The sequence below is a fragment of the Suncus etruscus genome, chromosome 7 (genome assembly GCF_024139225.1).
Source record: "Suncus etruscus isolate mSunEtr1 chromosome 7, mSunEtr1.pri.cur, whole genome shotgun sequence".
NCBI lineage: Eukaryota > Metazoa > Chordata > Mammalia > Eulipotyphla > Soricidae > Suncus > Suncus etruscus.
This window is the reverse complement of record NC_064854.1, coordinates 43,763,979-43,835,251: the sequence shown is the minus strand read 5'-3', so window position 1 is coordinate 43,835,251 and position 71,273 is coordinate 43,763,979. Positions and strand designations below refer to the sequence as shown.

Here is a 71,273-nt window from a genome sequence, read left to right as displayed (position 1 = left end):
AAAGAGAGAAAGAAAGAAAGAGGAAAGAAAGAAAGAAAGAAAGAAAGAAAGAAAGAAAGAAAGAGAAGAAAGAAAGAAAGAAAGAAAGGAAGGAAGGAAGGGAAGGAAGGAAGGAAGGAAGGAAGGAAGGAAGGAAGGAAGGAAGGAAGGAAGGAAGGAAGGAAGGAAGGAAGGAAGGAAGAAGAAAGGAAGGAAGGAAGGAAGGAAGGAAGGAAGGAAGGAAGGAAAGAAGGAAGGAAGAAGGAAAAGAAGAAAGAAAGAAAGAAAGAAAGAAAGAAAGAAAGAAAGAAAGAAAAGAAAGAAAGAAAGAAAGAAAGAAAGAAAGAAAAGAAAGAAGAAAGAAAGAAAGAAGAAAAAGAAAGAAAGAAAGAAAGAAAGAAAAGAAGAAGAAAAGAAAAGAAAGAAAGAAGAAAGAAAGAAGAAGAAAGAAAGAGAAAGAAAGAAGAAAGAAAGAAGAAAGAAAGAAAGAAAAGAAAGAAAGAAAGAAAAGAAAGAAAGAAAGAAAAGAAAGAAAGAAAGAAAAGAAAGAAAGAAAGAAAGAAAGAAAGAAAGAAAGAAGAAAGAAAAGAGAAAGAAAGAAGAAAAGAAAGAAAAGAAGAAGAGAAGAAGAAGAAGAAAGGAGATAGGAAGAAAACAATGAGAAAAAGGGAAGAAAGGAAGGAGGAAAGAAGAAAGGAAGGAAGGGGAGGAAGGAAGCAGGAAGAAGGGAAGGGGAAAGAAGAAAGAAGGAAAAAAGGAAGGAAGAAATGGTTATGGCCATGTTCTCTAAAATTGCCCACATTCCAACTTTTGGTATGTAATTTTTTTTTTACTTTATGTGGTTCTCTCTTCTCTCTCTACTTCTCTCTGTCTCTCAGTCTCTCTGTGTGTCTCTCACTGTCTCTCACTGTTTGTCTCTCTGTCTCTGTCTGTCTTTCCACTCCCTTTAAAAACAAAAAGAGTTCCCTGGACCAAAGATATCCTTGATTATCCTACAGTTAAACTCCATTAACCAAAGGAACAACATTCCATGGATCAGCACTTTCAAACCTCAGTGAACAAACTTGTCACTCCTCTGAGGACAGACCCAGGCAGTCCTTGTTATGGGTGCACTGTTTGACTTTTTGGTTTATGGTTTTTGGGTCACACCTAGATTGCTCAGTGCTGACTCCTGGCTCTGTACTCAGGGATCATCCTGGAGAAGTGCAAAGGACCATATGTCGTACTGGGGATTGGATCCAGGTCAACCATGTGCAAGGCAAGCACCCTACCCACTATACTATCACTCTGGCACTCTGTTCAAAATTTTTATTGTAAAATGTGTGAAGATCTATTTTATATCTAACCCTTTTTAACGATGAGCATACATTCATCATCCACAATAGGAAACAGAAAATAATTTTGAAGCTCTTTGAATTTTCTTACCCAGTTATATTTCCCACCACCCCCACCTCTATTTGAAATAATCCCTGTGTGGAAACATATATTAATTATTTCCTTGCTTTTCTTTAAAAAATAATTGGGGGGCTTTGGGCCACACCCGGTGATGCTCAGGGGTTACTCCTGGCTATGCACTCAGAAGTTGCTCCTGACTTGGGGGACCATATGGGATGCCAAGGGATCAAACCATAGTCTGTCCTAGGTCAGCCGCTTGCAAGCCAAACGAACTACAGCTGCTCCACTGCTCCGGCCCCATTTGCTTTTCTTTAATAATATGTATGCATCCTTTGCTTTTCTTTCATAATATGTGTGTATCCTTAAGCTTTGTATTGCTTAGCTTCCAGATTTTTAAATTTTACAAAAATGGATCTAATCTTAATTATTTTCTGACTTTGTTCACTTAGCATAAACACTTGTATTTGATATTCATATGTATTGATAAGTAGGTTGTAGTTTATTCACTTGATTGCTATATCATTCTATAAAATGATAATTCTAGGTTATAGGAAGATCGTTTTAAAGGACTGGAGTACCTGCTTCACATACGGAACCCCATATTCAATCCCAAAATAATACAGTCCACCTAGTACCACTCTGCATGGTCCCTGGGACACTGTCCAAAAAGCAGTCCTTGAACAATTCCAGTATAGGACACCCTTCCTCCCAAAAATTATTCTTCTGTTTATGAATATCTGGATATTTTTATTTGTGGATATTTTTATTTATGAGCAATCCTGGACATTGCTGTAATGTTCCTATCTTCCAATTGCCCATGGATCAGTGTTTTTCCCAGCACATATGCACTCCCCAATAGAGGGGAAGAGGAACTTCAATGCCATCTTGCAATGTCTGCTTATGATTTTATTCTGCCTTGGGGTCAGCTCTGTAGGTGGTCATTGTTATTGTTTACTTATTTCACAAATATTTATTGTGTTCTCTTTATAACAGTCACTGTACTGGGTATAGGGCTTCAAAATGAGCCAAATAGAGCTAGGGACATAGTTCAAAGGACTGAACTCACATCTGGCATATACCAGACCCTAAGTTCAATCCCTTTGCACTACTTACGATGGTCTTTCTAAAGTCAAATTAAAAGCGTTTATATAGTTCTAACTGTGTGACTAGTTTGTATGACTAGTTTTTGTTTTGGTTGCACATCTGGTGATGCTCTGGGCTTACTCCTGGCTCTACAATCAGGAAATTAACCTGGCGGTGCTTGGGAGAGCCATATGGTATGCAGAGATCAAATTCAGGTCACTGTGTGCAAAGTAAATGCCTTACCTCCATACTATTGCTCTGACCTTATTTATTTATTTATTTATTTATTCATTTATTCATTTATTTAGGTTTTAGGGCCACACCCAACTGCATTCAGGGTTACTCCTGGCTCTGCACTCAAAAATTACTCCTGACAGGCTCGGGCCACCTTATAAAAGGCAGGGAATTGAATTCAGTTTAGCCACATGCAAGGCAAAAGCCCTACCCATTGTGCCATCACTCTACCTTTTTAATTAAAAAAAAAAAAAGAATTAATCCTAACTGCTGAAATGTGTCTAGATGTGACTATGGGTAAGAAATCTACATTCTGATTAGAATTATATAACAACTTCCAAAGCAACTTGGTTTCATACACAGAAATGCCCAGTTTCATAAACACAGAGGTTCCCAGCTGACTTTTAACAGAACTGTTGCTGGCTGAAGCTATTTCCCTTTTGAATTGGTGAGAGCTTGCTCCTTTCCTCCTTTATATGTTTTGAAGAACAAGAAGTAAAGTAAGATTGCTTCAGTTACCAAGAGAATAAGGAGGCGATCTTCAAACTACATGTGAGGAAATGAAAATCTACATTTCTCACGACTTTGCTGTCAGTTGAGAAATGAATTTCTGTGGGCACCTAAACTTCAAGTCCACCCTCCCTCCTCTGCTTCCTGCAGTTTTGAAGGTTCCTATTCCCTCCCTCACCATAAAGCTCCATTTAAAAACAAAATTCTTTTTTAGTTTTTGGGGCCACATCTGGCGATGCTCAGGGTTTGCTCCTGGCACTGCACTCAGGAATCACTCCTGGCGGTGCTTGGGAAACCAGATGCAAAATTGGAGATATCCGGGTGCAAGGCAGCCACGTACAAGGCAGGCACCCTAGCTATTATACTATTGTCCCAGCCCCCTAAATCTCATTTTCAACAATAAAAGAAAAAAATAAAACTGCATCTAGGACAAGTGTGTAGGTTTGGAAGGGAACATAATTTTCCTGAAGCAATGGTGATTTTTTTATGTTGGACTTGTGATTTGAAATAATTGGTTTTAGAAAAATGGTCCAACTCTTCTACTAAACTCCAAAAGAAAATGATGGCCAGTGACTCTTCCCAGGTAGTTCAGTCTGGGCTGAAAACTCTGGTATCTTCATGGCATAGATTCCTCTTTTTACCCATAGCATATCTAACACCTTCCTACCAAAGGATCTTAGAATTTAACCTTAAACTGTCAACCAACCAAATTTATTCCAGATCTATAGATCCTGGATTGCATGGCCACTTCACCTCAAAATTTTGTAGTAGTGTCAGCACAGTATAATCACAGCAAATCTGAAAGGCAAACTTACCTGAAGACCACCAAGCTCAGTGAGCCTAAACAGTAATAGAAGGCTCAATTGGCATCAACCACAGCCCAGTAAATCCTTCGGCAATGACTTTAGTAACACCTTTGAGGGATACAACAATTAGTAAGTAACCCCTTATTTATCTAAGTTTTGATAATTCCATTGCCTTTGTGTTGTAACAGATAATATGAAGTAAATTGTTTGCATCTACGTGGAGACAGCTAGGATGGTGGGTGGGAAACTAAGGACACTGGTGGAGGGAATTGGTGTTGGAAGAATTAGTGCCAGAAACAACTTGTATTATGAACAACTTGGTAAATCATGGTGTTATAATAAAAATACTTAATAAATTAAATAATTGGGTTTGACATTGGAAAAATAGTACTCTGAGTAAGGCACTTATCTTCCACTCAATAGACCTGTTCAATCCCTAGCATCCTATATGGACTTCTTTTTTTTTTTTTTTTTTTTTTTTTTTTGGTTTTTGGGCCACACCCTGTGATGCTCAGGGGTTACTCCTGGCTATGCGCTCAGAAGTTGCTCCTGGCTTCTTGGGGGACCATATGGGACGCTGGGGGATCGAACCGCGGTCCGTCCTAGGCTAGCGCAGGCAAGGCAGGCACCTTACCTCCAGCGCCACCGCCCGGCCCCTATATGGACTTCTAAACCTGCCAGAAGTGATTCCTGAGTGCAGAGCCAGGAGTAATGCTTGATAATTGCTGGATGTGGCCCACAAAATAAAATTATGGGTCAGAGCAATAGTACAGCAGGGACAGCATTTGCCTTGCATGTGGCTGACCAGGGACGAAACTGGGTTCAATTGCCAACATGTCATATGGTCCCTTGGCCTGCTAGGAGCAATTTCTTTCTTTCTTTTTTTTTTTTTTTTTTTTTTTAGTTTTTGGGCCACACCCGGCGGTGCTCAGGGGTTACTCCTGGCTGTCTGCTCAGAAATAGCTCCTGGCAGGCACGGGGGACCATATGGGACACCGGGATTCGAATCAACCACCTTTGGTCCTGGATTGGCTGCTTGCAAGGCAAACACTACTGTGCTATCTCTCCGGGCCCCGCTAGGAGCAATTTCTGAACACAAAGCCCGGGGTAACCCCTGAGGACACTGAGTGTGGCCCAAAAACAAAACAAACAAAAAATTAGTAGGTTTGGACTAATATATATATTCATTGTATATGTGTGGAATCTGATTCCCTGAATGTTGGGTTAGGGCAGTGCTTCTCAGATAATGGGGCACGCCCCCCCCCAAGGGCTCGAGGCTCCATAAAGGGCGGCGCATTTGACCTCAGCAAACACTGTCATAACAAGCTAAGCCCCGTGTTTATGTCTCTGCATGTCTCTGGAGCTGAGAGTTGCTGTGTCCTGCTTCAAACCCCACTTCGAAAAGCTATGCATTGCAAAATGTGCTCATTGTCATTAATTAGACATCACCTCTGATTAAAAAATCAGCTCAAACTATTTTATATATTTTTGTTTTGCGGGTTAAAGTTTTTTGTTTTTGTTTTTGTTTTTTTTTTTAACAAAGATACTATTTACAGTCGCGCAGGGGGGCATGAAAAATGTTTTCTTCTTCCTAGGGGGCATGATAGAAAATAATTGAGAAGCATGGGGTTAGAGTTTGGTTATTCCACAGTCCCCAAAAGAGAAAGGGAAACCCCATATCCCCTATCTTGAAAAGATAAGGAAAGCTGATCCAGTTATATTAGTCTGCAGTAAATAATCCACACAAATATGATACACAAGCAGTTTACCTACAAGCCAGCTGCTCCACCTAAGGAGCTTACAAGCCTGCAGCAAAAAGCTGCCTTCTCAGCTACCTGCCTCCTGTTTATTCTGCTCCAAACCGGGGGAGGGGAAAAATAAGGCAGAGAGAACAGATACAAAAGGGAGCTGATACAAAGACCTCTATATACCTCATATATATGTTGTACTTATTTTTGGTTTTGGGGTCATACTGGAGGCGCTCAGGAGTTACTCCTGGCTCTCGCGGGACCATATGGGAAACCAGGAATTGAACTATCATCTGTCCTTGGTTGTCTGCGTGCAAGGCAAATGCCCTACCGCTGTGCTATTTCTCCGGCCGTATGTTGTACTTTTTTTTTTTTTTTTTTTGGTTTTTGGGCCACACCCGGCGGTGCTCAGGGGTTACTCCTGGCTGTCTGCTCAGAAATAGCTCCTGGCAGGCACGGGGGACCATATGGAACACCGGGATTCGAACCAACCACCTTTGGTCCTGGATCGGCTGCTTGCAAGGCAAACGCCGCTGAGCTATCTCTCCAGGCCCCCGTATGTTGTACTTTTATTTGCACCAAGAAAAAGAAAATATTTTTATGGCTCACTTTATTGCCATATTCACTTTGCTGCAATAGTGGAAAATTGGGTCATGATATCTCTGAGGTGGGATTGGGCGTATTTGTGTGCAGAGTAGAACACAAATTAGAGAAACTGACTTTTAATTAATTTTTTATTTACTTTTTTGGGGAATGGGTCATACCGGTGGCATTCAGGGGTTACTTTAGGCTCTGAGCTCAGCAACCGCTCTCCTGGCAGGCAAGGGGTACCAATGGGATGCTGAGAGTCGAACAACCATCTGTCCTAAATCGGATGAGTGCAAGGCAAACGCCCTATCGCTGTGCTATCTCTCCGGTCTCAGATTTATTTTCTTCCTTTCTTCCTCCCTCCCTCCCTCCCTCCCTTCCTTTCTTCTTTTTTTTTTTGTTTTTTGTTTTTTTGTTTTTTTTTTTTGTTTTTGGTTTTTGGATCAAACCTGGCAGCACTCAGGGGTTACTCCTGGCTCTACACTCAGAAATCACTCCTGGAAGGCTCGGGGACCACAGAATTAGAACCACCATCCTTCTGCATGCAAGGCAAATGCTCTACCTCCATGCTATCTCTCTGTCGCCCTGGTTAACTTTCTATTTTGAGTACTCACTTGCTCTGCTGAGGGATTGTCACTTGGCGGAACACAGGAGATAATGTGGGGTGCTGGGGATCTAGCCCCTGTTGACTGTATGCAAGGCAAGCACATTATCGCTGTACTATCACTCTAGCTCCAAAGGGAGCTAGCTTCTTAAAAAGAAACTGTTGCCTGTACCCTGTCCTCTGGATCTTATGGCCATGTGACAAAACCTGAAAGGACTGAGTCACTAACACACACATTGGTCGCTGAGTCTTGTATCTCCCCAAGAAGAATTTCATAGTGAGCACAAAATAATTAAAGCAAGCATTAATTTTAAAAGAAAGAGGAGGCAAGTGTGTGAAGCTGGCATTCAGCTGGGTAAAGTATTTAAGGAAAACAGGAAGAGACAAAGACTCCTGCAAGCTCAGGAAGTGGGGGCTCCATAGGGACAGCCAAAGCTGCCTCTGTTTCTCCCTCTGGTTTAGGGCTTCCCTCTGCCCTGTTCCCTTCTGCTCTCCTCACAAGTACCTGGTCTGAGGTCCTGACCATATTTGGCCACTTGCATGGGTTGTCATGGAAACTAGAAACTGTCCTGATGTCAGCTGGTTTGATTTTGAAAAGTTAAAGTGTTATAATGATTATAAAATGAGCTAGCATTGTTTCAGGGTCACCCAAGACTAATCTATGTCACCCTTCTCCTTGCTCTCTTAATCTCAAAATCTCATATGTACCTTTGTTCTCTCCCTCCCTAACACCTACCTTTCCTCCCTCAGCCCTCACCACCAGAGAACATCCTGTCCCTTCTGCTCCTTCCACTCAAACCCTAATCTTTCAGACTCCTTCTACACAAGATGAGGAGGCAGTCACAGAAGGGAGGGGAGAACCAGCTGGAGCCTGGAGCCAGGGACACAGCCACAACCAAGCACAAAACCCCAGGCCAGCATGTAATTCAGAGGTAAAGTCCAGCAGAAAGACCTGTGTTCCATCCAGCATGGTCAGGCACAAGCAAACATGACCCAGAGACGCTGGTCAAGGTGTAGGAACTTCTGGAGAATCTTGGCAGGCTTCCCCAGACTAGAAACGATGTGATAATTTTTTAGCTATCTGGATGCTGTGTATGATTTATATAATGGGGCTAGGAGAGGTGGCTGCACAAGGCTAAAGATACTGTGAGTCTTGCAAAATAAAAACCAGGAAAGGCAGGCAAAGGTGTCGCACTGGATGCAGCCATGGAAACTTCTCTTCCCTGCCTCTGCATCCACAGACCCCCTCCAGTCGCCCACCACAGCAGTTCCCCCATTCTGATTTCTTTCCCCTTTATACATTTTATTCTGGTTTTGGGAACATAACCAGAAATGCTCAGGAGTCACTCCTAGCTCTTCACTCAGGAATTACTCCTGGCAGTGCTCAGGAGACTATATGGGATGCCAGGATCAAACCTGGGTTGGCCACATGAAAGACAAGCACCCTGAGCCCTCCCAAGAGTGATCCCTGAAAACAGAGATCAGTCTTTTGTCAGATAGATGGTATAAATATTTCTTTCATCCAATAGGTGTCCTTTCATTTTCATTTGGTTCCCTTCACACTATGAAACTTTTTAGTTTGTACTACAGAAACTTTTTTGTTTGATACATCTGTTGGGTTTTTATTTTTGTATTTTGTTGTTGTTGTTGTATGTTTTGGGGCCACACTTGATGCTGCTCAGGAGTTACTCCTGGATGGCGTTCAGGAGACCATATAGGATTCTGGATCAGAACCCAAGTTGGGACACTGGAGAAATAATACAGCTGGTAAGGCATTTGAGTCATAAGCAGCTGACCTGGGTTTAAAGCCCTGTACTCCATATAGTCCCTGAAAACCACCAGAATGATTCCTGAGTGCAGATCCAGAAGCACATCTTACCAGGTATGCCCACCTCACAAAAAGAAGAAGAAGAAGAAGAAGAAGAAGAAGAAGAAGAAGAAGAGGAGGAGGAGGAGGAGGAGGAGGAGGAGGAGGAAGAAGAAGAAAAAGAAGAAGAAGAAGAAGGAAGAAGAAGAAGAAGAAGAAGAAGAAGAAGAAGAAGGAAGAAGAAGAAGAAGAAGAAGAAGAAGGAGAAGAAGAAGAAGAAGAAGAAGAAGAAGAAGAAGAAGAAGAAGAAGAAGAAGAAGAAGGAGAAGGAGAAGAAGAAGAAGAAGAAGAAGAAGAAGAAGAAGAAGAAGAAGAAGAAGAAGAAGAAGAAGAAGAAGAAGAAGAAGAAGAAGAAGAAGAAGAAGAAGAAGAAGAAGAAGAAGAAGAAAAGAAAGTAAGTCACCAGGTCAGCCGTTTGCCTTATCTGCTATACTTCAGCTGCATCTGTTGATTTAATTTTTACTTTTGAAAAAAACAATTAGTTTGAAGATCACACACTGTGGTAATCAAGGGTCTTTCTTGGGACCATGAGATGATAGGAACTGAATCTAGTTCTTAGCAGACAAAGCTTATAAACTGACATTTTCTTTGTACTATCACCCCAACTTGAAGGAATCTTCAGAGCCAGTGATGCTCAGAGATTAAAGGGATTACTCCTGGCTATGCACTCAGAAATTGCTCCTGGCTCAGGGACATATATGGGATGCCAATCCAACCTGGATTGGCTGCATGCAAGGCAAATGCCCTACCGCTTGTGCCACTGCTCTGGCCCCATAGGAGCGACTTGTTTTTGTTTTTGTTTTTTGGGTCACACTGGCAGTGCTCAGGGGTTACTCCTGAGCTCAGAAATTGCTCCTGGCAGGCTCGAGGGACCATTTAGGATAACTACCTCCATGCTATCTCTCAGGCTGACTTCTAAGCACAGAACCAGGTGTAACTCCTAAGCATCGCCAGGTGTGACTCAGAAATAAAAAAATAAAAGGAAAATAAGTAGTCCTGGAAAAGTGAAAGAAAATAAAAACTCTGTTCTACTCCTAACTCAGACAGATGAGGTTAGAGTTGAGTCTGAAAAAGTTGAGCTGGTCAAACACAAGACACCTGACACCATCACAGGACAGACAGAAGGGGCTGGCAGTACTTTGGTGTTAAGTTTGGGGTTGGCAGTGGTAGTAGAGGGAGCCAGGAGCAATGCAGACCTGCTCTCTACTATCTGAACCACACCTGCTGTCACCTCCATGCACCTGCAACAGGCCACTAACTGCACAGTTATCCTCTGGGAACATGCACACACTGACCCACAGGAAATGTGGGAGCAGCTCTATGTTATCAGAAGATGGAATGACTTTGGTTCCCCAGTGAGGATGTAAATGACTCAATTGAGGCCTGTTTCAGACAGCAGGTAGTGAGTGAGCCTAAAGAAGGTAAAACAGGGGCCGGAGAGGTGGCGCTAGAGGTAAGGCATCTGCCTTGCAAGCGCTAGCCTAGGATGGACCTCAGTTTGATCCCCTGGCATCCCAGATGGTCCCCACAAGCCAGGGGCTATTTCTGAGCACATAGCCAGAAGTAACCCCTGAGCATCAAATGGGTGTGCCCCCCCTCAAAAAAAGAAGGTAAAACAGCTGTTGGAGCACCCAAATCACCAAAGTGCTCCTCATGATGGGCCACAGATGGGGCACAAGGTGGGGGGCAAGTCTGAGACTACATGGTGAAAGAGCCCAGAAAGAGGAGGAGCAGGTGGTCCTGGCAATGGCTAAGGGGATAGGGAGATGTTAATTCAAAGTACAGAGGTTCCTGTGGCTTCGAGCAGACTCTAAAAGAGATAGAAACACCTAAGACTGGGCCCGGAGAGATAGCACAGCGATCTAGGACCAAAGGTGGTTGGTTTGAATCCCGGTGTCCCATATGGTCCCCCGTGCCTGCCAGGAGCTATTTCTGAGTAGACAGCCAGGAGTAACCCCTGAGCACTGCCGGGTGTGGTCCAAAAACCAAAAAAAAACAAACAAACAATGAAACCAAGAAACTCCTTTGCCTAGTGGGTACACTGGGGAAGAACGTGGTGTTGGAATGCTGTTCATGGGAAAACAAAAACGTCGTTAAGATGTTCTGTAAATCACAGAACTTCAATTAATGAAAAGGACTAAAAATTTTGGGGGGGGGTTTGTATCACACCAAAAACTGTTTATTTTTTGTTTTTGTTTTTTTTTTGGATTTTTTTGGTTTTTTTTTTTTTTTTTTTTTTTTTTTTTTGGCACTCAGGGATTACTCCTGGCTCTGTATTCAGAAGTCATTCCTGGCAGGCTCGGGGACCATATGGGATGTTGGGGATTGAACCTGGATTGGCTGTGTGCAATGCAAAAGCCCTACAAATTGTGCTATCGCTCTGGCCCCTAAAAAAGAAAAAATTATTTTGTTTTTTGGGGGCCACACCTGGTGATTCTCAGGGGTTACTCCTGGCAATACACTCAGAAATTGCTCTTGGCTTGGGGGACCATATGGGATGCCGGGGATCGAACCAAGGTCCATCCTGGGTCATCCATGTGCAAGGTAAACACCCTACCACTGTGCTATTGCTTCGGCCCCTAAAAAAGAAATTTCTATGCCCAAGGACACTCCACTGGTGTTGTGTATGTAAATATTTTATGGTATTATTATGTTACTGACCCTACCCTGATCGGTGATTGTACCTTACCCTAGGGTGGTACCTGATTCTGCTTCCACCATTGGGTGGTATCTAATCCCACCATTGGATGGTACCTGATTCTGGGGGATAAAAACAAGGGTCTGTGGAAGGCGAGAGGCTTTTTGCTGGAACTAAGGCTGAGACTTTGGACTTCAGTCTTGTCCACTGAATAAAGCTAATATTTCCACAAGCCTGACTGTCTGAAAGCTGTTTACCCGCCGTTTCACATCAGAACCGTCAGCTGGACGGGGTGGCAGACACATGATCCAAGCTGGAGAGGAAAGACCTCATCCTCCATCCCTCCATCAGTCAACCTCTTCAGAGGCTGACTTGCAACACACTGGTATATCACCAAAATCTAGAGCACAGTATGTACCCTGCCCCACCATACACACACACACACACACACACACACACACACACACACACACACACACACACACACACACAATCACCAGACACTGAAGCAGGTAAAGGAGGTCGGGTACTTGCCTTGTATGCAGCTGAACCAGGTTCAATCCCCAACATCCCATATTGTTCCCAGAACACCATCAGGAGTGATTCCTGAGTGCAGAGCCAGGTGTAGCCCCCAAAAAACCACCAAAAAAATCACCAGTTGAGAGGGCAGAACCAATGCAGATGAGTAAACAGGGCCCGAAATGCACCACTAAGCGATGACTGGAGGACTGCCAGTGAAGGGACCAGTGAAGTCACCTCTGCCTCCTGCATGCCATGGATTTTCATTAAATTTATGGAGGGGAATGGATCCCAATTTCTTCTTTCTCAGTGTGGCTTTGGCTACGTGGGGTATTTTATGATTTCTTTTCTTTTTTTTTGGTTTTGGGGTTACACCTGGCAGTGCTCAGGGGTTACTCCTGGCTCTATACTCAGAAATTGCCCCTCTCAGCCACAGGGGACCATATGGGATGCCGGGATTCAAACCATCGTTCTTCTGCATGAAAGGCAAATGCCTTACCTCCATGCTATCTCTCCGGCCCCTATTTTATGATTTCTTACAAGCTCAGAACTAGGACTTCTGTTATCTCCAGCTAAGTGGCCAGTTATGAGGGAGTGAAACAGTTGTCGATCCACAAGTGAATGAGCATGACTTTTGATCTACTCTAAGTAAAATATTTTCTCATCATGTATTCCACTGCTTAGATTTACATTCAACATAACACCGTGCAGTGCTCATGGTTTACTCCTGGCTTTGCACTCAAAAATACTCCTGGAGGATCCATATTGGGATGCTGGGATTGAATCTAAGTTGGACTCATACCAGGCAAATGCTCTACTGCTGTGCTCTAGCTCTGACCCTCTCAGGACATGCTTGATCATTGATCAGGGCAACTGTTCAGTGAGAGGACCTGTCCTAAGCATACCTCTCACTATTTAAGGTTATAATAGTTATCTGCCTTACTATCACTAGATATTATTTAGTATAGAACTGTTATTACTTTTTAAAAAATCTTATGCATTTTACTTTATTCATTTAAATAATTATGGAATGTGCCATACTCAGTTCTTTTTGTTGTTGTTGTTGTTGTTTGTTTTTGGGCCATACCCGGTGACACTCAGGGGTTACTCCTGGCTATGTGCTCAGAAATGTCTCCTGGCTTGGGGGACCATATAGGATGCTGGGGAATCTAACCCAGGTCCGTCCTGGATCAGCCCTGAGCAAGACAAATGCCATACTGCTATGCTATTGCTCAGGTCCCCATACTCAGTTCTTCTTGAGGACAAGAAAGATGAACAGATGAAGGAAAATCACCAAAGAGGCACTAAGCATAAAGAAGAAAGCTAGTAGCCTAAATAAAAATGATAGATTTTAGCTGACCAGTCAAATGGGTTGTGAGACATACACTGCACGGTGTGGCCCCAAAACAAAACAAAACAAAAAATAGCTTCCCTACCCTGTCTTGAGTACTGATTGGCAATTTCCCCTGCAAAAAAAAAAAAAAAAAGTAAAATTCATAATGAAAAGTAAAATTCATAATGAAAGCTAGGTTAGGAATTCATATCTTTAAAATGCATGACAAAACTCGGAAGAAAAAAAAACACTTTTTTTTAACTGTGTAAAAGCTGTTTCTGAAGGGTATTGGGGCTTGCTCTTCAAGAACCATTGAATACTCACCTCACTTGCTTGCCCCTTTCTTTTTTTTGTTTGTTTTGTTTTTTGTTTTTCGGGCCACACCCATTTGATGCTCAGGGGTTACTCCTGGCTAAGCGCTCAGAAATTGCCCCTGGCTTGGGGGGACCATATAGGACGCAGGGGGATGGAACTGGTCGTGATCTTTCCTTGGCTAGCGCTTGCAAGGCAGACACCTTACCTCTCGCGCCACCTCGCCGGCCCCTGCTTGCCCATTTTGTTGCTTGCTTATTCCACTAAAGAGAAGCCGAGATCTCTCTCAAATTTGTACTTTCCTCTTTCTCACCCCTTATATCTTTCTAAATAAGTGTCAATAAAAATGTTCTTCACAGAAAAAATATTATTGCAATAAAATTAATAAAATTAAAGGATAAGGAGGGGGTCCAAGAAAACAGTCCAGGAGTTAGGGCCCTTGCCTTGCATCCACCTAACCCACTGCACCAGAGGTGCGCAGGCCCACTTGGTCCACTCGACTGAGAAGCCCAGCTCGACGAACAAAAGTTCCCAGGACAGTCCCCTACAGCCTGTGTTTTGAGCTAAAAACAAAATGAAATAAAATTCATGTTATTTTCATGACAGTATGCTTCAAGGGCAGAGAATTCCTGTATCTCTTAGGTCAAGGGAATTCCCCTTCTAATCTCCCCAATATTTACTCTGTGTATGCAAAAAAGAAAAAAAGAAAGAAGCACAATTTGTTTATTGTCTTTATCACTGTGGTGCTTTTTTTGAAGTCGCTGTTCTCAGTTTTTTGTTTGATTTTTGTTGTTTTGTTTGTTTCCATTTTTTTAATTTTTTGTCTTTTTGTTATGTTTTTCTTCTTTTTTCCCTTTTTTCTTTTAAATTGATATCTATAACCTCTAACAGCCTCCTCCTGTTTTTCTTTTCTTCAAACAGAACCACATAACTTTTTTTTTGTTTTGTTTTTGTTTTTGTTTTTGGGCCACACCCGGCGGTGCTCAGGGGTTACTCCTGGCTGTCTGCTCAGAAATAGCTCCTGGCAGGCACGGGGGACCATATGGGACACCGGGATTCGAACCAACCACCTTTGGTCCTGGGTCGGCTGCTTGCAAGGCAAACACCGCTGCGCTCTCTCTCCGGGCCCATAACTTTTTTTTTTTTAATATCTTTGTTTAAACATCTTGGTTACAATCATGATTGTACTTGGGTTCAGTCATATAAAGAACACACACCTTCCCCAGTGCAACATTCCCATCACCAATGCCCTAAATGTCCCACCTCCCCCTCTCCTCCCCTCTGTATTTGAGGCAGGCTTTCTACTTCCCTCATTCATTCACATTATTATGATAGTTGTCAGTGTAGTTATTTCTCTAACTGCACTCACCACTCTTTGTGCTGAGCTTCATATCGTGAGCGGGGCTTTCCAGCCCTCATCTCTATTATCTCTGAGAATTATTACAAAAATGTCTTTTATTTTTCTTAAAGCCCATAAATGAGCGGTACTTTTCTTTTTATCTCTCTCTCTGACTTATTTTACTCAGCATAATAGATTCCATGTCCATCCATGTATAGGAAAATTTCATGACTTCATCTCTCCTGACGGCTGCATAATAATTCATTGTGTATTTGTACCACAATTTCTTTAACCATTCATCTGTTGAAGCGCATCTTGGTTGTTTCCAGAGTCTGGCTATTGTAAATAGTGCTGCAATGAATATAGGTGTGAGGAAGAGATTTTTGAATTGTATTTTTGTGTTCCTAAGGTATATCCCTAGGAGTGGTATAGCCAGATCATCTGAGAGCTAGATTTTCAGATTTTTGAGGAATCTCCATATTGTTTTCCATTAAAGGCTGGACTAGACAGCATTCCCACCAGCAGTGAATAAGAGTTCCTTTCTCTCCACATCCCTGCCAGCACTGATTAGAACCACATAACTTGAATCATCTTGTTCTGTCTCATAAATTGAGGGGAAAAATGAATGGATGGTACAAGACCAAACAGTCGTATGAACATTGAGTAGAAATAAAAAAAAGATCAGACTTAAACACCAAATCCAAAGTCAACGACAACAGAATCAATACCCATTCTACAACTAGCTAGACACAGAGCGGGGACCACTTATACTAGTAGTTGGGGGGGGGGCAAAGGAGGGGATGCATGCTGGGAACAGGGATGGAGGGAGGACAACACTGGTGATTGGAATGCCCCTGATTATATATATCACTATGTACCCTTAAAGTGTCACTGTGAAAGATTTGTAATTCACTTTGGTCACAATAAAAATAATTAAAATATTCTTTTAAAAAACTCAAAAATAAAAATTCCTAAAAAAAAAAACAAAAAACAAAAAAAAACCCTCATCAAGGAAGAAGCTAGGCTTGTTAGGATTGGGTCTTGTCTGCAGCCAGTTAGAGCCACAGCAGAGGCCAGCTCTTTCTCCGGCAGATCAGCAGCTCCCAATCTTCCAAAACCAGTTACCTACAAGGGGAGGGGACGCTCGTTAAGAAGGGGCGGGGCGTCGCACTAAGCCGCGCGAGAAATCAGCCAGCCCGGCCGGAAAGCCAGCCTCGGGGAAGCACAGCCTCCGCTCAATTTGCGCAGCCGCAGGCGCCGGGAATGCCACGCCCCCAACTAGCCACGCCTCACCCGGCGCCTCGCCCCGCCCAGTCCCGCTCAATTTGCGCAGCCGTAGGCGCCTTGAAGCCACGCCCCAACTAGCTACGCCCATCTCCTACATAACCACGCCCAGTCACGCCTCTTACCGCCCGCAGGCGCACGCGCAGTGAGCTCGCCCCGTGACCGCTCTTTGGGCACGTTCCCGCAGCCAGGCATCAGCAATCTATCTGGGAGCTTCGCCCGCGCTCCGGAGCGCTCGCTCGCGCGGCTGGTTGGAGTTGGGGGGGGGAGAGAGCCGCGTGTTTCCAGGTCACGGGGTCGGGCTGCCCACGAGGAAAACGATGGCGGAGTCGGCCGACAAGCTGTACCGGGCCGAGTACGCCAAGAGCGGGCGCGCGTCTTGCAAGAAATGCAGCGAGAGCATCCCCAAGGACTCGCTGCGCATGGCCATCATGGTGCAGGTGCGGGCGCACAAAGCGGCTCTCGGGCGCCCGGGCGGGGAGGAAGAGCAGGCCCTGGAGGCCGCACGGCCCTGTGGAAGGAAGGGTTGGCCGACCTTGCAGGAGAAGTCCGGGAAATGCAGTCTGGAACTGGGGGTGACTTTTTGCTTTTTGGTTTTGTTTGTTTATTTTGGGTTGGGTGCTGAGGGGTTCCTCCTGGCTCTGCACGCAAACATCACTCCTGGCAGGCTTAGGGGACCATATGGGATGCCGGGATTCGAACCACCGTTGGCCCTGGGTCGGCTGCTTGCAAGCAAACGCCCCACCGCTGTGCTCTCTCTCTGGCCCCATGACTTTTTGCTTTGCGAGAGAAGATGCGGCTTTCCCAGCCTTCATGCTGGGAGCAGAGAGTTAGTTATAACACCGCCCCGAGCCCGAATCGGACGGAAATGAGTGTGTGGTCCTGGGAGCGAATCGAGATTTTTGGCCCACCCCGTTGGGGATAGATTTCAGCTACTAAGTTACTGTTACTGCAGAGAGCTATCCCCATGCACCCTCGTTATTGAATCATGCAAAACTGCTGCATGGTAGCCTTTCTGTCCAGTGCGCATTCGCTTGGGGCCTTAGTGTTGGTATAAAATAAACGTGCCCCAAACTTTCAAACTTTGTGGCCTACTTGGATGTATTTACAGCTCTCTTCCTTAAAGCTGGTTCTGTCTGTCTCGTCCTGACTTCTGGATAAATTTGGGGTGGGAATCCCTTTCCAGTGAACCGAGGCTTTGGAGATGGAGTGAATGCCCCTGCCCAATTCAATTCCACTTTGCTCTTATGGGCCTGAAAGATCCGGGTTCACACCTGGCCGTCTCACCTCCAGCAGACAGTTATTTTTCCATCGTTATCCACGCTGCTAAATGCTCATGGAAGGGTAACCTGTTTTTCCCAGGCTGTGGCTAGGTTCAGTCCCGACACCTCCACCACTAACCCAAAAGACTGAATTCTTTCTTATAGCTCTTAGATGTAAATACCTTCTTTTACAGTTGTATGAGAAGATTGTCCTGGGATTCTCAAAGCTGTTGTGCCTGGGACAGTGAGGCCTTTTGACCAGAGGGTGGGTGTGGGCCATTGTGTTGATGTTAGTAGAGGGAGGTCTCTCTTTTTTTTTTTTTTTTTTTTTTTGGTTTTTGGGCCACACCCGGCGGTGCTAGCTCCTGGTAGGCACGGGGGACCATATAGGACACCGGGATTCGAACCAACCACCTTTGGTCCTGGATCAGCTGCTTGCAAGGCAAACGCCGCTGTGCTATCTCTCCGGGCCCAGAGGGAGGTCTCTTAATGTAAGCCTGTGTTCTTTGGAGGGATAGCAGTTGTGGGCCTGCAGAGGGGGTGTTTGCAGGGCTTGTGTCTCACTAAAGTAGTAGGCCTGAGGCCCTGGCACCTTGTCCTTGCACAATCTCCTGCCAAGTAGGGACTGGAGATAAAGTTTTGTGAGTCCCTTCCTGTAAATCTTTTGCAGTCTGTGCATTGCCAGACCAACCAGAGGCTTTGCTTGCCTGGGTTTGTCAGTGTTTGTCAGGTTTGTAAGTGTGAACCTGGCACTGTTGGTGTGATTCCAAACGCCAAAACAAAGACTTGTTGTTGCCACTTTGGGTTTCTCTTCTTTTTTTTTTGTTTTGTTTCCGGGCCACACCCAGCGGCGCCCAGGGATTATTCCTGGCTCTGTGCTCAGAAATCGCTCCTGGCAGGCTTAGAGGACCATATGGGATGCTGGGGATCGAACACGGGTTTGTCCCAGGTTGGCAGTGTGCAAGGCAAACACCCTATTGCTGTGCTATCACTTCGGTCCCAGTTTCTCTGTTCTTTTTGGATGTCCCCAAGGACAGTGTTGAGCCTGTCCTTTGAGTTGCATCTCTCAAGAGCCTAAGCCTGCATCAGATTATAAAACTTGAGTCAGGGAGAAAAGCTTCCCGCCCTCCTTTGGCATGAAGGCCAGAGGATGCAGAGACAAGGATTCTAGCTCCATTGGGCCTGCATGAGGCCCCAGGTGCCCAGGGTATGCTGCTGCCTGGTGGAAGGGGTGGGTGGGAGCACCAGTGGCCTCTGAGGTGCCTCTGGCATGCTGTAAGGGTAGCCAGGACTGATTTCTGGTTATGGACTGGGGGGGTATGTTTGTTTGGGTTTGGCTTTCTGGGATCATTTCTGGTGAGCTCAGGGTACTGAGTACTGAGTACAGGAGTACTGGGGGTCATACCCACATTGGCCACATGCAAAGCAAGTACCCTACCAACTGTACTATCATTCCAGCCCCTGTTGGATTCTTAAGGTACATCTTTTCCTCATCAGAGTTTCTCTATCCAGGCTGGGCTAGGACAGCAGGAAAGGTGCCAAAAAACACAGACTGGGGCTGGGGTGAGACTACTGTGGGAAGGACAGTTGCCTTATGCATAGCCAACATGGGTTCAGTCCCCAGCATCTCTTATGGTCCCCTGAGTATCAGGTATAGCCCCCAAAATGCAAAACACCCATATGCACCAAACTTATTCTGTTCCCTACTCCCATGTGTCACTCCTCAAACACCCTGAGTGCCCCCCAGCAGAATTTGTCAGGTCCCATCATCATGAGCTTTGTACTCCAGACATGCCGGCCCAGTGCTGGGACCCAGAGAGCTGCTGTGGTTCATTCTTCACTGTAGGAGCTGCTGTATGTTGAGGACTGGGGCAGAATGGACTGAGAACGTGCTGTTCAGCTCAGTAGGGTCTGGCTGCTTCCTAGTCCAGGGAACAGTGGGTGCTAACCCCTATACCCAGGCTAGTATAAGTGCCACTGTGTCCCCACCTCTAGAGTATCCTTAGGGGACAGGGCTTGTAGAAATGACCCCTTCAAACTCCCATCTGTGAGTTCTGCCTGGTATGTATTTTCTGCACTGTTATAATATTTTTATTCTGTCTGCATAATGTTTCACCCTGGAACAGATGTTTGGGGCCCTTCAGGCAACCGCCAGTATTTTTAAGTTGCTCTTCCTGCTGTGCAGTGGAGTGGCAAGTTCGGGGTGTACTGTTCAACTTGGGGCTGTGTCACTTGCCACTGTGTGACATGGCACTGGGATGGGTGCTGGTTCCCATCAGAGATAGTCAGTGAGGGGCCCCAGGCCCTGAATTGGCACCATTGTGAACCTCACTTTTCTGGCTAGGCAGAGCAGGGCAAAGACTGATGCCTACATCTACCCAGGTGTCAGACCTCAGGGTTATATTGGCTTTGCACTCAGAAATTACACCTGGCAGGCTTAGGGAACCATATGGGATGCTGGGGTCGGTCACATAAAAGTCAAATACGTTACGATTGCTCCAGCCCCTTAACCCTGTTTTCTGACCCATTTTCTGGCACATTACCTGGGATTTGCCTCTCTGCGTTCCAACCACAAAGGCCCTTTGGTTCACCAGGCCCTGGGAAGCTGGGTTCTGGGCCCACCTCATATCCTACAGTACCAAACATATACACAGTTAACAGACATAGGCAGAGCTGGCAGAAAGGGCCCACAATGGTGCCGTTCCTCTCGTGAGAGCTCTTGAGAGCAGGCCCAGCCACAGCAAGATGCTGTGTACCACGGATGCTCTTAAGTTCCCACACACATTTTTTTTTAACCTGGGGTGTGGAGGGCAGAGGTGAGGCTGGTCTCTGTACGATGGGAAGTGTTTGTTTTGTGTGAGTAGCTGACTGATGAGTTTAGGAGCTAACTGCTCATTTGCCTCCCTCCAGTCACCCATGTTTGATGGGAAAGTCCCGCACTGGTACCACTTCTCCTGCTTCTGGAAGGTTGGCCACTCCATTCTGCAGCCCGATGTCGAGGTGGATGGCTTCTCTGAGCTACGCTGGGATGACCAGCAGAAAGTGAAGAAGACAGCGGAGGCTGGTGGTGTGACAGGTGTGTATAGAGGGACGAGTTTTGAGAGAAATGGGGCTTCCCCCACCCCGTTCCACACAACATCATGCAAGTGTTGTGGACTGAGCAGTGCAGTAACCGTTGCAGGCAGAACTTGAAACAGAATCTTTCATCCAGAACTTGAAACTGCCCTTAAGCTTGTGATTGTTTTGTTTTTCAGTTTTGAAAAAAAGTAAGGGAATAGTCTTGCTCATCATCAGTGTTCTCCCAACAGAAGCTCTTTTTAATTTTTTTTGTTTGTTTTTGTTTTTGGGCCACACTCGGTGATGTCAGCTCAGGGATAACTCCTGGCTATGGGCTCAGAAATCGCTCCTGGCTTGGGGGACCATATAGGATGCCGGAGAATCGAACTGTGGTCCATCCTAGGCTAGCACATACAAGGCAGACACCTTACAGCTTGCACCACCACTCCGGCCTCTCTTTTTAATTTTTATTTTGGTTTTTGTGCCACACCCAGCAGTGTTCAGGGCTGACTCCTGCCTCTGCACTTAGAGGTTACTCCTGATTGTGCTTGAGGGGCCATATTTAGTTCTGGGGATCAAATCCGAATTGACTGCATGCAAGAAAAGTACTATAATTTACCTTGGCCCTAGGTATCTTTTTTCCAAGTACCCACTTACTTTTCCCTCTCATCTCTATGCCGGTGGTTCCTTTAACACCTGGGGTCTGCAGTTTACCTTCGAGTTAAAGGTATGGGGTGCACTGATGGACTCTTAATAAAGTGTTCTACCCTTAGCCTAACAAAAGGAACCATCGACCCTGAGCCCCCATTGACCCTGTTTCTTTTAGACTCCTGCAGGTCTTAACAATTCCCTTCATGGCTCTGGAGATCATTGGTTTGTCCTGTCCAAGGATCTCCTGATTAAATATGAGCTCACTTTTTTGTAGCGCTGAATGGATGGGCCACAGCGTGTGTGATTCTCCTTATTGCTGACCATTGTCCCTTCTTTTTTTGTGGCTTTTACAAATGAAGCTGCTATACATAAACATTCATTCCTTCAGGTTTTGGTGAGAAAGTATTTTAATTTCCTTGGAGTAAATAGTATTTACAGAGTGCCTGGTAAGGAGCATTTAGCTCTGTCAGGCTGCCATGTATCTTCCCCTCCCCACCATTATGGCTGTATAATTTGTTTACCTACTAGGGGTTCGCCGTTTCTTTTGCTCTCGTGACCTCCTTGACTGACATTTGTGGGGCTCTAGATTTCAACCATTGCTATTTAAGAGCATTTTTCCATTGGCTTATTTGCCAATTACATGTGAAGGCTCTGTTCAGCTCTTCCACCTATAATCTCATGGAGTTTGTGAGTGATTTTTTTTTTTTGGTTTGTTTGTTTATTTTTGGGGCTTGAGGACATACTCGGAATGTACTCAGGCCTTAATCTTGGCCATGTACTAAGGGGTCACTCTTGGTGGGCTTGAGGGACCATAGGTGCTGGGGGTTGAACCCAATTGACACCCTAACCACTGTACACTCTCTCTCCAGCCCTCTCACTGAGGTGTATGGTTTTTATTTGAGAGGAGAGTGGGAAGAATCCATACCCAGCAGTGTTCAAGGGTTCTGACTCTGCGCTTAATATTAATTATTCCTAGCAGGCTTAGGGGACCATATGGAAAGCCAGGAACGGGCCCATTTTGGTCACTTTCAAGCTTTCAAGGCAAACACTCTCCCCGCTGTGCTATTGCTTGAGCCCCTCTCTTACTGAGTTTTAAGAATTCTTTCAGGTTAGCACATGGCTTCGAGGTTTGATCCCCGGCATCTCATAGTCCTGTGAACCTGCCATAAGTGATTCCTTTATTTATTTATTTATTTAATTTATTTATTTATTTTGGTTTTTGGGCCACACCCTGGCTCTGCACTCAGAAATTGCTTCTGGCGTGTTGGGTAGACCATATGGGATGCTGGGAATCTCACCTAGGTCCATCCCACATCCCAGGTCCCTGCTTGCAAAGCAAGCGCCCTTACCTTATCACTGTGCTGTCTCTCCAGCCCCATCCCAGCAGTGATTTTTTTTTTGTGTGTGTGTGGGGGGTCACACCCGGCAGCGCTCAGGGGTTATTCCTGGCTTTATGGGACCATATGGGATGCCGGGATTCAAACCACCGACCTTCTGCATGCAAGGCAAACGCCTTACCTCCATGCTATCTCTTCGGCCCCCAGGAGTGATTTCTGAGGCAGAGCCAAGAGTAACCAACCCCTGGAGTGTTGCTGAGTGTGACCCAGAAACAAAAAAAGTATTCTTTTAGATCAGAGCAGTGGTAAAATACTTTGCTTGTACACAGTAACAGATTCAAACCCTGGTACCCTGTATAGTCCCCCAAGCCCTACCAGGAGTGATTATGAGAGCAGAACCAAGAATTAGCTCCAAGTTCCACTGGATGTGGTCCCCAAACAAAAACAATCAATTCATTGGTGCAGTAGACTAAAGATTGCATATTTGTGGCCCTGGGGATTTCAAGGGATCTTAATCTACGATGTGTGTTGGCACTAGAGCTTGTGCTTGATCTCCCTTGATCTTGACCTTTTTCATTCTCTTAATACTGTCTTTTATAGGGCTGGAAAGATAGCACAGCAGTAGGGCGTTTGCCTTGAATGCGGCTGACCTGGGACTGACCCAGGTTCAATTCCCATCATTTCATATGGTCTCCTGATCCTGCCTACAGTGATTTTGAGCACAGAGCCAGTAATAACCCCTGAGCGCTGCCAGATGTAACCCAAAAAACAATTTAGAAAAAGAAGGAAAAAAAAATACTGTCTTTCATAGAGCAACTGTTTGCTTTTTGTTTGGTGGCCGTGGTTGGCAGTTTTAGGAATTGTTCCTGGCTTTGCTCTGGAATCACTCCTAGATCACTCACTAAGAGACTGTGTGGTTCTAGATTCAGATCTGGGTCATGTACAAGATAAGTGTCTTAACCCCTATTTTATGTTGGCACCTGTAATTGAAAATTCTATACTAGATAAAATGTTTTGTGTCGGGCCAGAGAGATAGCATGGAGGTAAGGCATTTGCCTTGCATGCAAACGTCAGTGGTTTGAATCCTGGCATATCCCATATGGTCTCCTGACCCTGCCAGAAGTGATTTCTGAGCATAGAGCCAGGAGTAACCCCTGAGCGCTGCCGGTGTGACCCAAAAACCAAAAACAAAAAATTTGTGTCTAATCGTTCTGGCATTATTTGTGAAAAGTTTTTTTCTGCATGTACCACCTTTGCTACACTGTTAGAGATCAGGTGATTATAGTTATCTGTCTTATCCTTTTTTTGTTTATTTTTGGGCCACACCTGGCAGGTATTACTCCTGGCTCTGCACTCAAATTGCTCCTGGTAGGCTCAGAGGATCATATGGGATGCTAGGGATCGAACCAGGGTCAGTCCCAGGTAGGCCATGTGCAAGGTGAACATCTAACGCTTTGCTGTGGCTTTGGCCCCTGAAGTTGTTTTTTCAGTTGTAGTGGTGGTGTTTGGTTTATGGGGTCACACCTTGCTGTGCTCAAGGGTCTCTATTCGTAGTACATGGGGCACCATATGCATGCCAGGAATCAAACTTGGGTCAGTCGTGTGCAAGGCAAGCATCTCAGTCTCTGTAGTACTCTCTGGCCCTTGACTTGGTTTATTAACATACACAAGCTTCTTTTTGGATACTTTTTATTTTATTTTATTTGAGGATAGGGTTTTGGGCCACACCACTGCTGGGTTCACTCCTGGCTCAGTGCTTGGGTTGCCAGGCAGTGCCAGAAATTGAAGCATTTTTCCAGCCCATTTCGATTTTTAATAGTGTGTTTTCATCACTTAGTGAAGATCTTCCAAGCCTGCTTTCTCAGTTCTGCCTCCTTCCCTGACCCAGTTTAACCTTTCCTCTGACTCTGCTGTCAGTGGAGCAGCCATCCTCCTTCCCAGGAGCTATTTATGTCTGTGTTTTCTGTGCTGGAAACAGACATCAGTGAAACAGCTCAAAATTATTAACTTAACCAACAAAAACCCACTAATTTTGTCAAGAAAGTGTCTGGAGTGTGTTGTCTTAATGGAGGACAGGTATAGTAAAACTTTTTTCATGTGATCACTTTTTATGTTTAGGATAATGAAGTTGATCTTTTTTAGGGTTCTATAGTGTTATATCTATTATGTACCTCATTTTTTAATATGAAAAGCTATAGTAATTTTGCTGAGATTGTTTCTTTTATGATTGCTCCATGAACTCCTAAGTTGAGATGCTCCCATATTATTTGATTTGGGGGCCATCACCCAATGATACTCAGGGTCTACTCCGGATTCTCTGGGACCTGGTGCATACAAAGCATATGCTTGGCCTGGTGACCCTTCCCTTTTTCTCCCTCCCCGAGGGCTTGATAAACCACCTCACTGTCTTGGATTTGGCTACTCTCATTTACCTTATTTATTATATTAATGGAATTCAAGAATCTTTGTCCCTTTATGTCGGCTTTTACTTAGCATATTTTCAGGATGTCCACAGTGTGACACATATTAGAACTCCCATGTCAAGGGCTACATTACATCCTTTGACATCCCACTTTTTGTTGATTCATTCTCCATCTACTGATAGATGTTTGAGTTGTTCTATTATGGGCGATTGTGAAGAATATTATTATGAATGTTGTGCAACTCTGTTCCAGTCATAGCTTTCCCTTCTCTTCAATTGGGTGGTAATGTATGCTTAATTTTCTGTGGAGTTACCCCACTGTCTTCCAGTGCCCCTGCACCATGTTGTATGTACTGGTAGCAAATTGAGCTGGAAATCAGCTCCAGCCAGTTTTGCCTTCAAGACTAGACTTAGCCATATTGTTGCAGGCGACTTAGGTGGTGAAAGAAGAAAGTAACCTAGAGAAAAGAACTTCCGTATTTTGTGGAACCCACTTCATTCATCTGGGGTAATGCCTGGCAGGGTTAGAACCAGGCAGATCTGCTCTTAGCACCCCATGGCATAGGCACCACAGCCCACCAGCCCCTTCAGGCAGGTGTCAAGCTGAGCCTGCAATGGATGCAGTCTGAAATCTCAGGGAGCCTTGGGCTTGAGCATGGACTTCTTTTTGTAGCAAAGGGAAAATCTCTCCTTACTTTTAGGAGACAATAGTGAAGTAAAATAGTTTTATTTAAAGAAATTTACTTAGAAGTATGAGGGAAAGGGGCTGGAGCAGATAGGGCAAGTGGTAGGGTGTTGGCCTTGCACATGCTAATCTAGGACAGACTGCAGTTCGATCCCCCAGCATCCCATCTGGTCCCCCAACCCAGGAGCGATTTCTGAGCACATAGCCTGAAATAAACCCTGAGCGTCACTGGGTGTGCCTTCCCCCCCCCCCCCCCCCCAAAGCCTCATTATCAGAGACTCCTTCCTGTCTTTGCCTTTGTCTGCAACAAAAACATGAGGACTAGGATATGACTACGTAAGTGAGGCCCTGGGTTCCATTCCCCAACACTGTCAACAACCCATCGATACATTTATCTCCATTTACTTGGGTTAATTTCAGCAGAAGTATCACTTTCAGGATAGGGGGTTTTAAATTTTGAATATTTTAGCTTTTTCAGTGCTTTTCAGATAGTGATGTGTAAGGCTCCACACACCCAGAGGCATAATCTAACAGTAGTATACTTTAATTTTCTTTTGCAATATATTTATTGCTAATATATATAAAAATGTTAGAATCAGGGGCGGGGATAAAAAAAAAATAAATAAAAGAAAAAAAAATTTAAAAAAATGTTAGAATCAAATAGTAGGTTTATATATTTTTAATATATATATTTTTTAAATATATTTTTTATTTAAGTAACATGATCATAGTTGGGTTACAGTCATAACCAAAACACCCCCCTTCACCAGTGTAACATTACCCCTTCCCCCCTTCCCATCCCCTGCCTGTATTCGAGACAGGCATTCTACTACAGTTATTTGTTTTTAAGTTCAGTAAGTTATATTTTTTTTCCTTAAAGAATAAGAGTAAAAAAAATATAGTAAATGTGTGATAGTGACAATCGCCGTATATTTTTAAGGTATCCTGCATGTACAATTTTATGATCTATAAGTAGAGAGGGCTTCGCTTACCTTATATCTTTATGTCTTTTTGTTGCCTGACTGCACTTTCTAGAACTTCTAATACTGTGTTGAACAGAAATGATGAGAAAAGACAACCTGGTTTTGTTCCTTGTCTTGGGAAGGACTCAACCTTGCAAGTAACTTTTTGTTGTTTTGTATTTTTGGGTTTTGGGCCACACCAGTGATGCTCAGGGATTAATTAATTACTCTTGGCTATTACTTTCAAGAATTAATCCTGCTAGGCTCAAGGGACCTATATCAGATGCTAGGGGTCGAATTAGCTCTTCCACATCCAAGGCCCTACTTGCTGTACTATTCTCCAATACCTCAAATTGATTTTTATATAAGAAAAGAACTTAGGGGACCAGAGCCATAGCACAGTGGGTAGGGCATTTGCCTTGGACGTGGCCAACCTGGATTTGATCTCCGGCATCCCATAATGGTCCCCTGAGCATGCCAGGAGTAACCCCTGAGTACCACCAGGACTGGACCCCCTCAAAAAATAAAAAAACTTCGTGTTGTCCCACTTGCTTGACCATTAGTTCCAATACCCTTTATTGAATAACTCTTCCTTCCCCATTAATTTGTAATGTGATAAAGCAGTGACATCTTTACCACCTATTTCATTTTTCTTGCGCACTTGTCTGTTTCTATTTTGAGATGCTTTTTTTTTTTTTTTTTTTTTTTTTTTAGTTTTTGGGTCACACCTGGCAGTGCTCCTGGCTCTATGCTCAGAAATCGCCCCTGGCAGGCACAGATTCGAACCATCGTCCTTCTGCATGAAAGGCAAACACCTTACCTCCATGCTATCTTTCTGGCCCCTTGAGATGCTTCTTTTAGTTCAGCATTTAGCTTTAATAAAGAAATAACATGGAACCGGAGCAGTGGCACAAGCAATAGGGCATTTGCCTTGCACACGCTAACCTAGGACGAATCCCCCCAGCATCCCATAGTCCCCCAAGCCAGGACCAATTTCTGAGTGCATAGCATGAGTAACTCCTGAGCATAACCAGGTGTGCCCCCCCCCCCCAAAAAAAAAAAAACTGAAAAAAAAAAAAAAGAAATCACATGGAAATTAGAACGTGGCTAGAATTTAGTACAAGACTTCTAGAGAGGGCACTTTTAGGAGTCAGGGAAACAGTACAGGGGGTAAGGTGCTTGCTTTATTTGTGGTCAGCTGGCCCTAGTTGGATTTTAATTTATTTTGATGCCAGAATATCGGCTTTACCAGCCCCCTGGCAGTGATAAGAAGTGGACATTGATGAGCAGGAGCGACCTCAGTTACCCCAAACTCCAGCTTCTTCGTGGCTAAATTCAGAGCAGTACCACTGCACTCAGATTGCTGAGCTTCTCTATGCTTGGTTCTTCAGGCAAAGGCACAAATGGAGCTGGTGGCAAAGCTGAGAAGACACTGGGGGACTTCGCGGCCGAGTACGCCAAGTCCAACAGAAGCACATGCAAAGGCTGCATGGAGAAGATCGAAAAGGTAGGGGTGAGGGACCCTTGTGGAACCCAAGAGTGTGTTACGATATATGCTCAACACCAGTGGCTAAGAGTATGGTGAGATCTTGCTGAAGGCAGGAGGTAACATGATTTTCAGACAGTTTGGGCCTGGTGACCCACAGACCAGGCCTTGCATCTTAGACTACATCTTCTCTTAAAACACCTGGCAACAGCCACAGAGCATTTCACACTGGGTTTCTCTGCCCCCAGCCTCAGACAAGCATTCCAGCTAGTTAATGTCAGGCCCTGCCAATGGATCGCCTTTCCCTAGAGTGTGAGGCAGGAAATTGGGCTTGACCCCACACACAGGTGGACTGGTTGGCCTGTGCTCCCCCACCAAGTCACTCAGCCTCATGCAAATATTTCTGTTGACTCATGGAAGGCACAGATGAAAGGATTTTACCTCTTTGTAGCATTATACTGGAAATTGAGGTGAGCCGACAGATATTTCAGAGGGGAAGAAAATGAAATTTCAAGGTCATGTCAGCCACCAAGTTGTTGAAGCCCAAGTTCCACTTGGCTGAGTACTGTTGAATGTGTCAGGGCCTGAAACGGGCTTAGGTCTAGATAGGATGACAGGACCCAATTCTAATCTGAAGGTTTTTAGAGTGTTTTCCTGTGGGACAGACACACACATATGCACATGCAGATATTTTGCTTAGCTGGGGACATGCTGGGTCCTACAGGTTGGCATCCTGGTGTGTTCTGGGCTCCTTTACACGGTCACTTGCTGTTTTGGGGTGCTGTGCCTGTTCCCCCGTCAGCAGAGGCCTCAGATATGGTTGTGTTTCTCACCTACCCTGTTAGGGCAATTATGATGACCCTGATTTATACAAGTTCTTGTGGTTTAAGGGTTACACCCAGCAGTGCTCAGCTGATTCCTAGTTCTGCTCATGAATCACTACTGGTGGCTCTGAGACCTTATCAAGTACTAGGGAATTGAATGGTCGGCCATGTGCAAGGCAAATTGTCCTGTCATTCTGACCCCAATGCACAGTTCTTGGTGGTATGCAAACCAAGGCTCATACATTCCTCCCATGGCTCTTGATGTGGGGTGGAGTTGGGGGTCCCCTCACTGGTGGACACATAAGCTGGCTTGTGTCCCCTCTCCCTCTCTGTGGCTGTTCTCTCTCTCCCCCTTCCCTCCCTTCATCCCTGTTTCCCTCTCTTCTCTTTCCATCTCTCCCCCTTCCTCCTTCCCTCTCTCCCTCTCCCTCTTCCTCTCCTTGTTTCTCTTACCCTTGCTCTCTTGCTCTTGGTGTTTACTGCAGGGTCAGGTGCGCCTGTCCAAGAAAATGGTGGACCCAGAGAAGCCACAGCTGGGCATGATTGACCGCTGGTACCACCCAGACTGCTTTGTGAAGGACAGGGAGAAGCTGGGTTTCCGGCCTGAGTACAGCGCCAGCCAGTTCCTGGGCTTCAGCCGCCTTAATCCAGAGGACAAGGACACTCTCAAGAAGCAGCTTCCAGCAATAAAGAGTGAAGGGTGAGTACGGGCTGGGGAACCCTATGGGTATTGATGCAAGCAGGCCCCACTTTGAATACCCAGGCTCTGCGAACACTTCCCGGAGTCCCACTAAGGAGGCCAAGTGTGTTTTCTTGCACAATCCAACCATGGCAAATGTAGGGGTTTGATCCCTGTCTGGCCTGCCTTCATGTCAGCACCCATGTTGCAGGATGTTTACTCACCCAGTTGAGGAAGACAGGCTAGGCGTTCAGTTCTTGTTGGGGCATCATTATTTGCAGGGAAGCAGGATTGGAGCCATACCCAGACAAGCTCAGGGGTAATTTTGGATCTGTGGCCACCTAGTGACCTCCTAGACATGTGTGTCTGGTGCTGGTGATTGAATCAAGAGTTGTCTGCGTGTCAGACAAGCTCCTTAATCTCATCTCTGCCTCCAGTGGCCCCTTTATAAGGTCTTTAAAGGGCAGTGCAGCTCTTTACAGGAAAAAAATCCCAGGTGCTTGTGCTTTATTTTTTTCCAGTCCCTGCCCCTTAGCTGGGAGCCTACTTGTAATAAGCTCCAGCTAGAACCTTCCAGGCCATCACACTTGGACCTCTAGTGCCAGAGCATTTCCTGTCTCCACAGGGCATTAGCCCTGTTCCCTGAGCTGAGATGTTCCCAGACCCTGCAGCCTCCGGACCCCTCTGGGGCAGCAGACTGTTAGCTACAGGAGGAAATTGCTTTAAACTGTACCACAGACTGTGAGGTCCTGTGAGATCTGGGTGGAGCTCCAGGGCTGCCCTTGAGGGTGGCCATAGTGCTGGTTGTCAGGAGTTCAGATAGCACTGAGAGACGGGCTCACAGCTGTCACTGGGTTTCAGTTTTCTCTTATATCCTGTGTGTCTCAGAAAGAGAAAGGGCGATGAGGTGGATGGAATGGATGAGGTGACCAAGAAGAAATCTAAGAAAGAAAAAGAAAAGGACAGTAAACTCGAAAAGGCCCTCAAGGTAAGCACTGAGCTAGCTGTATCTCCTTTTGTTCTTCCACTATCTCAAGTCCCTTCATTGGGGAAGAGAATTTCAGGAAACCAGTTGGGGTTGGGATACTCCTTCCTTTTCAGGATGATCTAGAATTCTCAGGTGACTGTTGAAGAGTTTGGTTTTTCCTCTGGGTCACGTGCTTTCCTTTTTTCCTTATTTGAAGGATTCCACACTGGGTTTATGTACTGGGATCAGGCAGGAGCTGGGCCCCTGAGTTCCATCTCACCTTGCTGAGCCACCCTCTGTGCTCTGGATTTAGAGGGCTATTGTAGGTTGGGCCGAGCCCAGCTGTGCTGTCTTTTTGTTTTGTTTTCATTTTGAGACCTCAGTAACATTTCTGAGTCTAGGACCTCGATGGCGAACTCTAGGGTCTATTTTGGCACTGGGGATTAAGCCTGGTGTCCAACATGCAAAGCCCACTGAGCTCTCTCCCTGGCCCCTTTCCACCTCTTTTTGAAGCTAAGTAAAAGGAGGCCTGTAGAAGGGAAACGAAATCAGTGGTGCCTGATCAGAGGTTCCATCGGCTCCCTGTGTCTGTTCCATATGCATTGAAGCCACATAAAAGTCATGGATCAGAAAATGCTGAAAAAAAAAAAAAAAGAAAGAAAAGAAAATGCTGAGTGTGGGAGACTAGGGAACAGCCAGTCTCCTCGGGAACTTGATTTCCAAGAACCATCTTCTTTGCTCTGTATGAGTGTCCAGTTTTGTCTGTGGTGTCAGATTGGTAGCAGTTTCTGATCTGGTTCCAGTTGCTTGATGAGATGCACAGATTTGGACCTGAGAGTTGGTTTTGTGATGTAGGCATTTGCCTTGCATGTGGCCAACTCCAGCCTGATATCTAGCACTGCAAATGGTCAATGAACTGAGCCCTGTTAGGAGTGATCCCTAAGCTCAAAGCCAGGCGTAAACTCTGTGTGTGCGCATGTGTGTGTGCACAAGCACTACTGAACTCTGTTCTTTTTTTTTTTTTTTTTTTTTTTTTTTTTGGTTTTTGGGCCACACCCAGTAACGCTCAGGAGTTACTCCTGGCTATGCGCTCAGAAGTTGCTCCTGGCTTGGGGGACCATATGGGACACCGGGGGATGGAACCGCGGTCCGTCCAAGGCTAGCGCAGGCAAGGCAGGCACCTTACCTTTAGCGCCACCGCCCGGCCCCTGAACTCTGTTCTTAATCATAGGTATATACACAATTAGTGTCTGTAGGGGCCGGAGACTTTGTGCAGCAGGTAAGGCATTTGCCTCACTTGTGGCCAGGGTTCAGCTCCAGCCACCTGGTCCCCTGAGCATATCGCCCCAAAATAACAAATGAAAAACTAGTGCCTGTTTGTTATACATCAGGTTGCAGTGGGGAGCCCCTGGTGCTATTTCTTGTTGGCTCATTGGTGGGTTCAGTGCTCTCTGCCCAAGCTGTCAGGTGAGATTCTGCCCAACTGTCTCTTCACCTTGGTGCTGCTGTTTCTGACCCCAGTTCAGTCTGAAGTAGCTTGTTTTTATCTTTATTTGAGTAGTTCTAGTATCTGGGGGTGCTACAGGAAGGGGGTGTCAGTGTGGTGTGCTGTGCTGTGCTGTGTGGTGTCATCCTCCCCTTTTGGTTGTGAGAGTGAGGAAGGGAGTCTCTGCATTTTCTGACTTGGTTTGTAGGTGTGAGGTCTGGAGGTTGATGGAGGCCTGAGTATCTTAAACCAATAGCCTGGAAAACAGGGAGGCGGGTCATCTCTCAACCAGATCTTGGAGAATAAACAAGACACTCTAGCACATGTGGGTTTGAGTAGGCAATATATGAGGTAGAGCAGTGAGTTTGATATGCAGTGCTGGAAATTGAACCTCAGAGCCATGCAGTTGGTTACGAGGTAGGAGCTCTCCTGCTAAACTCCTGCTTGGCCACATCATAGACTTAAGTTGCATCTTCAGGAGAGCTGGGATCTCTTCTCATGCACTGCAGCTACAAGGAGGCAGGAGGTGTGTTTTGCATGCTTTGAGATGGGTGGTGGCCAGCCAGCAACACGTCTTTTGGCCTTCCACACTTGATGCCCTACATCTTGACCCACAAGCTAGAGAGTCAGAACGGATAAAATAGGCCTCCATTCCAACCTCTTCACATCGTATAGTGCCACTTCATGAACTGGAAGTTGAAGAGCACAGCTTTAGATGCTAAAGTTGGTTCCAGGGAATTAGTTTCAGGTGCCTGGTCTGCCACCCATCCCCCCTGAGCTCCCTGAAGTCCCACAGGACTGAGATGGACTTTGGGATGGCAGCTCAGCTCACTGGCAAAGGATGATGGTTGGAGCATCAAGCTAGTAAGACCCCAGTGTGATGGTCTCTGGGTGGGCATCTCGGTAAGAAGCTTGTGTCTCTTATATCCAGGCCCAGAACGACCTGATCTGGAACGTCAAGGATGAGTTGAAGAAAGTGTGTTCCACCAATGACCTGAAAGAGCTGCTCATCTTCAATAAGCAGCGAGTGCCATCTGGAGAGTCGGCGGTGAGTGAGCGAGGCCATGGGGGGCAGTGCCCACAGCCACCTCTACCAGGTCAGGAAACAGACTCTTGCAGGCCCCATGTGTTAACCCTGGGTAGAGGATTTTGGTAACCACTGACTTGATCTGAGACTAGGACGGGATAGTGGGCCCCTGGGGAAAGAGGCCACACCTGCCTCTAAACATACATGGTGGACACTGATGCTCTCAATTCTCCCTGTGCCTGTTCTCCTGCAGCACTGGGAATGGGGGGTTGCACTGGACCCCAGCAGAAAACTTCCCACATAGCAGGAATTCTCTAGCTTTCTGCTCTTATCTGGGGAGTGAGTTCTGGGGAGCTGCAGGGCAAGACCCTGGCCCAGTACAGAGCCTGCTGTCCCACATGGGTCTGTGTCCTGCACAGAGCAGCTCCTCCCCTGACATGTCTCTGGGCCATCTGCAGATCCTGGACCTCGTGGCTGATGGCATGGTGTTTGGGGCCCTTCTGCCCTGTGAAGAGTGCTCGGGCCAGCTGGTCTTCAAGAGCGATGCCTATTACTGCACCGGCGACATCACTGCCTGGACCAAGTGTCTGGTCAAGACACAGACACCAAACCGGAAGGACTGGGTGACCCCAAAGGTAATTGGGGTGGGGGACTTGGGGGTCTATTGGTGGAAAAACATGGTTTTCCCTCTGGAATTGTCTTATCCATGCTCCCATGCGCAGGTTGCTCAGACAACATGCCATGGCCCTCAACCGTCTTCCCTGTGGGCCCCAGTGAATAGTCCTCACAGTCAGGCATCCTGCTGAGCCAGGCACTGGTCCAGGCTAGAGGACAAATGGGTCACTGTTGCTTTTGTGACAGAATTAATGTCTGGATGTCAGTGCTCAGCAGGGAGTTGGGTCCAGAGTTCAAGTGTGTTGACCTGGTGAAGATACTTTGTGATTGGCTGACAGGCTGTGGTTTCAGTGTACAGTGCTAGCAGAGCAGTGTTAGTTAGCTGAGGAACCTTGGGTAGCCATGCAGGAGGGGAGCCGACCATGCCTAATTTGTGGTGCATCAGGGGTGCTAGGCTCTCTCTGTGCCAGGGATTTCATGTAACTTTGTTGCTCCCTGGGTTAGGAGCTGAATGTCAAAGTTCTGCCTGTGCCTCTCCAGATCAAGTGTTTGCTGTTCTTTGGAGATGAGAAACCAGGTGCTGTTTTCTCCACATGGTGATCATGCTGCCTGCAGGAGCTGGGCCTCCTGAGCTTAACTCCAAAGGCCTCCTTTGTGCCTTTTTTTTACCACAACTGTTCTGCCCCAGACCCTGGCCCTGACACTCCATCATCAGGGAACTTAGACTTACAGGCCCCTGTTCTTTTGGTTTGGGGCCACACAGAGGTGCTCAGGACATCATCTGCTATGCTGTTGATAGAACCTGGTTCAGCTGCATACAAGGCAAGTGTACAATCTTGAGCCCCTTGACCTGGAGATCCCTCAAATTCCCTGTAGGTCAGTCAAATGCCTTTGCTGAGGCAGCTACGGAGTCTCTGGGTCTTGGCTCTATTAACAGACAGTGCTGCCTCCATGCATACCTTCCCAAACTTGCCATATGTCTCACCCCTCACCTTGCCTCTGTTATATTCTGGATTAAGACCAAGCTTTTCTCAAGAGCAGACTGTTTTCACCTCTCTGTGTAGTGGGACACTGTATTGTCTGCTCAACTTTTTTTGGAAACATTCTGTTACTAGTTTCCTCCCTATCTTGACCTAGAACATTTCTGTAAGGCGGAGTAGGGGAGGCTGGAAATTCTGTTACTGTTAGTTTATATGGAAAAAGATTTGAGTATTCCCCAACCCCCTAAAACTCCCATGAAACAATTGCAGGGAGCAGGTATGCAGTCTCCCTTCTGATCTTGGGAGAGACAAGCCCTGTATGAGTGAGCGTGGATGCTGTGGGGAGTTAAAAGCATGGGAACACCTTTGCCTGAGCTCTTATCTCTGGTGCTGGCTCAGGCCTGGGATAGAGGAGAGTGATGTAAAGGTGGCTTGGACTTAGGTTTTCTCTGTCCACTTGTCCCCCTCATAGGAGGGCACAGAGGTTTGTGATCTGGACTTTGTCAATGTGGGGACATCATGGAAGCGTTTTGGTCCTGGGCGGCCATTTGACTCTATGAGTCTAGGATTAAGATCCCAGCATGTGGGGCCAGTGTGGTGGCACTAGAGGTAAGGTGTCTGCCTGCCAGCGCTAGCCTAGGATGGACCGCGGTTTGATCCCCCCAGCATCCCATATGGTCCCCCAAGCCAGAAGTAACCCCTGAGCGTCACTGGGTGTGGCCCAAAAACCATAAAAAAAAAAAAAAGAGGTCCCAGCATGAGCCTGGGAGATGGAGGAGGAAGGAAGAAGTGCTGCCTCCATTCTCAGGCTATTTCCAACTTTGGGGCTTCAGCCTGGATAAGCCAACTCACCTGCATCCCATTGGGAGTTTGTTTCCAGCAAGCACTGGTTTAACTAATAAATGCATTCTTCAGGAATTTCGAGAAATTGCTCACCTCAAGAAATTAAAAGTCAAGAAGCAGGACCGAATATTCCCCCCAGAACCCAGTGCTCCGGCAGTGGCAGCAGCGGCTCCCCCTGTCTCCACAACCCCGGCACCTGTGAACTCTGTTCCACAAGGTAGGGCTGGAGTGGATGGAGCCCCAATCCTCAAAAGGGGCAGCTGTTTCTCTAGTTCTGCCCTGCTCACCCCATATCCCCAGCTGGGAGAGCATCAGACAGATCCTCAGGCAGCCTGCCCAGACCACTCTTCGAGATCTCTCCCCAAAACTCATTTCTCTGTCCTGTCCCATACAACTTCCCAAGCCTCCTGTGACAGTTGTATCTCCACCATGGGGTGGTCTTCTGCAACCCGCCCAGGGGAAGAATTTATTCAGCAGCAGTAGCTAAAAAAACCAGCCCAGCAAATGCACATGGAGGGGCACCTCCTCTAGGAAATGGAGCACTGGGAGAAAGTGTCCCATCCACATCACTGTGTGGCTTACTGGGTGGGCCACTCACTCAAGTCCTCTATGGGGTCTGGATCCAAGAGCACATAAATGGGGGTGGAGACAGGGAATAGCATTCTTTTTTTTTTTTTTTTTGGTTTTGGTTTTGAGGTCACACCGAGCAGCGCTCGGGGTTACTCCTGGCTCCACGCTCAGAAATCACTCCAGGCAGGCTCGGGGGACCATATGGGATGCTGGGATTGGAACCAATGACCCTCTGCATGAAAGGCAAATGCCTTACCTCCATGCTATCTCTCCAACCCCCAGGGAATAGCATTCTGACCCTGCAACACACACAGACTTTCTTTCCCATCTCAGCTCCTTTTAGTTATGCTAACAGGACCTTTGACTACTTACTTGAGCCAGTCAAGTAGGTATTGGGGTACAGTTATTGCCCATCCAGGATTTTTATTTGCATCAAAATCTGCCCCTGGCTCAAACTCCCATCTGAGTTTTGAAAATGGATATAATAAGAGTTGGGCCCAGAAAGATAGCACAGCGGTGTTTGCCTTGCAAGCAGCCTATCCAGGACTAAAGGTGGTTGGTTCGAATCATGGTGTCCCAAATGGTCCCCCATGCCTGCCAGGAGCTATTTCTGAGCAGACAGCCAGGAGTAACCCCTGAGCACCGCCGGGTGTGGCCCAAAAACAAAACAAAACAAAAAAAAACAAGAGTTATAGCTTGGGACTGGAGAGAATGTCAAAGGGATTAAAGTGCTTGCTTTGCTTTGCACACAGCCAACCCTAGCACTGTGGGGCAGGAACAGTAGCACAACAGATAGGTCATTTACCTTGCACACAGCTGACCTAGTTCAATCCCCTGCACCCTATAAAGTCCCTATGTCCACCAGGACTGCATAGGATCCCCTAAGTACTGCCAAATGTGAGCCACAGAAAGACACGAAAAAGGTGTAATTTGTTTTCAAAATGAGGTGGAGGGAGTAGGAAGAATTGGGGAGGATCCACATGCCAAGCCCCTATGTGGCCTCTTAGTCTCCTGTGCTCCACTCCTCGTGGGGAGAGGCAGGGGCAAGCTCTCGACTTTTGGGGTCTGTTTACATGCCTGTCCTCCACTTTTTCAGTAGCTGATTGGTGAGATGCTGCCCCGGGCAGAGTGCAGAGATTCAGGGCTCTGCAAAAGCTGAAAAACTCTCCTGACTTTTCTGTTCTTTGGGGCAATGGAGCTGCTTTGCCTCAACTCCCCAACCCCACTTCCTACTTCCTGGGATGTTCATACTATACTTCCCTGTTGTTCTACCCCAGATAAACCTTTGTCCAACATGAAGATTCTGACACTGGGGAAACTGTCTCAGAACAAGGAGGGCCTGAAGGCCACCATCGAGAACCTGGGGGGGAAGATAACAGGAACAGCCAACAAGGCCTCTCTCTGCATCAGCACAAAAAGTGAGTTCTGGAAATGAGTAAATAAACTGGTACATCTACACAATGGAATAAATATTATACAACTTTTAGGGAAAATGAAATTTGCTTATATGTGGATGGATATGGAGAGAATTATGCTCAGTGAAATAAGTCAGGGAGAGGGATAGACATAGAATGATCACACTGATTTATGGGGGGGTTGAGAACAGGATAGTATGATAGGGACAAGAACGATTGCATAGTGGGTACCCTAGTTCGACTACTGGCATCCCATATCGACCCCCAAGCCTGCCAGGAGTAACCCCTAAGCACAGCTGGGTGTGGCCACCCTAAAAAAATGATAGTATGATAATAATTCCCAAAGACAATGGAGACAGGGGCTATGAGGAGTGGTCTGGTAAGAAGCTTGCCACAATTAGTGGGGGAGTGCAGTTGGGGTGTAGAAGGAAGCACTATAACAATGATAATTAGAAAATATCACTGTAGAAAAGAAACGGATGCTGACAAAGCAGGTAGGGCGTTTGCCTTGCATGCGACCAACCCAGGTTCAATCCTCAGCATACCATATGGTCCTCTAGTCCCCTATAAGTTGTCCTTCCTTTTTATTTTTGGTTTTTGGGCCACACCTGATGACACTCAGGGATTAGTCCTGGCTATGCATTCAGAAATCACTCCTGGCTTGGGACACCTGGGGATTGAACCATGGTCCGTCCTAGGTTAGCGCATGCAAGGCAAATACCCTACCGCTTATGCCACTGCTCCAGCCCTCCCCTGTGAGTTCTGGCTTGACTGAGCTGAGGGGCTGTCTGTCTCATGCATGTCCCAGGGTTCCGTGTGGTCTAGTGCCTGTGATGCTGACACAGTGGAGTCTGCAGCATTGGGTCTCAGGCTTGGCGGAAGGAAGCCAGGGGTGGTGCTTGTGGGCATGTCACCCATTTTCTATTCCTGACCATACTGCAGGCTGCTGGTACTTTGAGCATGCCCTCCTCTCTTAAGCACCAGTAGGTTCTCTGCTAGAAGTGCACAGATTAAGTGTCTGTGCAAAAGCAGAGGAAAGGTGAACTGGTTTTCTTTTCAATCGTTTGCCATCAGCCATTGACATTTTCTGAGGCCTGAGAGCTCAGAAACATTGTTTCCCAGGTGCACTATTCCCCTCTGGCATTCCTATTTCGGTCTAGAAGGGTCTGGAGAGAGGTAACCCTGAACCTCACAATCGGTGAAGGAGAGTGTTATTGGAGGAGGGCACTGTTGAAAGGGAAAAGCCTCAAGCTAAGTATGGAATAAGTTAGTGAGTCAGGAGATTAGGGGGGTCAGGGGGCCTTCACTCAGAAGTCTCCTGAAAGTCCAGTGTCTAGGATGGTTTTGGGTTGGGGAGACTGTTGATTTGTTTTTATAATCACTGTGAAATTAGAGAGTTGATCATGATTGGGTGTCAGGAGTAATACCGTTTCTCAGCACCAATCTCTTCACCAACGTCCGCTCTCTCCATGAGGTGGGTTGGGTGTAGGTAGGTTTTATTGGCCAGTGACCTCTTTTATTGTTTTCTCTCCCATGCGAGCAGAGGAAGTAGAAAAGATGAGCAAGAAGATGGAGGAGGTGAGGGAAGCTAACATTCGGGTCGTGTCTGAGGATTTCCTCCAGGATGTCTCTGCCTCAACCAAGAGCCTTCAGGAACTGCTGTCAGCTCACGTCTTGTCCCCCTGGGGGGCTGAGGTGAAGGCAGAACCCATCGAAGTTCCTGTCTCGAAGGCAAAGTCAGGGGCTCCACAAAGCAAGAAGAGCAAGGCCCCCATCAAGGAGGAAGGTGAGGGTGAGGTTTCACTGCCCTTCTTAGAGCGTGGGCCAGTGAAGGGGTGGGAAATGTTGGTAGGACACTTGCCTTGCATGTGGCCAGTCTGAGTTTGAGCCCTAAGCACCACCGGGGAGTAGATTATTTTGGGAATAGAGCTCAGTTTTTCTTCAAATTGTTTTCAGTGAGAGGGACTGAGTGGCAGGGACTTTGAGGTGATGAGGCGGTGGCACTCTCACCCTGGTGGAAATAAGGCCCGTGTGGACAGCTTACTGATCTACCCTCTCTCCTCTCCCTTCATTAGTAATTTTACACTTAGTATTTGTCTTTTTCTCCCAGGAATGAACAAGTCTGAGAAAAGGATGAAGTTAACACTGAAGGGTGGGGCTGCTGTGGATCCTGATTCTGGTAAATGGGAAAGTGGGCGTGTGGGGAGCCACCATGTTCTTTGACCCCTTCCCCTAGTCCTATGCTCAGGAAGGTATGTGGGCCCCCACAGAACCCCCTCCCTGAGCCCCACTGGCCTGTTCGTGGCAGGTCTGGAGCATTCAGCACATGTGCTGGAGAAGAGCGGCAAGGTGTTCAGTGCCACGCTGGGCCTGGTGGACATCGTCAAGGGCACCAACTCCTATTACAAGCTACAACTCCTAGAGGGTGACAAGGAGAGCAGGTGTGTGCAGAGGGGCAGGGACAGCAGGTCGTACGGGGTGGAGGGGACAGGTGTGTGCAGGGTTGTACTATCACTCCAGCCCCCTCTAAGACTCCTCTTGAGGCCACCTGAGCTAGCGAGGTGGCACAGGAAGAAAAGCACTTGGTCAGCCACATCGAGCTGTCACTGTGGTGCTGCATAGTCAGTCTCCTGAGACCTGAAGTGTGTGACTCAGACTACCAACTCCAAAAACAAGAGACTTGCTTGTTTGGCTTTGTTGGGGCTTACTCCTGGCTTTGAACTCAGCAGTCATTCCTGTCAGGCTCTGGGGATCACAAGGGATGCCAGGGTCGAACCCAGGACGGCTGTATGCAACACACATTTCCTTCTCGCTATACCATCACTCTGGCCCCAATAAAGACTTTTTCTCTTTACATCTTTTCAAACTTTGGAAGCAGGGAGCAGAGAGATCTGTTGGGTTAAGACACATGCCTTGCCTATGGCCATTCCTTGTTGGATCCCCAGCTCTGCAAGGCCCACATTGATCCAGCAGCTTGCTTGGAGGGATATTCGTGCTTCCTCAGGGTTGTGGGACAGTTCCTCTGCCCTTCTTGCCCTCCAAAAAGACAAAACTTGAACAGTTAACGAATAGCCAAAACTGGCCTTTTTCTGCAGTTTTTTTTTTTTTTTTTTTTTTTTTGTGGTTTTTGGGTCACGCCTGGCAGTGCTCAGGGGTTATTCCTGGCTCCAGGCTCAGAAATTGCTCCTGGCAGGCACGGGGGACCATATGGGACGCTGGGATTCGAACCGATGACCTCCTGCACGAAAGGCAAACACCTTACCTCCATGCTATCTCCCTGGCCCCCTTTTTTCTGCAGTTTTAAACTCTAGTTTCTAAAGAGGTTTGTTTTGCCTTTCTTTAAAGCTGGTACAGAGAGGCCGGAGTTGATTCAGAGATGCCTTGGGGCCTGGTCACCACACTGTTGTGTCTTCATACTGAGTTCATTGTCCCCCATGATATCCAAAACATAGAAAGGAAGGGAAATGATGTGGGAATCATTTTTAAGGGTTTTTTTTTGTGTGTGTGTGTGTGTGTGTGTGTGTGTGCTAAATTAAGCCCTTTTGCAAAAACACAGACACTTGACCCAGGAAAAGTGAAAAGTTATTGGGGTTTTTTTTTTGTTTTTTTTTTTTTGGGTCACACCCGGCGGTGCTCAGGGGTTACTCCTGGCTGTCTACTCAGAAATAGCTCCTGGCAGGCACGGGGGACCATATGGGACACCGGGATCAAACCAACCACCTTTGGTCCTGGATCGGCTGCTTGCAAGGCAAACGCCACTGTGCTATCTCTCCGGCCCGAGAAGTGAAAAGTTTTACTGATTGATCCCCGTTATAGTGGGAACCCCCACAGGAGTGAGAGTCACACCTGGAAAGTACCGTGGATCCCCAATAGCAAGTGCTGAGATACCCCAAGCACTGCCCATCTCTTCCATGGGCATCAGTGACCCTGGAGAATGCCAAGTATTTAGTTGGTCACATATCTCAGGAGAAATGCTTTGTCATTGAGTGTATTACCTGTTCTTGGCAGGGATTGGAAAGACAGAAAGTGGTTTCTTGCTTGCAGGGCGTTTTCCAAAAGCTCAGTATTCTGTAGTGCTCGGAGAGGATAGTGAGGGTAGTGAGGGTTTTGTTTTTGGTAGAGACAGGGCACAGTGCCAGTTTGTTAGCTGAGACTAAAGTGGCCCGGCACTACCCATAGTGCTCTGATCTGGATGGAAGTGCGCATCTCTGGTACTGAGTTGTTGGTTGCTGTTTTTTTGTCTTTTTGTGGCACCAGAGATGCAACCCAAGACGTTATATAGGTGAGGTCGCCTTTCTGCCATCCCTAGCCCTTTTCCTGTTTCTAGTAGGGACGGTTGGGGTCCAAATATATTTTCTGAAAGGCAAACGGGTGGATTAGGTATCTTGTGTCCTTGCATTGTCATGGGAAAAACACAGCAAGAACACACACAGATAGTTAGTTTTTGTTTTGTTTTGTTTTGAGCCACACCTAGTGATGCTCATGGCTTAGTCTTGGCTTTGGTGGGGGTTACTCCTGACAGTGCTCAGGATACCATACACAGATGGTATGTGCCCGGATCAGCCACATACAACATTAGTACCTTTTCCCCTGGAGAATAATTTTTCACACCTGTAGGCAGCAACCCAGGAAACTAAAGCAAAGGAAGCTAGTTTTAGCTTTATAGTGGGCATAAATCCTGTATTTAGTTTTCTGATATATCCACATATTGCCCCATAAATTTTTAAGTACTCCCAAGAAAAATTAATCATGAGCCCTGCACGTGTGACTCATTGTCATTGGTGGGTTGGCAGGAATTTGAAGGTGATGGATGTAGGTGACTTGTCCTGTCCCATCAGCTCACTGTGTCTCATGTTGCATCTCAGCGTCTGGTCCAAGCCCGAAGTTCCTATTTATTTTTAGACTAGGTCAGTGTCAAGGTCTCACCTTGAATACTGACAGATACTTGCTTCATTGCATTGTGCAGAGGTCAGAGCCTGCAAGCCCTAGGACTTGCTCCTTAAACTTGGCTGTCAAATCTTGTTTTTTGGTATATTTTATAATCCATTTGTAATTTGACTGAAAAGGGCTGTCTTTAATTCCTTTTAAAATTTAGAATTTATGGGGCCGGAGAGGTAGCACAGTGTTAAGGCATTTACCTTGCAGCCAATCAGGACAGACCGTGGTTTGAATCTTGTCATCCCATATGGTCCCCATGTCTGCCCTGAGACTTTTGAGCACAGAGCCAGGAGTAACCCCTGAACACCTTCAGGTGTGACCCAAAAACAAAAACAAAAAAATTAGAATTTAGAGGCTGGAGCAATAGCACAGTGGTAGGGCATTTGCATTACACGAAGCCAACCCAGGAAGAACCCAATTAAATTCAGCATCCCAGGGCCCGGAGAGATAGCACAGTGGTGTTTGCCTTGCAAGCAGCCGATCCAGGACCAAAGGTGGTTGGTTTGAATCCCGGTGTCCCATATGGTCCCCCGTGCCTGCCAGGAGCTATTTATGAGTAGATAGCCAGGAGTAACCCCTGAGCATCGCCGGGTGTGGCCCAAAAACCAAAAAAAAAAAAAAAAAAAAAAAATTCAGCATCCCATATGGTCCCCTGAGCCTGCCAGGAGTGATTTCTGAGCACAGAGCCAGGAGTAACCCCTGAGGGCCACCGGGTAGAACCCAAAAACAAACCAACAAAAAATTTAGAATTTTTGCCCTAATAGAAAGCACGGGAAAGGAAGGGTCCATGATGATAGCATCAGTTCCTATTGTTCCTTTGCCCATCACTATTCTTTTGAATTGCTTGCCCTGCTAGCCAGCACTGATGCGGAAGCGAAGCATCTTGAAATGTGACCCCCAAATTTGGGCTAATACCTACTGCTTCCCTCCACAGGTACTGGATATTCAGGTCTTGGGGCCGTGTGGGCACCGTGATTGGCAGCAATAAACTAGAGGAGATGCCATCCAAAGAGGATGCTGTTGAGCATTTTATGAAACTATATGAAGAAAAAACTGGGAATGACTGGCATTCCAAAAACTTCACAAAGTATCCCAAAAAGTTCTACCCTCTGGAGATTGATTATGGCCAGGTAAGAGAAGGGGATAATGCATTCATTCTTTTTCTGTTTGAAGAAATTATATCGAAAGTTCAGAGAAAGGGTACCACATTCACAAGAAAAAGCAGGTGTCTCAAAGGCACTTCATTTCCATCCAGCAGGGGTCAGTCACAGAGAATAAGACTGACACAAAACCTGGGTAGGCTCATACAGGGTGGCCATTTATTGGCTATGTATCATACAGCTTCTAGCCCTCCTTCCTTACATATGAGTCAGTATTTAAGTTACCAGAGACATTAAGGACAGTTAATTGGCACCTAAGAATTCAGTGGGTACTTGAGAAGTAGAGACTGGAATGTGTCACATAGCTAGTCTGCATGCATCTATAAAGTATGGAGGGAGGTTACAACAGTTTCCTATTATGTTTTTGCTCAGGTTGCATTGTACACCTAGAAGACACTGAATAATTTTGTTTTGTTTTGTTTTGTTTTTGGGTCACACCCGGCAGTGTTCAGGGGTTCCTCCTGGTTCTACGCTCAGAAATCGCCCCTGGCAGGCTTGGGGGACCATATGGGATGCCGGGATTTGAACCTCCAACCTTCTGCATGCAAGGCAAACACCTTACCTCCATGCTATCTCTCTGGTCCCTGACACTGAATTATTTTATTCTCTTCTTTCCTGTGTGCAGTTTTGCTGCCCATTTGTTGTAAGCGGTTTTTGCCCCAGGTCCTAGGAGAATCAATCTCCCACCCATAGAAAGATGAGAGAGCCCCCAGAAATATAGTCAGTTAAAGAAAGGAGTCGCCCAGTCACAAAAATTCCATAAAATCTCATGGCCAGAGAGCTAGTACAGAGGGTAGGGCACTTGCCTTGCATGTGACTAACCTGGATTTGCTCCCTTCTAAGAGTGATACCTGAGTTAAGAGCTAAGAGCAAGCCCTGAGAAAAGAAGAGTGGCAAAATAACACCAAAAGAATAAAATCCCATACCCTTTCATGAATAAACTCCACACTTGTGGGGACAGTCTTCAGAGTTGCTCTCCTAAACACAACTTGGAGTAATTGACTCATTCCAGCTGGAGGCTGTTTTGTTTTGGTTTATTTTTCTGTTAGGGATGCTGCCAGATCCAGCGTGATGCCTACTTGTAGTCAGGATTCAGATTCAAACTGATGGGGCCAGAACCCCATATTGTTCCCTTAGCAGCACTGATTGTGGCCCCAAAATAATCAAAATTGAATGAGAAGAGTTGTGGAATGTTCAGAATGGTTATCTTGACATAGTCTGTTCAAAAAGCAGTACTGCTATGAAGGCAAAGGGCAGTCCATAAGGAGGACTGCTTGAAAAGTGGGGAGACAGTTGGTAGATCCCTTGGTACCAGAGAGAAGACTGCTTTGTGGTAGCTCTGGGCTGAGTCAGTGCTGAAGAAAGTGGCCCCAGGAGCTAAGGTTCGACTTCCAGGCTGCTGAGCATTTCCAGATTGGACTGGAGTGGGTATGCAGGCTTACCTGGCAGAAAACATACAACCCACTCAGGGTTGTTGGGGGTGGGGGGAGCATGAGGATCTCATCCACAAAGCTGGGTGCTGCGGTGTCACCTGGAGGAGTCTGGAGTACCTAGGGTACACCTAAAGTGGTTGCCCCACAGACACTCGACCTTCCAGCAGCCACTGCCCAGATCATTTTGACCCTTGGTCCCTTTTTGCTATTGGCTGTCCATCCTATGCCCCATTATCTAGCTAAACCCCTCATACGCCCCCACTGCTTTACTCAGATTCTTCATTTATTCCCCTTTTTTGTTTTTGGGCCACATTCAGCAATGCTCAAGGCTTACTCCTGGCTAAGGAATTAGTCCTGCAGTCTCAGAGAGCCATTTGGGATGCCAGAGATTGAACCTGGATTGGCTACATGCAAGGCTAGCACCCTACCCACTTGACTGTTATTCCTCCTCCTTTCGTTCCTCTTAACGATGTTCTTTACCCCCAAGGATGAGGAGGCGGTGAAGAAGCTGACTGTGAACCCTGGCACCAAGTCAAAGCTCCCCAAGCCAGTACAGGAGCTAATCAAGATGATCTTCGATGTGGAGAGCATGAAGAAGGCCATGGTGGAGTACGAGGTCATTGCACTGGGCCCTGAACTTGCTGCTGTGGTTGGGGTTCCTGTGGCCTGCACTTCCGAGACAGGGCTGAGCGGCTGGTCTCTCACATGCTCTGAGGCATGAGGCGTGTGGCTTCAGGCCCCCTCCCTTGGTCTTGTTTAGATATGGGCAATGGGTTCTTTGTGGCCCCATCAACTGGGCCTGCCTGGGAGTTGAGGCACATATCAAGAGAATCTTGGTGCATCAGATAAAATCCTGCGGGCTGGGTGGTTGGACAGGCGCTGTTCTTCTCTTTTACCCTCTGACCCTATGAGCAGATGGTCAGTGGTGACCACTTCTTCCTTCCCTAACCCCGGGACCCAGAATCATCAGGTTGCTTAAAGAATGAACAGTGAGATGGGAGAGAATTGGCCCAGGTCTTGGCCATTCTGCCCACCCTTTCCCAGAGAACTACCCCTTTCCCAGTGGGCCCTCGGGTCCTTTTAGAGGCCCTGCCAGCCTTGGAAATGGTCAGGGGATCCCTCCTGAGTGTCTGCTTCTTCCTCTTAGAGCTCCCTCTTCCTGGGCTCTGACCCGGGACCAGAAGGACAGTTCAGCTGCTCTTGTTGAGTAACCGCCTGAAGTCCCTTCCATATTTGTCCCAAGTGGCGGTCGAGACAAGCCCAGTTTCTGCTTGTGTCTGCATGTGCTGTAGTCACTGACCTTGATCGAATTATCTCTTGTCCCTCCCCCACTTCTGACGGTTCCTACATTCAGTCAGAAATTAGGGGCTTTCCCTTGGGTTGTAGGGGATAAACCCTGGTGGTTTGGGGGCCCTTTTCTGAAGTCTGGGTGAAAAGTCACTGGCTCGAGATCAGGTACTAACCCACTTTCTTCCCAAACCACTTCCAAGCTGTTTGACTCCCTGAGAGTTGGTGCACCCCTCAAAAGTGTAAAGAGCCACATGTGGCTCGTGAGCCACATCTTGCCGACCACTGGCTTAGATTATGGCATCTGCTCCAACTGGCCTCATTAGTATCTCAGGGCAATAAATACTGGGTTCTCTGGTCCAGTGACTGTAGAGGCTCTGAACTAGGCTAGATTGTTACTGGGGGACCTTTTGAAGAAGGCACCCCAATTTTACAGAGGGGCAGTCAAGGCTTAAAGTGGTGACCCCTTTTCAACCAATATTTGGTACTCAAGACCGTCTTCTACACCTCTGGGCCTTTTTCCTCCAGAACGTATTACCTTCCAGGAGGTGTTTCCTAATGTGCTATGAACCATCGTGGTGTTATGGGGATAAATCTTGAGCCTCTAGAGCCGCGATGGTGAACCTGTGGCATGCATGCCAGCAGTGGCACACAAAGGCCTTGCAGCCAACACGCAGGGAGGTCTGCAATTAAGATATGCGGCATGTGCCTTGCAAGCTCCAGCCAAGGAAGGACTGCGGTTCTATCCCCCAGCGTCCCATATGGTCCCCACAAGCCAGGGGCAATTTCTGAGCGCTTAGCCAGGAGTAATCCCTGAGCATCAAACGGATGTGGCCCAAAAAAACAAAAACAGAAAAAAGAAAAAAAGGTTTAATTGACGTGCTGGCACTTTTAAGGAAATTCTTTGATTTTATGCGGCAGTTTGGGCACTCGGGCTCAAAAAGGTGAGCCATCACTGTTCTAGAGGGTTGGGACCCCAGAGAGCTTGTGCTTTTAGTACTGGGCTGTGTGGTACCTGGAAGCAAATCTCTCTCCCCTGTCTCCTCAGATTGACCTTCAAAAGATGCCCTTGGGGAAACTGAGCAAAAGGCAGATCCAGGCTGCGTATTCCATCCTCAGTGAGGTCCAGCAGGTGAGTGAGACCCATATGGGTGACACCGTGGTCTCTTGGCTGAGTGCCTGCTCTGGCAGAGGAGGCCATAACCATGATGTAGTAGTCTGGTTTGCACCAGTGGACCAAAGCTACTTTGGTCCTGTTCCCTCGAGTGTGTTTGTCCTTCAGTGCTGAGCTGGGCTTGTTTTTAGTTATGAGGTAACTGAATAAGAAGTTGAATGTTCCCCAGCTTTGCTCCTTATCAGCCAGCTTTGCTCCTTATCAACTTCCTGAGCCTCTCCCAAGGCCCTAGAGCCCCAAAATGGTCCCCCTACTATTTAGAGGTGAGGCAGGCTTGTTAGAGAATGGAAAGAAGTGCCCACAAGCTCATTGGGCCATCTTAACTGCACTGGAAAAAGACCCTGGAACATAGGCTTATATCCTGTGGAGGCCAATGTGGGGCCTAGATGTCTGGGCCTCTCTGGCTGGGCTCTGCTCAGACTCTAGTGATACATTCCTTGGGAGCTAGTAGGCCCTTTACCCTCCCTGTACCAAGCAGGCTGCAGCTGGGCCCCTGTGCGTTCAGGCCTTTGGGTCTCCCACTGCCTCCTGAAGTCTGGGACCATTCTTTCTCCTTCTTCATGCTTTATTGGACTGCATATGAAGCCTTCTGTCTCTGCCTCCTTGGGTCTCCCATTTAAAGAATTCTCTGCCTTAAAGAGGAACATTGCTCTTAGTCCTAAGAGCTGTGGGTTTCCTCCCCTTCTGCATGGGATGGATTTTTTTTTGGGGGGGGGGGGTCACACCCATCAATGCTCAGGGGTTACTCCTGGTTCTATGCTCAGAAATTGCTCCTGGCAGGCTCAGGGGACCATATGGGATGCTGGGATTCGAACCACCTACCTTTTGCATGCAAGGCAAACACCTTACCTCCATGCCATATCTCCGGCCCCATGGGACAGATTTTTAAACTGAAAACTTGAAAGTATTTTACATCGAAATCCATGAGCCCCTCACCAGACCCCCTGTTGTCCCAATGACTGACACATTGTTCTTTATATTCGTGCAGACACCAACCCCATCTAAGGAGGGTGAAGCCTAGATGAGGTCCAGTCTTGGTTCTTCTTTCCCTTCCCACAGGCAGTATCCCAGGGTAGCAGCGATTCTCAGATCCTGGACCTGTCCAACCGCTTCTACACGCTCATCCCCCATGACTTCGGAATGAAGAAACCACCTCTCCTGAGCAATGCAGACAGTGTGCAGGTAATACAGAGGGGCCTGCGGGGCTGTGGGAGGGGGGCCTGGGTGTGCAGCCACTGGCCCTCTTCGCTGGCCCTCCTTCACTCCCCAGGCTAGGGGCCCATCCTAAGGGGCTGCTTCTAGGTTCCCTTTTGGCTTTGTTTGTTTTCCTTAACCCATGGCTTTTAGAGATGAGGGGCAAGGGACCATTTGCAGTGCCAGGGATCTAGCTGGGATTTGTCATGTACATGCCCTGCACCTTAGCCCCCGCACTTTCTGGCCCTGGATGGACCTTTACTTTGCTGTAGGGTTTCTGACCACTGCCAGCACTATCCTTCTCCTGCTTCAACAGAGTCTAATGGCAGATCCCTACCTGTCCAGGTGTGTGCAAGACATGGTGCCTACCATCACCATGCCCTTCCTACCTCTTCCCCAGAGGAGAGCCATCCTTAGCCAAGGAGGCCTAAGCAGTGATAGCATGGAGCACAGAGGCCAGGTTTTTTCCAATCCTCCAAGGTGTGGCTTTCTGGGGGCTATATTCAGGTGTCCGTGCCAGGACTAGGTGTCCATCCCCCTCAGTTGGGCTAAGTGCTGCTTTTTCCCCCTTCCCCAGGCCAAGGTGGAGATGCTCGACAACCTGCTGGACATCGAAGTGGCCTACAGCCTGCTCAGGGCTGGCTCTGATGACACCAGCAAGGACCCCATTGACGTCAACTATGAGAAGCTCAAAACTGACATCAAGGTGACAGGGCCCTCCCCAGCCCCTGATTCTGCAACATTTGATTCTTTGTGATGGGAGTTTTCTCTCAATCATTCTGGAACCTCTTTGGGCCACGCCACATTCAGTGATGCTTAGGGGACCATCTGTTGTGCCAGGTATCAGAGCCAGGATGGCCATATGCAAAGCAGCATCTTGCCCATTGCACTGTCTCTCTGGCCCCTGGAGCCTTTTCATTATGAGACAGTGAGAAAGACCAGAATTCCAGGATTGTTTTAAATTTCAGTTAAGATCATAGAAACAGGGGCCGGAGAGATAGCATGGAGGTAAGGTGTTTGCCTTTTATGCAGAAGGACGGTGGTTCGAATCCCAGCATCCCATATGATCCCCCATGCCTGCAAGGGACGATTTCTAAGCATAGAGCCAGGAGTAACCCCTGAGAACTGCCGGGTGTGACCAAAAAAAAAAAAAAAAAAATCACAGAAACAAGAACACAGTCTTTCACATTGGTCACCATTTATCACATGGCCCCTTTGACATGACACCTAGTAGGTGCCTGGATGCAGGGTGTATCTAAACAGTGAACTGTAGGCTTTTCTTGAGAGCCCATGCATGGGCTTGTGAGTCAGAAGGAAAGCTTACAGTCTAAGAAATAACCCCAGGCCTGGGTTTTTGTAGCCTTAGATCCTGGACCACGGAGTTCTCAGTCTACCCGCCTCTCAGGTATGCCAGGGTGCTGCCCTATGCCCAGGCCTCTTAATTCCTGTTTGCCTGCCTTCTAGGTGGTGGACAAAGACTCTGAAGAAGCTGAAACCATCAGGAAGTATGTCAAGAACACACATGCAACCACACATAATGCCTATGACCTGGAAGTCCTGGATGTGAGTCTTCCCTTTCCCTCCAATTGGTGCTCTCCTGCCACTGGGCTGGGAAAGAGAAAGGCTGTTTGCTTTGCTTTAAGTAACTCATTTCTTTACCCAGGAAAAAGAATATTAGTATTAATATTTGGGACTTATTCTTGATCTATGCTCAGAAACCAAACTGAGGTTGGTCGCATGCAAGGTGCTTGTCTTACCCCCTGTGTTATCTCTCTGGCCCTCCTTGTTCCTTAATTGGTATGTTGGGGTGGGGGGTAGTTGAGTTCCCAGCCAGGCCTTCAGTTGAGTGCAAGGATCCAAGAGTGAGCCATTGTGTGGATCCTGCAGTGCTAGGGTATTATTACTACCATGGGACTCTGGAATCTCCAGGACTGCCATGCCATGTTTAGGAGAATATGTGTTGCTGGGGGTCAGACCTGGGTTAGGTCCATGCCAGGTATATGCCCTAACCATTGTACTATTTCCCAGCTTCATTTCCTAACTCACAAACTTGGCATTAGAATTCAGGTGTTATGTATGTGGCTGGAGCAATAGCATAGCAGATAGGATACTTGCATTGCACATGGCTGACCCGGATTCAATCCCCAGCATCCCATTTGATCCCCCAACCCCCACCAAGAATTAGCCCTGAGCACCGCCAGGTGTGACCCAAAAACCAAAGGGTGAATAAAAGAACGTGAGTGTTGTAAGAGCCCAGGACACCCAGAAAAACTGCTTGTACTTTGAGTGTGAGCAGCCTTGAGATCCGTAATTTGCCTTCTGTCTTGGCTGCGCAAGCTTGCACATGTGCATATGCAGCTAACACATGTATTCTCTTTGTCAGATGTTTTAAGTCGTTGAAGTCACTAGTGGCTTCTCTCATCTCACCTTTCTTTCATACCCCATCCAGATATTCAAGATCGAGCGGGAAGGGGAGAACCAGCGCTACAAGCCTTTCAAGCAGCTGCATAACCGGAGGCTGCTGTGGCACGGCTCCAGGACTACTAACTTTGCGGGCATCCTGTCCCAGGGCCTGCGGATAGCCCCGCCAGAAGCACCTGTGGTAGGTGCCTGGCCTGGGGAGGGATCCATGTTACAAGCTGAGCTTTTCCCTCCCCTAAAGCTGATAAGATAGACTTCAGGTGACTCCTGATAACATGACCCTATCTCCAGGTCCTAATCAGTCAGTAGTGTTGCTGCTTGTGCATGACCTCTGGAAAGAAGTGCATAGTGTCTGGGCTGTAAACCAAACTGTTTTGACTTGCCTCTCCACATCCTCACTGGCTGAAAGACTTGTGCACCTTCCTGCTGACACAGTAGTGACACACATATGCGTGCATGCATACATGCATACACACACACCGTGGGCGACAGGAGTATCCATCTGACAGAGGCAGGTCTTACAAACACCACTCATGGACTCTTCTAGCCCAGAAAGAGCTCAGGGCCTTAATGGCTCAGCAGTGCTAGTCAGCAGCAAGATTGCCACTAGAAATGAAATAGGAGCCAGCCCTTGCCAGGTATTTTCCTGGGTAGTGTTTAACTGACCATTTCATCTCATAGCAGCTCCTTGAAGTCTGTGTGTCCACACTGTCATTCCTCCCTTCCCCCACCCACCTTGTTCAGAGAAGGAGATTCCAGAAAGATGATCACCTGTGACAACCTCATCCTCAATTCCAGGAGCGCAAGTGGGAAGTGGAGGTGGTGAAGCAGGGCTGTCCTGTGAGGAGGTTTTCACCTGTCCCTTCTCTTCCAGACAGGCTACATGTTTGGGAAGGGAATCTACTTCGCAGACATGGTGTCTAAGAGTGCCAACTACTGCCACACATCTCAGGGAGACCCCATCGGCTTGATCCTGCTGGGAGAAGTTGCTCTCGGGAACATGTGAGTCTGCTTTGGCACTGGAAGGGTGGGGTACAGCTGTTGGGAGAAAGTACCCCAGCCTTGGAAATTGCACACCATCATTCCAGGAACTGCCTGTAAGGTGCTAGGTAGCGGAAATCACCAGTTTTCGTTAAATCCATTGAGAAGATTGGAGAAACCTCTCCAGTCCCATGACAGGAATATAGCCAACCTTACATACTGTCCTTACTGTGTGTGACAAAGCAAGTAGGATTTGAACAAAGGATGGGGCAATCCTGAAGTCCAGCCCCTGTTCCCTGCTTTTTTCTTTTTTCTTTCCTTTTCTTTCTCTCCCTCTTCTCTCCCACTTCCTCTCTCCCTCTCTCATTCCAGCCTGAATATCATGTCATGCATGCTTGATCCTGTCTACTGTATATCAGAGCAAGGTTTACTGATAAACAGGAGAAATTCAGGTGTGGGTAGACTGGACAGAAAGCTTTAGAGCAGTAGGCCAAGGCTCCTTGCAGGCACTCGCAGACTGTCTTCTCTCATAGGTATGAACTGAAGCATGCCTCACACATCAGCAAGTTACCCAAGGGCAAGCACAGTGTCAAAGGTATGTTGTGTCCCAGTTCTACTCCCCATAAGGCTCTCTCCAACTCTCCCACTAGATTTGAATAGTTAGAGGCATATTTATTTTTTTGGTTTGAGATGGGGTTGTTCCTTTGTTTTGGGGGAGGGGGGACTCAAACCTGGTACAGGGATCAAACTGCAGGTCAGCTGCATACAAGGCAGATGTCCTACCCATTGACTATCTCTCTAGCCCCTGGAAGTATATTTAAAAGCCAGTTTGGGGGCCTGAGGGATAGGCTGATGTACACACTTTGCATTCAGGAAGCTCAGGTTCAGTCCAGGTACACCATGAACACCCACCTTCCTCACCCCAACACCAAACCGGGAGTGACCCCTAAAAAATAATTGAAAATTATTTCACTCTGACTAACCAGTATTGCAAAGGTCAGAAGTACTACAGTGGGAGAATCTTGCTTTGGGTGTCATATTGTCACCAGCCTCTGTCATGGCTTTGAAGGACCCTAGTCGTGGCACCTCAGGATGCCAATTGTCTGAGGGCAGAGATGGTAGCGCCTCCGGCAGCTGCTTGAGATGCTGCTATGGAAGCTGCTGGTAGTCGCCCTGGGTGCAGGAGGCTGTTGGTGCTATTTTTTGTGAAGATTCTTTAAGGCTCAGGCCCTGGGAACTTGATTTATACAGTCCTACAGTTTAATTAGGAAGGATTACAGGATTCCTGTGTCTTTTAAATGAGCTTACCAGCACAGAACTTAATGGCTCTGTGCTCTGTGCTCATAGTTGATTCATCTCTACTGCCTTGATTCATCTCTGCTGCCTTTACAGGTTTGGGCAAAACAACCCCTGATCCTTCAGCCAGTATTACCATGGATGGTGTCGAGGTGCCTCTGGGTAACGGCATTTCTTCGGGTGTTAACGACACCTGCCTTCTATATAATGAGTATCCTTTTACATGTGGGGGAGTTATGGGTGTTAGACCCTGCTGCCCATCCTGAATGCTGCACAGCTTTGATCACTCTGAAAGCTGGGTCCCCTCAAACCTGCTGGAGTCCTCCTCAGTGCTACTGATACAACTAAGGTGGCTGGACCTCAGCTCTGCATACATGGGTTTGAATCATCCCCAGATGGGGGCCAGGGGTCAGGTCAGCAAGAACAGGACCATGTGCTTGGCAGACAGGAGATCCAGGCCCATGCTCCCAGCCTCTCTGGACCATATGGGGCCTGGCTTACACCATCCCCTTCAGAGCTGTAGTTGGTCCCGTGCACCCACTCGATGCTGCCGGGCTTGTCAGACTCTGCTCTGCCCAGAGTGACAGAGTGGTGGGCAACCTGACTCCCCCTGTAGAAGTGGGGTGGGGCCCTCCTGCTCTGAGCGTTCTGTCTGCAGGGGAGATGGTGGTAGGTCATGCCTCCGGGCAGGTAAAACACCATTTACTCCTTAACTCACTTCCCCCCCCTCCAGGTACATCATATATGATATTGCTCAGGTAAACTTGAAGTATCTGCTGAAGCTGAAGTTCAATTTTAAAACATCCCTGTGGTGAACAGAGCTGCGGCCTGGTTGCCGCCAGCGACTGGTGCAGACTCCCGATGAGGCCCACACGGCCTCTCCCGGGCCACTGAGGGGACAGACACGATTAAATCTCCTTAGCAAAGATTTGACAGGATCACATGGTCACATGTTCAACTTCCCCAGCTTTTCAAGTCTTTTGTGTTGGTTTGGGGGGTGGGGGTTTAGGGTTCTTTGCCTGCCAGCCATAACCCTGGTAGGTACAATTGACAGTAGAAGTAAAGTTGGGGAATGGTGCTGTTCTCTTCTGTTTTTTTGTTTTGTTTTGTTTTGTTTTTCTTGTGTTCACTCACTTTCAGTTTTGATTTTGGAAACATGTTAAACCTTTTATGTTCAGGTTAAGAATAAAATCTAATTTCATACTATTTATATTTTCTTTCCCTTTTAATTTTTCATCACCCCTTTCAATTTTGTGTTTTGGTTTGGTTTGGTTCTGGATTGTTGTTTTTTGAAATGTATCCAAAGGAGGATCATCAACAATTTCCCCTAGTTAGAAATAAAAAGTCCTTTCCTTTTCTGGAGACACTTGAATGTGAAAGCATAATATGCAGTAATCACAATTGCACTTGAGATTCTCAACTTTTCCTATAAGTAATTTTGTCTTCATAATTAAAACTATATCACTGATAAACCAAAGGGCTAATAGTAATTCTCCATTAAAATGGAAATGGTTTCCGTTTTTGTGTTTGCTGTATCTGACTCTTAATGGTTCCCACAGTGATGTCTACAAATACTACAAAGAAAATTTTCGTCTTTGTCTGAGAAACCTCAGTGTTACTAGGAAACTTGTCTCATTCCTGAGTGGGTCCTTAAATGTGGTGGAAGTTGTATTGTTTTTGTTTTTGTTTTTTTTTTTAGTGTATTCTTTTGGGGTTCTGGGTGGCCCACACCCAGCTTGCTCAAGAATTCCTCTTGGCACTAGGTAGGTTCAGTGGCCCATTTATGGTATTGGGTCTGGTAGCCCTGACTGGTAAACTCCTACCCTAGTCCTTAAGTTTTGCATTCAGGGCCAGAGCCATGGTGCTAGAGATAAGGCGTCTGCCTTGCAAGCGCTAGCCTAGGACAGACTGTGGTTCGATCCCCCAGTGTCCCATATGGTCCCCCCAAGCCAGGAGCAATTTCTGAGTGCATAGCTAGGAGTAACCCCTGAGTGTCAGAAGTTTTGCATGCAGGCCCAGGTCCTGTTCCAAACTAGGCTCTGTTCAGTGTTCGGCTTCTGGGTCAGATCTTGTAACCTGTGTCTTTACTAGTGTCAGTCAGTAGGGCTTAACATGCTGCATCTCAAGGCCTATTATCCCTTTGACTTTTCTTTGTTCTCAGGCCCGTAGGTGAGAGCTGCTTTCTTGCCCTGTTATTCCCTTTGATGGTCCCACTCCTTAGTCATTTCCATGATCTGACTGGTTCTCAGCTCATGAAGACAAAATGAATTTCTCCCCTGCAAACTTGTTCCTTGTTTCTTTTAAAAGGTCGGTTTTTGGGGCCGGAGGGATAGCATGGAGGTAGTGAGTTTGCCTTGCATGCAGAAGGACGGTGATTCGAATTCCGGCATTCCATATGGTCCCCCGAGCCTGCCAGAAGCGAGTGTAGAGCCAGGAGGAGTAACCCCTGAACACTGCCGGGTGTGACCCAAAAACAACAACAAAAAGGTCAGCTTTTTTTTTTTTTTTTTTAGCCACACCCGGTGATTCTCAGGGGTTACTCCTGGCTTGGGGAACAATCTGAGATACCAGGGAACGAACCTCGGTTCAACCTAGACTAGTGCGGGCATACTGCTTGTGCCACTGCTCCAGCCCTAAAAGGTTGGCTTTTGCAGGGTTTTGTTTTTGTGTGTTTTTTTGGGGGGGGTTGGTTTCGGGGTCACACCTGGCAGCATTCAGGGGTTCTTCCTGGCTCTATGCTCAGAAGTCACTCCTGGCAGGCTCGGGGGATCATATGCGATGCCAGAATTCAAACCACCATACTTCTGCATGCAAGGCAAACACCCTACCTTCATGCTATTACTCCGGCCCCAAGCTTTTGCAGTTTTTTTGTTTTCATTTCAATGTGGATATATTTTTTCCATTCGAAACTTTATTTTAAAGATGATTTACAAAGTTCATATTACGCCCATTCAATATTCCAACACTGTCCCACCACCTCCTACCAATATCCTAAGTTATCCACCCACTCATACATAGTCCGTCTCTTAGCAGGTACAAAATAATTCACTTTATATTGCTTGCTATGACATCTCATAAAGGTATTAGTAAAGTTATTGTCAGGATTTGCTGAGCTGTCGTCAGGTGCGATTCAGCCTTCTGTGATATTTGAGCTAATTGAGCTTCGTAGGCTTTTACCATACTTTCTTATCTACTTTTCTGTTTTCCTACTGCACACTCAGTTCTATGAACCTCATGCTCCCAGTGTTATCTAGAATGATTCTGCACTGTGACACTGTTTTGTCCATGTCCATGTTCAGGGCTCAGGCGGGGCAGCCTGAGGAAGTGGCCCATCTGAGTGGCAGAAAGGTTTATTCACCTCATTAGCCCCGTAATTGTGCTTAAGCATATTGTATAGTCTTTGGTTGTTTTTATGAGGGGAGAGAGAGCACACCCAGCAGTGCTCAGGGAAGACTCAGCAGGTTTAGGGGACCATATGGAATGCTGGGGATAGAACCTGGACCAGCCACATGCAAGACAAACACCTTATCCACTGCTATTGCTCCAGCCCCATATTCTCCACTCTTTGGGTATTGTTCTACATATGGTCATATGTTCATGTATGTTCCCCAAAACCTGGGCAGTGCCTTTGTGTTTTGGCCTGTTTGAGAAGGAAAACTAAGTTCAGACCAGATAATCACAAGCAAGGATTGGCAGGAAAGGAATCTCAAGCCCAAAATAACATTGGGTTTTGAATGAGAGAAACAGATCATTCAAGGACAGGAGAGAAGAGAAGTGGGCCAGGGAAACAGAAGGGTAAACAGACTGAAGTACATTCTTGCACATAGAACACCAGGGTTCAATCCTCAGTACTGCATGGCCCTTCAAGCAGCTAATGGGGAGTAGACCCTGAGCACTACCAAGAAAAACATTCTCTGTGTTAAGCTCCATTAAAGTGACTAGAACACCAGATTTAATTTTGCCACTGCTGCATCCTAAAGTTATCGTGCTTGACTTGGAGGACCTAGACCTAGGGAGCACCTTAACAGGCTGAGAATATGCTGGCAGGCCAAGGCTCTTGGTTTGATCCCCAGCCTGGCATAATGCCATAAGATCCACCAGGTATGACCAAAAGAAAACTAGGGGCTGGAGAGAGAATACAACAGGTAGGGCATTTACCTTGCATGTGGCTGACCTGGGTTCAATTCCCTAGCACCCCATATGGTAACCCCTGAGCATCACAAGAACAAAACCAAACAAACATGAAGAATCATGCAAATCCAAGGTAAGGTATTAGTTACAGAGCAAGCTTGATAGGGTCCTAATTGGGGCATAAGAGGTGCAGAGAATGACGAGGGTCCCTCCCAATCAGGGCTCAAGAGGGTCCTAGGACCCCACCTGTTTGCCAACTGGGCAATTGGTTCAAAGCAAGGGTTGATTCAATGCTGCTCTAGCCTTGTTGAAGATACTTCAGGCTATCCCAGGAGACCATATGCGGCTGGGAGTTCAACCTAGGTTGTAGTTATGTACCCAAAACACTATCTCCTATCCACTATCCACTATCTCCGACTTTTGGTGAAAATTTGTAGCATCTTTAACCTGAAAACTGTCCAGTCATCCTGCTACTAATGATCTTGGGCTCTCTGAATCCTATTTTTGCTTCATCTCATATCTACAGAGGAAGGCTAGAACCCCACAACCCCTGATTAAACAGTATTTTTAGGTAGGAATGATTTCTTAATGGGTCTCATAATCAACACTGATTTTGTGAGTCATTTCTGAATCCATTTGAATGGGGAAAAAAAGACAAAACTATAGTTTGCTGTGCAGGAGAGGCTGGGCTCTGCCCTGAGGCAGCTGGCCCAGGCAGTGGTCTCTGTTTTGTTTAGATCATGATGTTCCAAATGGTTCAGGCAGGTCCACACTTTATGTTATGTTTTTATTTGGGGATATCTGTTCTGACTTGGCTCATATATCAATCTGGTAGTGCTCAGGGAACCAGTGTGTCAAGTATCAAACCTCAGTCAGCTTTCAAAGAAAGCCCCTTAATTTCTGTACTATCTCTCTGGCCCTAGGCCCACACTTGAAGCTTTCTAAGGAGAAACTCGCTTCCTCTAATGTGTTACAAGTGGATTTTGCAGGGTCCAGAGAGATAGCACAGTGGCATTTGCCTTACAAGCAGCCGTCCCAGGACCAAAGGTGGTTGGTTCAAATCCCCAGCAGCACTCACTGGTTACTCTTGGCTCTGTGCTCAGAAATTTCTCCTAGCAGGCTCAGGGACCATATGGGATGCTGGGAATTGAACCCAGGTTTATCCTGGGTTCGCAGCATGCAGGCCCCTACCACTGTGCTATCACTCTGGCCCCATGGTTCTCTCTTTTATTCTCTACACAATCTGCTTTCTCTTTTTCTTTATAGTGATGTGTGTGTGTGTGTGTGTGTGTGTTTGTATATAACGTATAATATAACTCATTCCCTTAGTTGTTTTTGTGGTCCAATTGACTATTCCATGTGTAAATAACTGGGATGGGAAATAACCAATTAGGTCCTATATGCCCTATGTAAATAAGGATTTGTAAGATGACCAATCTAATAGTACATATAACTAAGGGGCCAATAACAGGTCTTGGTCATTTGATTCTGTCCTCCTCATTTCCTCTGTATCAACTCAATCAGCTGGAATGACTGAATACCCATGGTGTGACTGGCGCCATGGAGATGAGAAGGACCAGAACCATAAAGACCCTCAAGAGCATCCAATAGTAAAGCCTAGAAGTATGAGCAACTATAGAAGAGCTGGCACTCTGCAAACTTGACCCTAAAGAATAAAAGATAAACCAAAAAAAAAAAAAAAAAAAGAATAAAAGATAGAATGAGTTAGGTAAAGAGTGCTGATCAGCTCTGGGAAATCACAGATCACAAGTGTATGGTTCTATGACCAGGAGTGCATTGAGCTAGAACTAGCAGGCAGGAGGACATGGACAAACTGAGGATTAAAATGACTAACGTGTATATGGGACTGGATTCTTATTAATAAAATATTCAGAAATGTTCAGGAATTTGTAACCCCAAATTCCTCAACCTAAAGTTCTAGATTGAAAAGAAACTGAACCGCTCCACATCACTAATCATCAGGGAGATGCAAATCAAAACAACGATGAGATATCACCTCACACCACAGAGAATGGCACACATCACAAAGAATGAGAATAAGCAGTGCTGGCGGGGATGTGGAGAGAAAGGAACTCTTATTCACTGCTGGTGGGAATGCCGTCTAGTTCAACCTTTATGGAAAACGATATGGAGATTCCTCCAAAAACTGGAAATCGAGCTCCCATACGATCCAGCTATACCACTCCTAGGACTATACCCTAGGAACACAAAAATACAATACAAAAACCCCTTCCTTACACCTATATTCATTGCAGCACTATTTACCATAGCAAGACTCTGAAAACAACCAAGATGCCCTTCAACAAATGAATGGCTAGGGGGCCGGGCGGTGGCGCTGGAGGTAAGGTGCCTGCCTTGCCTACGCTAGCCTAGGACGGACCGCGGTTCGATCCCCCAGCATCCCATATGGTCCCCCAAGAAGCCAGGAGCAACTTCTGAGCGCATAGCCAGGAGTAACCCCTGAGCGTCACAGGGTGTGGCCCAAAAACCAAAAAAAAAAAAAAAAAAAAAAAAACCAGATGAATGGCTAAAGAAACTGTGGTACATATACACAATGGAATATTATGCAGCTGTCAGGAGAGATGAAGTCATGAAATTTTCCTATACATGGATGTACACGGAATCTATTATGCTGAGTGAAATAAGTCAGAGAGAGAGAAAAACGCAGAATGGTCTCACTCATCTATGGGTTTTAAGAAAAATGAAAGACATTCTTGCAATAATAATTTTCAGACACAAAAGAGAAAAGAGCTGGAAGTTCCAGCTCACCTCAGGAAGCTCACCACAAAGAGTGATGAGTTTAGTTAGAGAAATAACTACATTTTGAACTATCCTAATAATGAGAATGTATGAGGGAAATGGAAAGCCTGTCTAGAGTACAGGCGGGGGTCGGGTGGGGAGGAGGGAGATTTGGGACATTGGTGATGGGAATGTTGCACTGGTGATGGATGGTGTTCTTTACTTGACTGAAACCCAAACACAATCATGTATGTAAAAAAAAAGAAGTATTGAAACTAAAAAAGAAAAGAAACTGAACCAAGAGCAGAAGAGTGAAAAGAATCATGGTCTTGTGCTTTATGGAACCTGTTGCACAATATTGGGCAAAAGAACCCAAGGCTGTGAAGGTTTTTCAGCTTGCAGCCTCATCATACAGGCCTTCCCTCTCCGTGTGGCTCCATCCTTCTCCCTTCCCATCACCTCTGTGACTGGGAAAGCGCGTGCCTCTCCCACACTCACTCATTCACACACACACACACACACACACACACACACACACACACACACACACACAACACATACCCAGACCCACTTCCATGCAGGCCTTCTGGGATTCATAATAGCCCAGCTGCTGTCTCAGCAAATGGCCAAGCTAATTTTAGGCCTGTCATTCTCACCCACTCAAGGATAAAGCTGGGCTTTTAGATGTGAATAAACCAGTGTACAGCTCTGGTGTGGTGCCAGTAGCAAAGCTTTGAGTTGTGATCCATTGTCTGCCAAACACCCTCCAGGAATTCCAGAAAGACAATTATTTGTGTTGGGGTAACATCACAATAGTGTTAGGAAGAGAAGGGCTACTCATGGCAGTGCTTGGGGATTATGATGTGCCAGAGAGGAACCGCAGGTTCCTGCATACAAAACATCACTCAACTCATTGAACCATCTCCTCAGCCCCAAAAACATGTTTTTGGTTTGGGGCCACACCCTGTGGTGCTCAGGGGTTACTCCTAGCTCTGTGCTCAGAAATCACTCCTGGCAGGCTCGGGAGACCATATGGGATGCCAGGGATCAAACCCGGGTCTGTCCTTGGTTGGCAGCATACAAGGCAAATGCCCTACCACTATACAATGGCTCCAGCCCACTTTGAACCACTTCTACAGGGGTGGCGAACAAGTTTGACACAAAGAGCCAAAATTTTAAACTGTGAGAGAGAGCCACACCACGTGGTGACCTGCCAAAACAAACACATAAAAGCATATAATTTTAATAATCTATTGAACACATATTGCATTTTGCCATTTTGAGTGAGGGTCAAAATCCTGCAGTGGGGCCCGGAGAGATAGCACAGTGGTGTTTGCCTTGCAAGCAGCCGATCCAGGACCTAAGGTGGTTGGTTCGAATCCCGGCATCCCATATGGTCCCCCGTGCCTGCCAGGAGCTATTTCTGAGCAGACAGCCAGGAGTAACCCCTGAGCAATGCCGGGTGCGGCCCCCCAAAAAAAAACAAAAAACAAACAAACAAACAAAAAAATCCTGCAGTGATGGTGAATGTGTGCTGCGTCCTCCATACTAAGAACTAACGGCCAGATGTGACCCAACATGTGACACACACTCACTGGCCCGTGCAGTTGTTTCCAAGCCACAGCCTGGGGGTGGGACTGCGCGCTCGGAGATCTCTCCTCAGAGGTCCCTCCTCGGAAGCAGCAGAACAAAATCCAAACTTGGCAAAGAGCCACAGTATACAAAATAATGAGAAGAGGCAAAGAGCCGCATTCATTTTGGCCGGGAGCAGCATGCAGCTCGAGAGCCACATGTTCGCGCCACCCCTGCACTTCTAGAACAAACTGCATTTTGATGTTTACAGAAGGACTGACCAGGATTAGCTCAACCCTGTAAGATGACACTCAGCTATAAGCCAAAACAAAGGAATTCTTCCATCTTCCTCTTACATTTAAACCTATCCTTTTGATTTATAAAAGCCCACCTGGATTATTAGACTTTCCCCAGCTTGGTGGATTTTGTACTGGGAGAATAGAGAAAGATCAGTTTGGCTTGGTGCTCAGAGAGACCATGAGGGAGAAGCCACTGACTCCATGACTCTCTCCTGACTGATTTGGTTTATTAATCATTCGTGGCTACCCTACTTTCTTCAAACCCATCCACCCAAAGGTGGAAATACAGCATGTGTGGTGTTTTCACAACACGGAGATTTATTTTACAAACTACAGATACCAAGAGGAACCTCATGGCAGCACAATAGAAAGACGTGAAAGCTGAAGCACAGAAAGGTAAGAAACATAAGTCTGAGAGGTAGTACAAGGCTTAAGGCACTTGCTTTGCCTCCTGCAAATCCCAGTTTAAATTTGGAGTATCTGATACCACATGGTTCCCTGAGCACCACCAGGAGTAATCCCTGAGCACAGTACCAGGAGTAAGTCCTCAACACTGCCAGGTATGGCCCCCAAAAAAAAGAAGACTGTCTTTGTAGCCTGGTGAGGCAGACCAGCAAGGGTTAAGGTAGTCAAGAATGGTGGCTGACAGAGTGCCCCCTCCTTCTTTCCCCATCCCACTCCCGTGCCTCTGTACTTCCTTCTCAGAAGGCCCTGTCAGTCACACCCACCAACCAGAGCCTTCCAGGGGTCTCAAACTCAATTTACCTGGGGGCCTCAGGAGGCAAAGTCGGGGTGATCCTTGAGTGCAAAGTCAGTAGTAAGCCTTGAACATTGGGGGGCGTGACCCAAACAACTAAAACAAAACAAAACAAAAAAAGATTCCTCTAGGGCAGGGCCACAAAATGTTGTACAGCGGGCCACAAAGGGCCGCGAGTTTGAGACCCCTGCGTGAGCAAGCGGCCAATGCCATAGACTCATGTAACTCTTGAAAAAGAGGCCAAACTAGCAGGAAAAATACATGAGCATACTAGCCTCACAGCTGATCTCAATGGGGCCCTTTGGAGGGAATCCTATGAACTACCACGGCCATCATATGAGCTCATCAACCTAGCACTGCAGATCTTCAAATTTGTGGACTACACGGCTGCATAAGACACCTCCATAATTTAAATTCTGATTTCCCAATAGTAATATGCAAATTATTAAGTAAAACTTTCCTACTTGCCAAGGGGCAGGCTTCAGGGAGGTTGGGAAACTGATGACCAGGATGGAGGGAATGGTACATCGGTGGTGGAATATTGAATGCCAGAAATAACTATTATGAACAACTCTAAACAAGTGTCTAAAATAAAGAAATTTAATTTGGGCCCGGAGAGATAGCACAGCGGCGTTTGCCTTAAAGCAGCCGATCTAGGACCAAAGGTGGTTGGTTTGAATCCTGGTGTCCCATATGGTCCCCCGTGCCTGCCAGGAGCTGTTTCTGAGCAGACAGCCAGGAGTAACCCCTGAGCACCGCCGGGTGTGGCCCAAAAACCAAAAACCAAAAAAAAAAAAAAATTTAATTTTTTAAAAAATGGTGGCTGTGCAGCTCAGTGATAAATCACATCCATCCTCACACATATGAGGCCACAAGTTTGGACCCCAGCACCATAAGTGGGTGAGTGCATGTCACGCTTTTTCCAGGGCATTGGGTTTATAGAAATCATCAACTTCTCTGGGTCTGGAGAAATAGTGACATGGGGGGGGGGCGGTATCTGCCATAAATACAACTAACCTGGATTTGATTCCAGGCACCCTGAGCCCACTAGGAGTAAGCACAGAGCCAGAAGTAAGCCCTGAGCATCACCAGGTATGGCCCAAAAATAAAGCAAACATCCAAAGAAAGGAAACCATCAATTTCTCATTGGCTAATGAGTGCAAGAACTTAAAAATTCTCAACTGAGGCTAGAGAAAGTACAATGGATGAGCCTATGATTTCCATGTAGGAGATCAGGGCTCCATCCCCATCATTTTATGGTCCCCCAGCACCCCAAGGAATATCACCCAAACTACTAGCACTGGTGGTATGGACCCAAAATCAAAACCACAGCTGTAGAGAATCTTTATAAGGCTCCTCAGCTGCTTTAACAATCTGACTTCTTGTGAAGAATTTGTAAGCACTCCCCAAAATAAAAACTTTTGAGGGCCTGGAAAGAGTACAACAGGTAGGGTGCTTGTCTTGCACACAGCCAACCTGGTTTCCCATATGTTCCCCCAAACACCACCATGATTAATTCCTGAGGGCAGAGTCAGGAATAACTCTGAATATCGCAGGGTGTGGCCCAAAACAAAACAAAATAGAAACATTTTCTATTAAAATGATCATGCTTAGTGATCATGCAGTGGGCTTTCCTGAACACTGCAGAGGTCACTGTCAAACACCCTGGTACCACCAACCTCTTCTTTTTCTTCTTAGCTTGCTTGGTTTTTGACTATTTGGTGTCCTGGCCCAGAAGATCATCCTGCCCTACTTGTGTAAAGTCAGAAACTTTTGTCTGGGCCCAATAGATAGCATAGGTTGCCAACTCCGGTTCAATCCCCAACACCATAATACGATCTCGTGAGCCCTTCCAGAAGTACAGAATTAGGAGTATGCCTTGAGTACTGGCAGAAATAAACAAACAACAATCCCAAAACAAACAAGAATTTTCCAGATTTTTTTTGTCAGAGAAACAATACAGTAAATAGGGCATTTACCTTGCATGCAACCCACTCAAGTTTGATTCCTGACATTCCATATGGCACTCCCAAGCCTGCCAGGAGTGATTCTTGAAGTAACACCTGAACACAACCTGGTGTGCTTCCCCACCCAGGGAGAGGGGGGAAAAAAACCCTCTACTGAGCAGTACTTGAATTCCCAGCAGTGGTATTGGTAATGATTTTCATTCTTGAGGTGCCCAGAACATGGGGAAATAACTTTATCAGGTTGTGACTGTCACAGGAATATCCCATAGTGGAGTTAGCCATGGTCCAGACTAGAGTTTAGTTGGTGTCAGCTCTGATCTCTATGCTGGAAGCTCAGCAGAAATTCCATGTTATCTTCCATCAATGCCAACTCCAGAAGCCATGATTGTGGCCCCAACTGGGAACACACTTTACACATCACACTCCTACCAAACCAGTTTCCACCAGACAATAATTGGGCTCAGCAACATAAATTGGACAAGCAGAGCTTGTGCTTTAAACCATTTTTCTTTCTTTCTTGTTTGTTTGGTTTTTGGGTGCCGCACCCGGTGATTCTCAGGGGTTACTCCTGGCTATGCACTCAGAAATTGCTCTTAGCTTTAAAACCATTTTTTTTTTTTTTTTTTGGTTTTTGGGTCACACCCGGCAGTGCTCAGGGGTTACTCCTGGCTCCATGCTCAGAAATTGCTCCTGGCAGGTACGGGGGACCATATGGGACGCCAGGATTCGAACCGATGACCTTCTGCATGAAAGGCAAATGCCTTACCTCCATGCTATCTCTCCGGCCCCTAAAACCATTTTTTTAATGCTTAACCTGTTTTTCTTTCTCCTTTGCAAATATCTTCTAAGTTCTTTGGGGACAAAGAACCCAGAAAGACAGTACAGTGGTTGCTTGCCTTGCACATGCATAACAAGCTAGGTTCGATCCCTGGCACCCAGATATGGTACCTTCACCCTGCCAGAGTGATCGCTGAGCACAGAGCCAGAACTAAAAGCATCCCCAGGTGTGACCCCTAGTCCTTCAAACCCCCATTTTTTTTTTCAGAGAGATACTCAAGAGGTGTAGGAGACAGAGAGAGCATGTCCCTGTGACTTTTCCCTTCTGTGAGACACAAATACTCTGTCACACACCCAAAGTGACCTCAAGCTTTGGGCACATTTTCAGTTCAGCCATTCAAGGCCAGCCAAAGATAACAATGCATTTAGTTAAGCAGGCAATTCTGTCCCTGGGAGCCTGCATCGGGAGAGAGATGCAAGAAAACAGAGATGAAAACTGTCCCTTGTTTATCTTTAACAAAGCAAGAAAGATGGAGATCCAGCCTCACTATTGAGTCCTACAAGAGGATATGTGTCAAGGCCTTACAGAGGAGAGAAAGGGAATCCTGATGCAGGGTCCACACCCACTTCACACTGTAATCCCAAATCCTCTGTGAAACCTGAGAAGGCTTATTCAAAGCCCCCATTTGGTTGCCCTGTGCCACCCACCTCTATGATGCTGTGGGGAACATAACGCTCTTTCACTGTGAGAGGCACAGAAAAGCCCTACTGCCAAGCAAAAGAAAAAGGAGCAGTCGGAGTCCCAAAAATGAGAGTGGGGAAGAAGCCACCTGCCCTAGTCAGATGCCACCCATAGTCAGACCATTCCCATAAAGACTTCTAGGAGCACAGATGACTTAAAGGTTTGAAAATATGTGTCATTTATTTGAATCCTACTTCACACCCCCTCCCATCCCCAGGTACTGCTGGTGTGGACCAGGTGGTCCCCAGGACCACTAGGCAAAAAACCACATTGCTATGTCTTGAACATGGGGCACACATCAAGCATGGCCAGGCCAGGAAAAACACCTGCCCCAGGGTTGTTGTTTATGTTGGGGCCTGTATATAAACCCCGAACCTCACATGTGTAAAGCAAGTGCTCTGCTTCCCACTTACTTTCCTGGGCCTCTGGGTTTTTCTTCTGCATTGTCCTTTTGAAAAATTTTTTAGAGGGAGCCACACACAGCTGTGTTCAGAATATACTCCTGGCTCTATGCTCAGAAATCACTCCTAATGTGCTTGATGCACATATGCTCTGTGCATAGGTTGTGTGGGGAATTGAACCCGGTCATCTATATGAAAGGCAAGTACAGATACCCTACTTGTTGTATTATCTCTCTGGCCTCCCTTCTTACCCACTGTGGTATCTCTCTGACCCCTGGAAACCTCCTTCTTCCTCTAGCAATGGAGTCTCGGCTCTCCAGCTTGAATGTTAGTGATTTCACTTAGCAATGCTTTCTGCTTTGGAAAAAAATTGGGTAGAGAAAGCTCAGTGAACTGGAGTACCTGCTGTGCATACAGGGTTCAATTCTTCAGCACAGTATGTTCACCAAGCACCTCTGGTATATCCCTAAGCACAGAATGAGGAATAGTCTGTGAGAAATGCTGTATGTGCCCCAATCTCCAACAGGAGGAAGTAGGTTGACCTACAGTCTTGGGTGGAAATTCCTAAAGAAGCAGGAGGGTGGTGGTGGTAATGGGGAAATACACTGACTGCACAAGTCAGGGCTTGAACTGTGGCAGGGGTAGAAATCTGAGGCATTGTCTGATCATTCATAGGTGATTGATTAGATTAGATCTGTTGGACTTGAAGAAGACTCAAGGTGTTTAGGGAATCTATGGAGGTGCTCTGGAATTGGAAACTTTAACTTTGACATGTAAATGTTGTTGCCTGTGAGGATGGCATTGATTTTTCTTTTTCTTTCTTTTTCTTTCTTTCTTTTTTTTTTTGTTTGTTTAATTTTTGGTTCTCAGTCGAGCTGTGATTCTGTGAACATCCCTGAAACCAGGCACAAAGACAGAGCCAGGCCTGCTTGTTGTTAGCTAGCAGTGTTTACTTGCCTGTTAGGCACTAGCACTCAGAAAAATGCCTGGTCTAGATCTGGTCAGTCCTGACCTCAGTAAAGGCACTGTGGTTCTATCACGTTTTCCTCACAGAAAGAAATTGATTTCAGGAGGCAGTGAAATGGTAAAACAAGATAGTTATTTGTAACTATCTGCCAGGAGTGATTCCTGAGTAGAGTCAGAAGTAAACCTTGAGCACTGCTGGGTGTGGCCCAAAAACAAACAAACAAACAAAAGAATTTTTATTGAAACTTATTTCAAAAAAAAATGTAAAAGGAAAGAAAGAGAGAATTATGAGTTTAAGAGAGAACACAGACTTCTCTAGAGTGGAAAAGTCCCGAGTAAGTCCTAAGCACTGCCTGGTATGGCCCAAAAGGAAATAAAATTTTCCTAAGTAGTTAAGGTGTAGCCAGAATTGAGAATGTCCAATTTACATCTCTCAGGAGTTATCCTAAAGCCATGTGGTAGGGAAATGGTAGGAAAAAAATAAACACAATAAAATAAAAATAGGGCCAGAACAAAGGGAAGTGATTGGGATGGGAAGAAGGAGGAAAAAAGGAATCTACCTCACCCACTGATGGCCAAGCTTGTCCTGTCATTCTTTCACAGATTCATTTTCTTTCAGGAAATATCTAGGGGCAGGAGCAGTGGTGAAAGTGGTAGGGCGTCTGCCTTGCACAAGCTAACCGAGGACCGACTGCGGTTCCACTCCCCAGCGTCCCATATGGTCCTCCAAGCCAGGAGTAATTTCTGAGCACATAGCCAGGAGTAACCCCTGAGCGTCACTCGGTTTGGCCCAAAAACAAACAAACAAACAAACAGGAAATATCTATTGGGCTTCCAATGTTTAGAAGATAAGAAATTAAAGGGGCTGAAGAGAGAGCATGGAGGTAAGGCATTTGCCTTGCATACAGAAGGACAGTGGTTCTAATTCCAGCATCCCATATGGTCCCCCGTGCCTATCAGGAGCAATTTCTGAGCAGAGAGCCAGGAGTAACCCCTGAGCGCTGCCGGGTGTGATCCAAAAGCCAAAAACAAACCAAACAAAAAACACAACTTTAGAAGAAGATAAGAAGTTAAAGGTCACTGCTCAGGAATGAGGAAATATGAGAGGTCAGAGTAACGGAAAAGTACACTTGCTCTGGGCAGACAGGATATGAGAGACAGAGTAACTGGTCTATGAGCCAGGACCACAGCATTTGAAAGAAGGAAACACATAGATAAACACACCAACTGCTCCTGAGAGTTTGTAAAGTTTCAAGGGAATAGTCAGTGCGACAGGAAAAGGCATCTTTGCGTTCTTCCATTAGTCTCATGGGGGGAGTGGGAAGATTTGGGCCACACCTGGCTATGCTCAGGGGTTATTACTGGCTGCACTCAGAAATCTCTCCTGGCAGACTCAAGGGATCTTATGGGATGCCAGGAATCAAACCCAGGTCAGCTGGGTGCAAGGCATATGCTCTACAATTGTGCTATCGCTCCAGCTTCCCATTAGTCTTATTTTAGGATGGCATTTCAGGAGACAAATACTTTTGGGGAAAAGAGAGGAAAGGGGCACAGCAGGCTGTTTTCAGAGCTGTATCTTGGCTTTGCATACAATGATCATTCCTGGCAGGGCTTGGAAGACCAAAAGGTGGTCAAATCTGGTTAGCCACATGCAAGCCAAATGCCCTACTTGAACCATCACTCACTCCTACCCCCAATAAAAAATAATATTGAGTTTGGAGATTTCTTTTTTTTTTTTTTTTTTTTTTTTGGTTTTTGGGTCACACCTGGCAGCACTCAGGAGTTCCTCCTGGCTCTATGCACAGAAATTGCTCCTGGCAAGCTCGGGGGACCATGTGGGATGCTAAGATTCAAACCACCGTCCTGGGCCCGGAGAGATAGCACAGTGGCGTTTGCCTTGCAAGCAGCCGATCCAGGACCAAAGGTGGTTGGTTCGAATCCCGGTGTCCCATATGGTCCCCCGTGCCTGCCTGGAGCTATTTCTAAGCAGACAGCCAGGAGTAACCCCTGAGCACCGCAGGGTGTGGCCCAAAAACCAAAAACCAAAAAAAAAAAAACAAAACAAAAAAAAAAACCACCGTCCTTCTGCATGCAAGGCAAATGCCCTACCTTCATGCTATCTCTCCGGCCCCTGGAGATTTCATTTAATTTTGGGGTTTTGTTTTGGGGGGGCTCACACTCAGTGGCTCTGAGTGGCTCTGCACTCAGGAATTGCTCTTGGCAGGCTTAAGGGACCATATGGGATGCTGGGAATCGAACACTGTCCTGGGTTGGTTACTTGCAAGTCAAATGCCTTACTGCTGTGCTATCTCTCTGGCCCTTAATATTTTTGGTGATGCTCAAGAACTACTCCCAATTCAATTCTCAGGGGTCACTTCTGAAAATGCTCAGAGCATCATGCAGCCAGGTATTGCCTTCCACAGGCAAAGCATGTACTCTGCACCATTGACCCATCTCTTTACACTGAAAACAAACATCTTTTGGGGAGGTGGGGGGAGTATTGAGCTACACCCATCAATACTTAGGGGCTACTCCTGACTCTGCTTAACGCTTTACTCCTTGGAGAGCTCAGGGATTGAAGTGAATGGAAGCAAGGGATGATCACATGCAAGGCAAGTAGTGCTTTAATCACTGTACTATCTCTCTGACCTAAATAAATAAATAAATAAATAAATAAACAACTAAGGACTCAAAAACAAAAAAATTAAGAAAAATAATAAAGGACTTTAAAAAAAATTTTCCTGGAGGGCCAGTGCAATAGTACAGCAAGCAAAGTGCTTTCCTTGCATGTTACTGATCCAGGTTCTATCTCAGCACCCAAGCACTGCCAAAAGAGATCCCTAAATGTAGAGCCATGATTAATCCTTGATAACTGCAGATGTGGGCTGAAAGAAAAGAAAAGTGATAGTTCTGAACCAGAGATGTATCACAGTAGCACTGCAAATAATGAAAATTTTTCTTCATTGGAGGGAAAATTTAGAACCTGCCTCTGTGTATATGTATTTATTTCTCTCCTAAAGGAGCAATGACATGTGAGGAGCAAACGAAACAGAACATGAATGCAGAGGAGGAAAGGAGAATAAAAAGCCATAAGCTAAATATAGAAGAAGAAAAAAAGAAGCCATATGCATAGTTTAGGTGGAAAGTAATGGTTTAGGAGTTAGAATAATCCAGGAAGAAATTCAGAGAAGTGGCCAGAGCAATAGCACAGCAGTAGAGCTTTTGCTTTGCATGTCACCAACCTAGCACAGACCTGGATTCAATCCCTGGCATCCCATATGGTCCCCTGAGCCTACCAGAAGTGATTTCTTTTTTTCTTTCCTTTTTTTTTGTTTTGTTTTTGTTTTTTGTTTTTTTTTTTTTTTGGGTCACACCTGGAGCGCTTGGAGGCCACTCTTGGCTCCATGCTCAGGACCATATGGGATGCCGGGATTTGAACCACCGACCTTCTGCACGCAAGGCAAATGCCTTATCTCCATGCTATCTCTTCAGCCCCCTCTCTCTCTTTCT

The 71,273-nt window shown here is 46.4% G+C and overlaps 1 protein-coding gene across 1 annotated transcript; it reads left to right on the top strand.

Annotated features, from left to right (window-relative positions):
* The first annotated feature begins 16,487 nt into the window (after positions 1-16,487).
* PARP1 (poly(ADP-ribose) polymerase 1) lies at positions 16,488-54,597 on the top strand. Its single transcript, XM_049776429.1, has 23 exons — positions 16,488-16,679; positions 20,412-20,577; positions 28,007-28,122; positions 29,411-29,625; positions 30,493-30,592; positions 32,989-33,105; positions 33,543-33,719; positions 35,595-35,739; positions 37,370-37,510; positions 39,051-39,293; positions 39,618-39,686; positions 39,816-39,948; positions 43,380-43,575; positions 45,526-45,654; positions 47,374-47,457; positions 48,559-48,681; positions 49,271-49,399; positions 50,158-50,256; positions 51,143-51,295; positions 51,989-52,116; positions 52,629-52,690; positions 53,488-53,602; positions 54,125-54,597. The coding sequence occupies exons 1-23, from the start codon at positions 16,560-16,562 to the stop codon at positions 54,204-54,206; spliced, it is 3,042 nt and encodes a 1,013-aa protein (XP_049632386.1). The 5' UTR covers positions 16,488-16,559; the 3' UTR covers positions 54,207-54,597.
* Positions 54,598-71,273: the final 16,676 nt, after the last annotated feature.

Excerpts from the sequence above, each read along its gene's own strand:
- PARP1 (XM_049776429.1), top strand. The coding sequence starts at position 16,560 with ATGGCGGAGTCGGCCGACAAGCTGTACCGGGCCGAGTACGCCAAGAGC. Across the intron at positions 33,106-33,542 it reads TGCCATCTGGAGAGTCGGCG|ATCCTGGACCTCGTGGCTGA; the intron begins GTGAGTGAGCGA and ends GGCCATCTGCAG. Across the intron at positions 39,687-39,815 it reads TGCTGTGGATCCTGATTCTG|GTCTGGAGCATTCAGCACAT; the intron begins GTAAATGGGAAA and ends TGTTCGTGGCAG.